At 40.1% G+C, this 72089-nt stretch overlaps 2 protein-coding genes and 1 long non-coding RNA gene across 7 annotated transcripts in view; 2 read left to right on the top strand and 1 right to left on the bottom strand.

Moving 5' to 3' along the window:
• The window catches only part of NUDT9 (nudix hydrolase 9), a 21772-nt gene extending 21174 nt beyond the window's left edge, over positions 1–598 (top strand). For both annotated transcript variants that reach the window (XM_046657182.1, XM_046657181.1), the window contains exon 8: positions 88–598. In XM_046657182.1, the coding sequence (XP_046513138.1) occupies positions 88–266 (179 nt within the window). In that variant the 3' untranslated portion in view covers positions 267–598. The remainder of the gene's footprint in view (positions 1–87) is intronic.
• Positions 599–13754: 13156 nt separating this feature from the next.
• Positions 13755–56523, bottom strand: SPARCL1 (SPARC like 1). 4 transcript variants are annotated; one of them, XM_046656642.1, is made up of 12 exons: positions 56049–56523; positions 55551–55625; positions 31040–31104; positions 28057–28233; positions 26675–27670; positions 25321–25393; positions 24282–24400; positions 23705–23825; positions 22058–22194; positions 20032–20180; positions 19284–19432; positions 13755–14205 (listed from the first exon to the last, which is right to left on the bottom strand). In XM_046656642.1, exons 2-12 carry the CDS (start codon positions 55573–55575, stop codon positions 14177–14179), a joined length of 2040 nt encoding a protein of 679 aa, XP_046512598.1. In that variant the 5' UTR covers positions 55576–55625; positions 56049–56523; the 3' UTR covers positions 13755–14176. The 4 variants fall into 4 exon arrangements, with proteins under 4 accessions (XP_046512598.1, XP_046512600.1, XP_046512601.1 ...); XM_046656644.1 differs by lacking the exon at positions 55551–55625 and adding an exon at positions 37159–37337 and having other exon boundaries at positions 56049–56522; XM_046656645.1 differs by lacking the exon at positions 55551–55625 and having other exon boundaries at positions 56143–56522.
• Positions 14459–58713, top strand: LOC124237204 (uncharacterized). The gene is made up of 3 exons (XR_006887959.1): positions 14459–17874; positions 52440–52610; positions 57878–58713. It is a non-coding gene; the product is annotated as an uncharacterized LOC124237204 (long non-coding RNA).
• The last annotated feature ends 13376 nt before the right edge of the window (positions 58714–72089 follow it).

Below are 72089 nucleotides of genomic sequence, written 5' to 3'. Positions count from 1 at the left end.
AAGAATACTTGAAGATGTAGTTATGCTGAAAAAGAAATTAATAAGTGAATTACTTTTTCTTGGTGATGTTTTTTCTTTGGTAACCAGGTGAGATAATGGATAACCTTACCCTGGAGGCTGGAGATGATGCTGGAAAAGTGAAATGGGTGGACATTAATGATAAACTCAAGCTTTATGCCAATCACTCTCAGTTCATCAAGCTTGTGGCAGAGAAACGAGATGCACACTGGAGTGAGGACTCTGAAACTGACTGCGATGGGTTATAGCTCACCACCTCCATGTAAGCCAAAGGTCAACAAAGGAGCGTGTACTGAAAAGAAGGCACTATCGCAGAACGCAGATATTAAAAGGTCAAAGTAGGTCTCTTGGAAATTATTTTATTCACTTTCAAAACAATTTGCATTTAGAAGGTTTTGCATAAGAATACAATTAGTAAATATGGTGAAATGGAACACAGAATTTCCTGCTTTTCAGTCAAAAATATAAAAAAATCATATTTTATATGTATTCTGTTTAAGCATGGCTTAAACCAAATTTAAACAACTGATGCTTTTTGAAGAATTATAATCTGAATAAAGATAAATTTGACCAGCCATAACTTCTGCTTTCCATGTAGTTCTTGTTTGTCAGTTCTTTTTTTTTTTTTGAGGAAGATTAGCCCTGAGCTAACATCTGCTGCCAATCTTCCTCCTTTTGCTGAGGAAGCCTGGCCCTGAGCCAACATCCATGCTCATCTTCCTCTACTTTATATGTGGGATGCCTGCCACAGCATGGCTTGACAAGCGGTGCCAGGTCTGCACCCGGGATCTGAACCTGTGAACCCCAGGCAGCCAAAGCAGAATGTGGGAACTTAACCGCTGTGCCACCAGGCTAGCCCCTCTTTTTTTCTTCATTGATCTTCTGAGGTCTGAGGGATGTTCCTGCCACATCAAGCTCCTTTGCCTCATCTGATTTATCTTTAAATTATTTGCCTCACATTTTGCTTTATGTGATCTTTTTGAAGATGATTTAAATGGAAACTGTATGTATTCTTCTTGACTTTAGAGTCATCAGTTGTTGAGGAAATTTTAGTCACTGTTTTAGTCAATAAAAATCAGGATCACTGAACAAGAGCTCATGTTCTTATTGTTAGAAATTTCTGAATTCAAGGTGGCCAGGAAATTAGTAATTTAAACTGATATATTTATTTCACTCTACTGTAATTGTATTTGCCATAAATGAGTTAAAAATAGAAAAATAGATGTTCAGAAAGGAATTGAAATCAGACGAAGACAGAAGGAGGTCTGGGAGTTAAAGGGACTGTTAGGAAGGGAATGTTAAGGTTTGAGAGAGGTTCTTGAGAGACTCGCTGTTAACATTATAATTCCCAGAGGAAAGGAAAGAGTTGGTGTTCTTGGAAGCAGGGAAGAGGAAAGAAAATAACCCTGTCTTGTCTCATGGACACAAGTATCCCATTCTGGCTGAGGCATCTTTGGGGAAGCCCCATGATATTAACTCCTGTCACCCTGAAGTAGGGACTGTCATGATTCCATCTTCGTTCAGCTGGACTGCAGGTGGGGCGTCTGAAGAAAAGCAGGCTTAGGGGATAGAGGCATGGTTCTTTTCTTCAGATATTTGAAAAAGGCGTTAGGATTACTCTGTAGCTAGAGGACAGAAGTAGGGCTAAGGAAAAGCAGAAAGGATTTTTGTTTTTTTTAGTGTCAAAGCTCCTTGGGTGGTAAACCTGAACAGTTGAACTGAAGGAGACTTTTTTCCCCTCGGTGTGATTGTAAGTTTTGCTGAAACATTAAAATGTTTGATTTCAGGATGCTGCCACGACCCCCTCTGGAAGAGTTATAAGGTTTATGTACAGTATTAGTTTTCTGAAATCCATAATGTCCTGGTCTCTGAATATGTAATAAGGGACTTGTGCTTGACAAGGATGACCTGCTCATTGGGCGAGGGGTAGGATGACCTTCTCCCAGCATGAAAGAATCTGATTCCACTTGTACTGTTTGCCAGGAAAAAATTGCTTATTCCTGGCACTGAATAGAGTTCTCTAAAATTAAAACTGCTTACAAACGCTCTTGAGAAAGTTTGAGCAATTCCCTGAAGAATGACATTTACTTACGTTTAGTAGTTTTGCTACATTTAAACTGACATTAGTAAAGATATTAGGGTATAGTGAAATTTTACTTAAAGAATGACTAAAGCACGTGGTCTCTAGATAAATTCTTTGTGGCATTTTGGAGTTTTTGCTGGAACTTTTACAGATATGCAAAATGATAAAACTATAAACTATAGTTAGGGCAGAAGTAGATAATCTTCTGATTACATTAGGTATCCAGCATCATCTATAATAGAAAAAGACCAGATTAAAATTTTAGTTTAAGACATTTCTGGAAGAATATTTGCTCCTATACCAGTAGGTGATATTACGTTCATATTTGCTTTTCTTATATTTTAGATACAAGCAATATTTTTTGGTTTTTAAGAGATATTTAGTAAAATAGTAATAATATGTACCATTTATTGAATATTTACGTTATATCACTTAATCCTCACAACAATCCTGTGGGGTTAGGTGGTGGTGTTCCCATTTCACAGGTGAAAGTGGTATTTAGAAAGGCTGCACCAAGGTTTATTCAGTAAGGGACAGAGCTGGGGTAAGTCCTGGTCTGCCTGGTTCCAAGCCTATTCTCTATCTGTCGTACTCCCTACGAAGGTTATGAAACTTCCTGATTTGTTCCTGTAAGTATGCATTTGGAAGACTGTATATTGCTTAAGTAGGAGTCACGTTATCCGGAGGAATGCAGTTATGGTTTCTGACTGCATCTGATCACGGCCACAGCTGATTTGGCTAGCATTTGGAAATTTCTTTGCATAATTTTGGCCCAAGGTGAATTTATTTGATGATATCTTAACCTAAAGCTAAATGGCCCAGTCAGTGTTTATCTTGCCAGCAGGTGTTCTTGAGATTTGAAAGTATTTAAAATTCAAATAGAAGCAGATACCAAACGTACATAAAACCGCAACTATCTAGAAAGCTAAGTATTAATAGCTAAAGAGGGCACTTGAAAATTCTGAACACTTTTAGAGGCTAAAAGGCTGTACTCTCTTTTACAGTATAGGACTTTGTGGTGGTTGGTATTATTTTCTAAACTATTTGTGAAGTTTTAATAAATGAGTGATTTTAAGCTACCTCCTTTGAAGAAAGAATTTGTAATGAATTTGGTCTTATTTATACCTACTTTCATTATATTATTAATTTAACAATCCAAGGCTGTTAAACTCAAGATAAAAATATTTAAAAATGTGTAATAGTGCTTGAAAGATAGAGATTTTACTCACCGTATATAACTTCTGACATAGTAGTGAGAGAATTATTTCTGCCAAAATAAACAATACAGATTATAGTTATTATACAAAGGTATTTGTGCCATAATTTCTTCTTTGCCTCCACTCATGTCTCCCAGATTATGGTTATTTTATTGTTATCAGGTTGGTGTTGGTATAATTATTCGTGTTGGGAGGTAGAAAATAATGTGGTTCTGCTATACCTAAATGCTGATAAATTGAATCCTCAACTGTCTTTTCTGCAACACAAAGCGTAATTTCTCCTACTTGGCCCCTGATGGCCTGGTGAAAGCCCTGGAAGTGCTAAGAAACAGTAAATCAGCATTTAGGGCAAGGAAACGTCGGAAGGAAAACTGGAGTAGAATCCAGTTTCTCACAGTTGGGACTGAGAAGGTTTTGACTCGTCAGCTTCTCTCAAGGTAGATTAAAATAAGCACATACTGTATATAATTTTAATTAACATTAATTCAGATATTTGAAAAAGGAATATACCTTTTTGTTCTCTCTTTTTCGTATACGTTTTAAACAAAAGCGGATTTGGGTGGGAATCAAAGTAGAAGTCTCAAGGTTTGTAGCTTTTGCATCAGGTGAGCTGATGCTTTTGTTTGCGAAGGAGACGTGCTGCCTTGCCTTGACACCAGGCTATTTCTAGGTTCGGGAGTTTCATAGGCTTTTCTCAGTGTTTACTATCAATTGTCCATATGACAAAAATAAGCTTGAGGTAAAATTCACTATTTGGAATTTCTTAACCAAATATTACATATATTTCTGTAAACAAATTTTGTCAGATACCCTGGGCATTATAAAAAGAATACCTTTTTAGACCTGCGGACATTCTGATCTAAATATCTTGGAGAAAATTGAGTTTATAACTCGTGAGCTCTAGTTTGGGTGGATCAGTCAGTTTCGATTCTCTTGGATGTTTTTATGGTTCAGAAGAATTATTCTTACCTTTCCTGAGATTAAATGTCACTTGCTTTTATCAATATAATCGTAGAAATAAAGTCTTACCCCAAAGAAGCCCTAAAAATAAAAAAATTAATGAGATATTATCTTCAGTCCATCAGATTTGTAGTTTATAATAGCTTAAAAGTTAATATGGCCTTACCCCGAGTTGGTTCAGAATAGCAGTGATTAACTGTGAAAGAAGGAAAATCAAGTATCAGTGCTGTCAATGGGTTTATTTTAACTTAGTGCATATATAAGTTAAAATATTTTCTATATAAAGATCTCTGTTTTTATTGAAAAGTTAATTTCATGTTACTACTTAGTGTTTTATTTACATGATGTAAGATTTTAAAGTGGATATGCAATATTTAGACTTAAATTCCCTTAATTCACAGAAATATTTTCTTGTGACTGCCTTGTAACTATACACTATATCTAAAGGATAGAAAATTGATGAGTGGTTAAGAAACTCACTGTGTATGCTTCCATACAAGTCTTATTTTTCTTAAATTATGCAAATTCCCTGTGTGAATGATACTTGAAACAAAATGTTAGGACACCTATGAATACTTTTTTTTCAAGGGTTTGCTTACACAAGTAGTTTCTCTGGGAAAATATTGCTTTGTGGCTTCCACAGGTCCCCCTGTTTTAAGAGACTGGCAGCTTGCTCAAGGCGTTGACCACTCTTATCGAATCGCTCTATTTGTTGAGCTGTCTGTACCCGTACGTCTGCGAGAATATGTAAGCTAAACACTGTCCCGACTTGTTCTTAGGGCTTGAGGTAGCCTCTGTTCTCTTAGGATGCCTGTTCCTGCTCCCTGACTTAACTAGGATCACCCAGAGAAAAATGATCACCGTGAAGATACAGCGATTCTTTAAATTATTCTGTCAGGGTTCTTTGCAGGATGGGTTGTGGCCAACAGCACTTCTAAAAAGTTCAGAAATATAAAGTGTAAATAGGTATTAAGTGTTCAGATCTGGTAATTTGAGTGAATCACGTGTCTGAGGAGTCACTATTTTGACTGGAAGAGACCTTGGAGGTAAATGCATGCCTTTACCAACAGTTACACAGCTAATTTAGTTGTAAAGATGACATTAGAATCTAGGCTTTCCAACCACAGGCCAGTGCTCTGTTGGCCATGTTTTGATGGAAATGTGAACTTGCTAATTTTGTAATCATCAATAATTAATTATTGAAGGTAGTTTCCTAAAACCTTTTCAGTTAGAAATATGCTAGAATCTTTATGATTTGCCATTTGGAATTGTACTATAATGTTGCTTAAACAGAGTGGATTGTGGGAAGAGCACTAGCTAGTTGAACTCAAAGGGCTTAGGTTCTTATTTAGTTGGGCTCTGAAGCTACCTGTTAACCTCAGAGTTTCCGGGACACTTAAATACTCTTCAAGATGGTTGACTTTAAATAGTCTGTAGTGAAGAATCCTGAAAAATTTTATCTCAGGCACACAAATGATATAGGCCTAAATTTCTGACATTTTTACAAAGTACTGCATGTCCCTGATTCTAAGATACCATCAAATGTAAAATGTCCCATTTAGTTAATAATAGCATATTAAAAAGGAGATCCTAGATTAAATGTCTGTATCTGTTGTGAAATATGTCTTGATTTCAGAAAATGTTTAAGTGTGAAGAAATCTTTTTTTTTTTTTTTTTTTGCTGAGGAAGATTCGCCCTGAGCTAACATCCGTGGCCAGTCTTTCTCTTTGTATGTGGGCTGCCACCACAGGATGGCCACTGACAGACAAGTGGTATGGGTCTATACCTGGGAACTGAACCTGGGCCAGCAAAGCAGAGCCTGCCGAACTTAACCATTAGGCCACTGGGGCTGGCCCTTAAGTGTGAAAAGTATGTTTTTAGACAGGGAAATGGAATTTTTTAGTGTTATCTTTTGTAACTACATCCAAGTATTTTTCCTGTCTTTCATAAACTAAGATTCTGAACAACATATTGTATCAATAAAGAGCCTCATTAAAAAGTTGAATTATGTATAATTCAGTAAAAAAAAGCATTGTCGAGATTTAGATTTGACCATCTTTAGTGTAGTATGTGTTTATGCTAATGCTTCATTAGTGAAGAAATAATTTTACCTCCTAAAGCAATTTATTCTGTAACTCTGAGTCTTTTGACTCTTCCCTGTCTCCTTCATTAGTGAGAGAAGAGGTTGTTTTGTTGATTTCCAGTTTGGATGAATTGAATAAATGAATGAAGAACTGTTGGCATGCATTGAGATTGTTTTTTGGCTTTGAATTTAACAGCCATGCTTTATTTTGTTTCCAAATGAATTGACTAATAAAGACAGTAATTTTCATAATGAACTGGCTCATCTTATAGGCTGTTGAATACAGTATTTTTATAGATTTTATAGATTAACAGAGCAGAATATATTTACCAATATAAGATTGTTAGGTGTCAGGACCTAGAATAAAAGGAAACAAATAATCGAGTTGTAATTCAGCATTTTATCTCTCTTCTTATACTTTCATTTTAGCTGGATTAATGAAATTATGCTTTTTAGAATTCTTAGCATTTCTAAAGTTATATCCTTAGGACTCATAGTCACTAATATTTTAAGTACTCCTCCCCCCAACAGTACATCCCACCCCTTTCAAAGCTCCTACCTCTGGAAACAGCCCACATTTTCCTTTGTGGGCTCCAAATACAGCGAGGTCTTCTTGGAAAGAGCGTTAAACTTACGCTTACTAGGTTGGAAGAAAGACTGTATTTTGGAATCACTTCTTTATGAAAGAAAACCTTAATAATGTCATTTCCTGTATTATAATAGGAGTATCATTGAAAAATTTGGAATTAAAATGCTATAATATATACAACTTATTTTTTGGTTTGTGACTGAGTCAGTCTTGTCATATGTAATTATCCTGCATTCAGTAAAATCCTGTCAAAAGTAAAATTTAACTGACCTTTTATATCATGACCATAACCTTAAATCTAGTTCATAGGCTTCTAGGACAGATTCCATTTCAGTAAGAGTGCATTTTCCTCCCATTAGTGGCAGATGTAAGTATAAAATTTTAGAGGTAAAATGAACTTCCTAAATCATCCATTCTATTTTATGTTCTAGAAGAAAATACGGCTCACAGGGAGTTTAAGGTTACTCCAGAGTATTAAATGGCAGAGCTTGCATCCCCAGGTTATTTGACTTCAAATGCATTTTCTACTCATCTCCCCAATTTCCTCCACTCGATCAAGGAAAGTTCCAGGTTTTTGGTAGTTCAGTACGTAAGATTTGTACATTAAATGATTCAAATCAGACAAATATCAAGTAATAGTCCCCAAAAGAGAATGATAAGCATTAATTCTTATCAAAATTCCTCTCCGATTAAATCTTAAAAATTTTCAAGTTTTTGTTTTGTATTTATTTAAATGCTTTCTTAAAGGAAACTTTTAAGTGTAATTTACCTGATTTGGATCATAAGGAAAAGGAAGAGGAATTGGAATCTACAAAAAAGAAAAAAAAGTGAATTGTGAATTAAACAAAATGTGAACATTTTGACTTTTTAAAATTTCTTCGTTCATTTGCTCATCCATCCATCCATCCATTCACCCAGTATTTATTGAGCAATTATGCTTTCCCAGGGAACCCAACTTCTAGTTGGTGAAAATCAGATTCTAGTGGATTTTAAGTCATTTTTTCTTTCAAGAGGTATGCTTATTTTGCTTAATTGGTCAAACCTAAAGTCAGGGAATCTGTCTTATGTGTTGATAGTTCTTGCAAATCCATCAGTTTCTCTACAGTAGTTCGTTCTTGGGCTGATTTTTAATACTATTCTGCCATCTGGTGGAAAGAAGAGTTTCTATTTCAAATGCTGGTGATTCTTTTTATTGCCAGCTAGATATATATAATTTAAAACATAAGATGTTAACAGAGATTCCTAATTCTAATGATAAACCAAGACTCCAGGAGTTTTCATTAATTTAAAATCAAATATTGCTGAATTCAGCCAAAAAAAAAAATGCACCTAGCCCTGACTAGACGAAAACAATTAGCAATTAATTATAAATGCAAGTTCTTAGAAATTTAGTGGCTAAGATTCAGTTAGGACATGTGAAAACATTAAAGGCAAAGTCCATTGAGGACTAACTGTAGTGACAAATTTCCAAAAACCTGCTTAAAGTTGAGAAATAAACAGTCTGAAATTGATTAGAAGCAAAGGGAAGGTGTTTATTACATTTAGATAAAAAAGCAAAATTATGCAAAATAGTGTTTATATTTTAAACATATTATATTTTAGTTGCTAGACAGGAAGTTAAGCTAGATGCTATTTTAAAATATGTGTGAACTTTCCAAAACATCATTGCTTAAGTATTGTCCAAATTCAGTGTGTCTCCAACCTGTGTTTGCCGCCTCATTGTATTGGTCATTCTTCCCCCAAATGGCCATGTGCCGCCCAGGTCTGTGCCAGGCACGTGCTGTTCCCTCTGCCTGGAGTGCCTTACCCACTCCTCATCCCTCATAAACTGGTTCAGATACCATCTCCTCTGGGAATCAAGCCTTTGACACATCCTAGGTTAGCTGGCTTTGTATTTGCATCTGGAAGGACTTATCAAATTATGGGTTTTTTTCATTTATGAGTCTCTCTTCCTCATCAGATTGTGAACTTATTTCATACTTTTTGTATTTCCAGTACTCACTATAGACCCTATAAGCAACCAAATAAATGCTATCTGTCCATACCACCAAAAGTCTTACATGTAGAATAAAGACAACTTTATTATGTGTTTAGCATTGTTCTGGCCTTCACTAAAAACTTTTGTAACAATCCAGATATTAGGAGAGATTGAAGAGGCTCCAACAAGAAGAATAAAGTAGTTATATTGTTTGACCGGTGAGAAAAAGTTGCACAGAGCTGGAAAAAAACTTTTCAGAGAGGGGCTGGCCCTGTGGCCGAGTGGTTAAGTTCGCGCGCTCCGCTGCAGGCGGCCCAGTGTTTCGTTGGTTCGAATCCTGGGCGCGGACATGGCACTGCTCGTCAGACCACGCTGAGGCAGCGTCCCACATACCACAACTAGAAGAACCCACAACGAAGAATATACAACTATGTACTGGGGGGGCTTTGGGGAGAAAAAGGAAATAATAAAATCTTTAAAAAAAAAAAAAAAACCAACTTCTTTAAAAAAAAAAAAAACTTTTCAGAGAAAAGAAAGCAGCAAGATGATTTAGAAAAAGGAAGAATGGATATTATAGAAAGAGATTAGAAGAGTAAGTTCATCACAGTCAAAGCAATTCAGTCTAAACAGCTTTTTGATGGCGAGCGTACGGACACACTGGAGGACGTCACTGAAGACTTGGGAGAGCATTTGCCAGCCCCTTGTTGCACTCCACACAAGCTCTGCAAGAAGGGCAGCGTGAATAGCTGATGCCTCTTAAAGCCTTATTTTTCAGTATCAAATTTGGAGAATTTTATAACCATCATCCAACTGGGAAATACTTGTCACAACTTGAGATTCCCCAAACCCATACTCACCAGGGGCAGCTGTCGAGGTAGGGGAAATGGGATCGGAGGAAAAAATGGTGGTCCTTGTGGTGGGTAAAAGTTGAATCTCTGTAAAAAGAAACATGTCAGTCATTTCAGGCAATTGCAAACTTTTAAAATGAACACGTCATTTGAAAATATAACTAGAAGTTTACCTGTCCACTGGAACTTCCTCCAGATTGTTCAAGCTTGTAAAACAATAACAGCAACAAGATAAAGCAAGATACGGTGAGACTTGATTCATTACAAAGGGCTTTTGTTCTAAATGAGAATAGGTACCAAGCACTACTGAGCATTAGCCCCATCAGTGGTGTAGCTTTACCTCTGAAATAAAAAGCAGTTGAGTATAGGGAAAAGATGAATCAGTTTTGTCCAGTGATTTAGAAGGCATACGTTTTGCCTTTGAACTTATTTCCAAAGTGTTTCTATTTACATCTCTTAAGATTAATTACATATTGCATGCCTCATTATCTTTGAGTCAACAGTGTTCTCAATTTAGTTCTCAGCATTTATAAGTTCAAAGTAAAGGGAGTGTGGAAGTGTAAATTTAAATTTTGTATCCCCAAACAAGTTTTGAAAGCTCCCTCACTGCTTTGACAGCTCCTTTGTTACAAAATCTGCGGGGGAGAGGGTTTCTTACCTACTTGGTGCCCTACATATTTAGAGTATACTAAGCACAGATTAGACTCATATATCTCATTTGTCCAGATGTGGGAGGCATGGCTGCAGTCAACATGAGACGGTTTGCGGTAAGGGTGTTGTAAATGAAACTCAATTGAAACTGTGGACTTCAGACCCCGTCACTTGTTCTATATTGCTAAGTTTATTTACGAGCTTCCTGTGTTCCCATTAGGACTCCTCAGTGCTTTAGATGCACTTTTATTATCTTCACACAACTCTGAGGTCATTCTTATGACTCACTTTGCAGGCAGGGAGGCCACGGGTTCATTCCTTGCTCCAGGTCACTCAGCTAGCAAATGGCCTGTGAGCCGGGGTTTGTACTGGGAACACCCTGGGGCTGAGGAACTGTGCTAAATTCTTGGGTCTACAACTTTCCTGGACTCCACTTTCCTCTTTCTGTGAAACAAAAAGAGGAAATGCTTTCTAGTCCAGAAATACGATGTTTCTAGAACGGAAATGGAGTGGACAACTGAGGAGGGGTACTCACACGGATGGGCAGCGCAGTGGCTGTGCCCAACAGGCCTGCCAGGACGAGCAATTCCATTCTGGAGGAAGAGTCTGGAATTGAAGGGTTAGGAGATCATTTATTTCTTTCTATCTAAGTCTTATCTCATTGTAAATAGACTGTTTGGTTAGAGGTGTTGAAATGATGGTCAGGCTCACTTCTACCTCTAGGTTCAGGTTTTGTAAGCCTAGAACAGTGCTTTAAGAAACTTTGAACGCTTTCAGACATGCATTCTATGGCTCATAACATTGCATGCACTTCCTACTCTTCCTTATAATCTCACGGTTCACCCTAACCCTGTTTGGTCCCTGAAGTGATTTGAGTTTGTGATCTCTATCCAGAAATCTTCAAACTCCAGTGTCATATCATGATTCTGATTGGGGATGTATCGCCGCTGGCTCAAATAGGGTTTCTTGTGTAGCATACAAGAAATAATGTAATAAACCCACCTTGAGCTTCTACCCCCATGAGACTTACCAGGCCTTCACATGGTCTGGATGCTGTTACTGACAATTATAATTTCTCAAGAAGGAAACGATATGGAAAAACTCTTGCAAGGCATGATGGATTGGTAGAGAATAAGTATGATATGAGTAAATTCAATACAGCAAATCAGTGTGGTCTTTTCTGGCCAGCTGATTCTGAAAGCAAACCTTGTTATGCTCTTAAATCACATTTAACTCAAATTAACTTACCTTATGAGTTTCAAACAAATCACTGTACTCTGGAATTGGATTTTGGAAGAAAAATCAACTTCATCATGTTCTTATAAAGACTTGTCCCCAGCATCTGAAGCAAGTTATTTCTTTTTATATATGTCAGTCTTCAATTATTTTATGTATATTTGAAACCCAGCTCTGATTTATCTTCAAGCTATTTTACTTTGCCTGAATTTAGGCAGCTTATCCCCCTTTCCTTTCTTTTTCATGTTCTTTCTTTGTATTTTTCTTTCTTCTGAATTTAAATCCTTGAATTTCTTTCTTCCTTTGATAAGTGGACCTACTAGAAATCACTAAATCACCCAAGACAAGACTATCTTACATTCTTTTCCCTAGTGCAATAAAATCAGTCCAAACCGTGCTGTGTCTTTTCAATTACCTTTGCTTCAAATGGCCCTCGGAGCGATGGATTCAAGGAACAGTGTGATCTCCTGGAATCTCTATGCCCCTCTAGTATTTAAGCCATATTACTAATGCCTTTATGGTTATGGGCAATGAGTCACAAAATTCAAAGCTGAACTGAATAATTGGTTCTAGGCTAGGAACTCCAAATTCTAAAGTATCTCAATTACACAGAGAGAGGCTTAAAGACTCATTACTCAGAAAATAACTTCAACTCCTTGGTTGGGATTAGAGAAATGTTTTATCACAAACAACCCATGATTAAAAATTGTCACCACCAAGAATATTTAAGTGCTTTTGCAACACATCATCCAGGGCCTTAACTGACACATGGGAGGCTTAACTGACAGAAACATTTAAGGTTCTAAAGTGTTCTATCAGTAAATCATATTTTTATTTCAAAATGAAAATTATTTTCAACTGAAACACTTTTAGTAAACATTTAGGTAACGTCCTTAGCATTAAAATCACGTTTCACTATTCCAAAACATTGAAAATATTTAAAACGGTAATTTAGGTCTAATTAGTGCCTCCAAATGTAATTTCAGTCTTCCCAACAAATTTACAGTTAGAAACTTGGTTTCTATTAGTTAAGACCTCTCATGACATTTGTTTGCAGCTACACATAGAAACATTCTGAACTTTGGAATAATTTCTAAAATTATTTTCCTAATTGGAAAAAATTAAAAAGAATCATTACATTTCAATTAATCAAATTGAACTTAATTTAGGCATGACATGGTATGTTGTGGTCTGGTTAAGAACAAGTGACTCATTGAGCTAAGAAAAGAGATAAATACAATTTTGCAGTTAATCAGAGAAGATTATTCTGACAAAAAACAAACTTCCATAAGTCCTTCAGATAAAATTCCCAGGGGCACATTCTCTCAGTGACTGTCAGAGATAGGGCTCTTAAGAACAACAACGAATTTTTGATTATATGAGGAAATAATCAAAGACTAATTGCATTGATATTTTCCTTTTCAGATAGGAAAATATGGAAAAAACTATTTTGTTTTCTTTTAAGTATTTTAGGTAGAATGAAGTGGGTGACGCTTTCTTTTATTGCCTTGCTTCGGATCTTGGAAAGCTCTGTTATGCTGTCTTCTATATTTTTTCAATCTAGCTTTTACTGTATTGCTATTTACCAAAGAAGAGCTCAAATGAAGACATACATTTTCACTTACAACACATTTTCTTGCATCAATTTACAGTTGCAATATTTATCTCTGACTACATTGGATGTTAAGACACTTCAGGGATCTCTTTACGCTACCTTTATTCTAAGGACTTAAAATGCCTAGAAATTTTGCAGGGCCTTCCTCCACCCCGACACTCATGTGCAGTTGCACAAAAGTTAGAATTAGCTGTATCTGGCAGTGCACAATCATCCAGATTTTATAGCAAACTTGGTAAAGAGCACTTGAATTCAATTTTTTTTCTTTTTAAACTTACATGATGACAAAGGACACTCATGAGCAACTACCTTTTAACAACTGAATATTTGTTTCCTCTAGGAAGTGTCTCCCCTGACCACGTGCACGTTTTCTTTTTTTAAGTAGTAGGGTCTATGAAGCACAATTATAATTTGATATGAAGTATGAGCCCTGAGTTAGTCTTCCACGTAGAATTGTTTAAATAAATGACTGGAAATAAACTTGAATTAGCATTTGGATTTTTATTAGGATATTAAGATATCGAAAATCATACACATTAACAACAAAAGAGCATTATTTCATTTTCTTGAAGTACACGTGATATTACGGACAAAATGAATGTATTACTTTTTCAAGTTTTATAATTAGTAAGTATCTAATAAATGGATGCAGAAAGGATGAGTTAAACTCCTGTTCACAAATGTGTACAGAATTTTGCATACCTGACTTAATTTATTTCCAAAGTTAATATTAAATGTCTGGCGCATATACTGTTATCAAGCAATTACTCTCATTGTCTTCTTAGACATGCAAACGTTTTGCTAAATATAAATCTACAAATATCATGGCTGCATAGATTTCAGAAGTGGTCAGAGCAGAGGAGGATGCTGGGAAGTTTGAGTTCTTTCAAATCTTAATTCAAAACAGGAGATTTTCATCTATGTCTTCTGTAAAAAACAAAAACAAAACAAAATGCACTTTTAGAAAGTAGCAAGATTAGTAATATAAAGAAAAAAGTGTTAGAGCTGGGGATTAGAGAAGCCATCTAATATGACAGTATGATAGGCATTTTTTTTTTTTCTGTGAGGAAGATTGGCCCTGAGCTAACATCTGTTGGTAATCTTCCTCTTTTTTTTTTTTCTCCCCAAAGCCCCAGTATGTAGTTGTATATCCTAGTTATAAGTCATTTTAGTTCTTCTATGTGGGACGCCACCACTGCTTGGCTTGATGAGCCATATTAGGTCTGTGCCCAGGATCCAAACTGGTGAACCAGGGCCACAGAAGTGGAGTGCCTGAACTTAACCACCTGGCCAGGGGGCCAGTCCCAGTACGATAGTTCTTAACCCTGGTAGGGCATCAACATCACCCAAGAAGTTTTTAAGAATATGTATTTCGGGCCTCACCCCTGGCCTCCTGAATCGGAATCCCCAGGGGTGGGCCAATGGCATGTAGACATTTAGAAAGCTCTGCAGGTATGTCTGATATAGAGTTGAGAATCACTGATAGAAGAGGTTGAGGGGAGGCCCAGCGGAGAAGCGCCCAGTATACTAACCTATGAGGGTTGCTAAAATATGAGTAGACATAAACAGAAGTATGGTGCCAGTTTAAGTCCAGTTGCCAGTCAAGTGATTCTAAAGAACTTGTTGCCACACATGTGGAAGAAGACAGCATCCTCCGGCGGATGTGAGACCACGCTTCACCAGCGTGGCCCACCCTCACTCAAGAATTGTTGAATAAATATTTCAAGTAGATTAGTTAGAAGCATACTAAGCTACTCCCCTGTCTGGGACACGAGGCAATTTTCCTGCCCAGTGTAAGTCTTCCTCTTGCCCCAAGAGCGGGACAGATTATGGACTTTCATATCTTTCTTTTGAGCACTGGCTTCTTTTGTAAAATGGAGATAACAGTCTCATTATTTATAAATTTACTTATATTTGCACTTGTTCTTTTTGTCTTCCTTCTGTTGTTTGAATGAGAGATGTCCCTCCCGTGGACTTTAAGGCCAATCCTCCACCTGTGCGCAGGATCTCTTCTGACTTTGGGATTCTCCCTTATTTTCCTCTTTTTTTTCCTTACATCCTCAACTTTTCCTTTTTTCTGGGTCCTTTCCATTAGTGTTTAAATATGCTGCATATCCAGCCTCAAGAACAGTGCCTGGCATTATGTGGACCATCAGTAAAGATTTGTTGAGTGAATGAATGAAAGAAAGAAAGAATGAATGAATGAATGAATGAGTGCTCAAGGCTCTTTTATTCCCCCAAATGCTTCTCTCAACTCTATATCCCTCTCTAGCTCTTTCCTGCCTTCAAACATTCACTCCTTATCCTTTCTCATCTCCGGTTCTTTCTCAACTGATAGAATCTGGCTTCCATCACTACCATTCCACCAAACTCTTACCAAGGCCACCCAGGACATCCTTATTTCTACATCCAACCGATATTCTCAGTCTGTTATCATACTTGATGTCTCAGCAGCATTTGGCACTGTGATCGTGTCCTCATCTTTGAAACACCTCCTCATGGCACTGTCCTGTTTTCTTTCTTCCTTTCAGGAGACTTTTTATTCTCCTTAGTGAACTCTTTCTTTCTCCTCTATCCATCATCTAGATATTGTTGTACCTTGGTGTTTAACCTTAGGCCCTTTCTCATGTAGCTCAACACATTTTCCTTGGGGAATTAATTTCGTTCCCTGGTGTCAATTACTTTCTGTGTGCTCGTAATCTCCAAATGCATATTTCAATTCCCAAACTGTCTTGAAACGCAGACCCATATCTTCAACCATCAACTATACATTATCTTCCAAAGACTTCAAAATTCAACCTCTCCAAAATGGAATTTATCATCTCCCTCGAATCTACTTCTGTTCTCGTGTTTTCTGTCTCAGTGGAAGGTATCTCTGTTTATCCTGTCTGGCCTGAGCCAGGAACCCGGCCACTGTACTCACTCCTCTTTCTCTTGGTCTCTCAGCTGTCTGCTCCCTGCCTCCATATGTTCCTGTCAAACATTGTCTTATTATTTCTGCATGCTGTACATCTTGAATGTGTTTATATTCTTGAATATATCTTGAATACATTTATACTTTTTAATATATCTCGACTATGTTTGTTTTTCTTTTTCCCCAATATAACTAACGGCCCTAGTTCAAATTCTCATCAACTCTTGCCTGAATTTACCATAACATCCTCTCAAACATTCTCTGGCTTCCCCACACAATAACCAAAAGAATCATTCTTAAACACGAATCCAGTGAAATCACTCCGTTGTTTAAAACAGTTCGGTGATCCTCCAGTACTCTTAGGATAATGTCTTTAACTGGCTTAGTAGGACTTGCATGATCTGACTTGTTCACCCTATTAGTCTCACTTGGAAGGTTTTTCTAAAGATTAACGTGGATATATGTCAATGTAGGATAGCACTAAATAAATAAGGCTTTTCCATCTCTTAATCGGACCCCTACTTTACACGCAAGGAAAATGAGACTCGCTGAGGCTGAGTGGCATGCACTAATGCACATGGCTAGTTAATGATAGAGCTGGAATATTCAAGCACGTCTAGTTCAGACCAAAGGCAGGTAGAATTCAGGACAACACTGGCTAAAATTTATCTTGTCCTTCTGTGGATCTCTCAGCTCAGAGGGAAGGAAGGATATGCTTACAAAGAGAGATACATACTTTTTTGCTTTCCCTAGCTGCGTCCCAAAGTAGTAACTTGTTTACTTGTTCTGACAGAATGGTTAATATCTGCTTCATTGGCTTACTGTGTGATAATTCTTTCCCTTCTTCAAAATAATGTAATCACGGCCAAACCACAGGGAACAAACAAGATCATTAGGAGCTTTGTGAGTCAATGAACTTTAAGCCCTTCCTGCTGCTCCCAGACAAACCCCTAGCCAAGAACCTGAGTGAGCCTACATGCTGAAGAGCTTCCAGAAGTTTCAAAAGGAGCAGTGGAGCACAACTGGTTTCCTTGAATAAATGGCCTCTGTTCAAATTTGCTTTTTGATCACTCCTTAAAATCACGTGCCGTATAAAAGGGCATTCATAAATATGTCCCGTCCCAGCCTAGTGTTCCCCTATTGATAGTGGTGGAGTGGAGGGGGTGGGGAGCCGTACTTGGGTACATTTCGTCTTTTTAACATGGGAATTGGAAGAGACAGTTTTAGCCAATTTTAGGGATACATTTGAATTTATAAGTACTGTGTTTATCGCGTAGATGTTAGAAAGGAAATTGGCATTATTTGTATGAGTTTGGGTCTTAATAGCTTGTTAATTTCCTATTAATGTTAACAAGGTATAAACAGTCTGTGGTAGGCAGCCTCCAAGATGACCCAACCAACCCACATCCTGTAGTCTCCTCCCACACTGCAGCAGGGTTGGTCTGCGTGACAACAGAATATGGCAGAAGTAACAGTATGTCGCTTCCAAGATGAGGTTATAAAAGACACTGCAGCTGCAGTCTTGGGTTTTCTCTCTCTCTCTAATTCTCTCTTTCTCTGATCACTTGGGAGGAAACCAGATGCCATGTGGTAAACAGTCCTACAGAGAGGAGCACATAGTGAGGAACTGACGCCTTCTGACAACAGCCATGTGAGCGAGCTTAGAGCAGCTCCGAAGCCAGGTAAGCTACTGCCAGTTTCCTGAGCCTTGGGAACCGTGAGACAGAAATCAAGCTTCTAAGCTTTAGGGTAACCTGTTATGGAGTAATAGACAATTAATACATGGAACTAGGCGCTTACAAAAATATATGTTCTTTGCTCTTTACAGTTGAGCTTATTTCACGGAATAAAATTGTAGAGGAAAAGGACTTTTTCTGCTTACCTATTTATCAATAAATAACAATCCTCATACTCTCAGCTCTTCCTAATTTCAAGGCATTATACACTAGCATGAGGAGTATTTTTGAAGTGAAGCTCCCTTAAGTTCCCTTTTTGTGGGAAATTCTGACCTTTGGTGAACTTCCTTTTCCTCACTGCGTGGCTGCATATTCATCCTACAAGTGTGTTGTGAACATATGCACAGACCTCTGTCGCAGAGATTTGATGTTCACTGTTGATTTACATTTGCAAGCAGTTTTGATTGCTCATTTTCTGAACATCTTTCAAATCTTGCTTATTGAAAACATGCTTGCTCATAAAAATCAACTCTAACTTAGGAAAAGAAAAGGAAGTAGATTAAGACATAACCTAGTAAAACAAATGTCTAAATTTAAATTCCTCCACTTTAGGAATAAAGAAAGAACCCTCCGGGGCGGGCCCGGTAGCACAGTGGTTAAGTTCCCGCGCTCCGCTTTGGTGGCCCAGGGTTCCCTGGCACGGGTCCCCAGTGTGGACCTACACACTGCTTATCAAGTCATGCTGTGGCAGGCATCTCACATACTAAAAAAATACAGGACGACGGGCACAGATGTTAGCTTAGGGCTAATCTTCCTTAAAAAATAAAAAAAATAATTAAAAAAAAGAAAGAACCCTCCGATCTTTTTTTTTTTTTTGCCACTGCAGATGCAGTATTGGGTCACTTTTGGATTACAGGAATACTATCTGGACACAGCTTGTGATGTAAGACCCAATCTTTAGTGTGTTGGTAATGAATTCCAAGATTCTTCTTTCTCCCATTGATCGAATCAGGCTTGCTCTTCACATATGATTTTTACAAGTTTGGCCCTATATACACAGGTTAAGTAAGGACATAAAATCCTTCTTTCATTAGAAGGGTAGGTTTTTGAGATCTGGCACAACTCTCTGGATTCTCATTTTTGTCTTAGGCTTAGCCAACTGCCAGGGCCTCAATGCAGTTATCCCCTCAATATTCATCCTCGCTGCCCTTTGAAAATACAGCATCATAAAAGAAGTGAGAAATAACCTTGCAGTGACAGCACGTGCATGGACGGAGTCCTACCTGAGATGCTGCCACCTTACTGCTCTAGGTTTCAATTTAAGCACAGAGTAGGACTTCTCTATGCGGGCTGCAGGGCTTGGGGCTTGGCTGGACAAGAGGACATCCCTCTCCCTGGGATGATGATGAATTTACCTTCTTTAATTCCAAAGCAGTGGCCCCACTCCTTCAGGGTGATGTGCTTATCCTTGTTGGGGTCACACTCGTCAAAGAAGCGAGTTATGCAGTGTTCCATGGGCACCAGAGACGCTCGCAAAGGAGCAAGCTCGGAATGTGTCAAGACTCTGCAATGAAATAAATGGCAGCTTATTAACTGAGTAGTCTGTGTATGAAAGTTAACTCTTAGGAGTACCAAGGGCACTTTTCTTCCATGAGGTTGCCAAGTACATCAAGTAAATAGTACACTCATGAAAACCTGCAAATGAAATAAACTGTTTATGGGTGAAATAGATAGCTTTTGGAATGTCAATTCACAAGTTTTCCTTCTTCCCTGGGAACTATCCTCCCTCCACCTTAGATTTATCGGGGTGCACCCCAGCAATCATGTTTGTACAACCTGGCTTTTACCCACCCACCATGCCTGATCGTTCCAGGTATGTAGTTGCAGGTACTTGATCCAAGTTGGACCAGTCAGGTTATCTTGGGAATTTAGGATAAAGAGTTGAAGGAGTCTCTTTGGGAGGCTGGACCCTCACACATAAATGTGGAAGCTGCGGTGTGGCCATATTCTGTTATTTTCAAAGCAGTTTTATGTTTAGATACCTAACCACATTTATTTGGCCTTTCAGTGTTCTAAGATGGAACTGGGAAATTATTTTGGTATAAATAACTAGACATTCTATCAGGGAGATGACCTAGTAATTGGGAGGTAAAGAGGTTTTACCTGTCCATAGGATGCTGGTCAAGTTCACTAAACTGCCAGTGCACAGGATACACATACATGTGGTAGTTTTTCTTAAAGTCCCTTAAGAGAAGGTCAATGGAATGGTCCCCAGCCAAGAGTCTCTTTTCATCCAGGTAAATTTTCTTGACCTGGGATTAGGAAGGGAGAAGAATATCAGAGAATCAGACAAGTGCAATGGAATGATCACTTGCTAAACTTTACTTGAAGAGGAACAGTAACATGATAGGAAAACAAGCCCAGGCCATCATGTGAGACCAAATTAAGGGCCTTCTAACCAATACTAGAGCCATTCTTATTCCTACATAGAATAACAACTAAAATTTTTTAAAAACTCTGTGGTTTTCAGGAGAAATTTGTCTTTTTTGATCTTTTCTTTTAATCAAGTAATGTCCATTGCATTCCTTAAAACTATGAGAAGGTGCTAATGCATAGGGGTGAACTGACCTAGGTAAACTTGTTGACTAGTTAGTGAAAAGTTCTGCTCTCCCCCATTGGTATAATCCATCTTAATCCTCTATATATTTCTACCCAGTGCCTGCTCAGTCTCAGTTTAGCCCTGGTGTGACACTGTTTGGCAACCCCTATTGAATTTTCTCCGTTTTGTGTCTAATGCTCTCAAGGATCTCTGTGACAATGTATTAAAGAGAGAGGATAGAAATTATTTTTGGGCAGTGTATAGAAATTCTCAGTTTTTGACGTGACCTGTTACTTCACGGAGTAACTGAAGGAATCAGAACAAAACTTCTACCCGTTCCCATGACCACATCTACCAACTTCCCTCTTTGTTACCGTGGATGAACTTCCTGTGCTCCTGATCTAAGCCCAACCCCTCGCTGGTGCTCAGGAGCCCACCCCTTCTCATCTACTCAAGAATACCCTATGGCAGCTGGGCACCTTTCCTTTACTGGGTTATTTCCAGAAGCATACAAACATGCTCTACCATCTTCCATTGGTGGATGGCACTCTTGAACTCACATTCCCCTCCAGCTACCACCTCATTTCACTTTTCTCCTTTACAGGAAAGTGTCCTGAGAATATCATCTATACTTGCTGATTCCACATTCTTCCTCTTATTCTCTTTGAACCTGTCCACTTGGGCTTTTCTCCTCCCTACTCTGCAGAAACAGCTCCTGTCAAGGTCAACTACGACTGCCACATGCCACATAAGTGACAAATTCTCAGTCCTTATCTTATGACCTGTAAACAGCATTTGACACAGTTAATCCACATCCTTCTTGTTTTATTTTGTCTTCATAGCACATTTCATCCCACCTGATATATCTTACACATGTATTTGCATATATGTTCATATTTGCATACATGCATATATAAAAATATGTACACATTTACATATATATCGACATATATCTACATATCTCTCTCTATATATACACTTATTTGTTCATAGTATGTCTCCTTGCCTAGAATGTAAGCCCATGAAGGCAGAGATTTTGGTTTGGTTCATTGCTGTATCTCCAGCATGTAAATCAATTCCAGGCACCCAGGATACACTCAATAACTATCTGATGAATGAATTGTCCCTGGGAACTTCCAGAATCGGTATTCTGCACCTTTTAATCTTAATACATTACTGACATTCTGAGTAATGGATTTCCCGTATATCATAAATCCATATCTGGCCTATGAGGGCAAAAAAGATGTTTAGATTTAAATGATATGTCTGGGCCTAAATATACAAATGCTGAGTATGGCTCACTTTGCTCAGCCAGAGCTTGCTCTTGCTACGAGTTAAACAGCACTGCTCAAGCCACTGTCCTTCACGTAGGAATGGGGTGGTTTGGCTGTATCCCAAACCTACCTTGTGGCACGAACAGTGGCCACGACTATTCTATTAATCCATATGTGCTAACTAGGTATAGGGAGGCAAAGTGGGCTTTTGCCAACATGCAGGCAGAGGTAGCCACCCTTTGTGCCCCCCACAAACACCTTTTTGCCTCAGGCCCTGCAGACAGACACGTACATAGCTGACCAGTGGGTAACTTACTTTATTTCTCTGCTTCTCATTTAGATATCCAGCGTGCTCTGGGTTAGGCTCATAAAGCTGCATGAGGATATTCTTGAGCCAGTCCCTCATCCTTAGAGGAAATTGAATTACTTCGAAGTCCGTACAAGCAGGAATAGCTGTTGCAAGTAGAAAATAAATCTATTTTAATCTTTGGATCTTAACTCCTGTCCTACGACAAGTCCTCATAACAGGAAGCTTAACCACTTCCGGTGACTGCCAGCTTCCTCACTGCCCCACCATCCCAGCAGTGGTCGTTAACCCTGGCAACACAACAGAATTGTCCGGCATGTTTCAAAACATACTACATGCCACCTTCCATTCAAAAAAATTCTGACTGGATTGGTCTAGGGTGGAGCCTGGGCATCAGGATTAAAAGTCCCAAAAGTAATTTGGATGTGCAGTCAGGGCCGAGAACCACTGCTCTGGAGTCAGAGAGTTGGAATTTAGAAGCAGAGGACACAAGACCTATTTATTAGGGGAAAAGAGGAAAAAGGTAGATGTTAGCTTATACTGTGGTAACAAATAATGTTCAATCTCAGTGGGTTAAAGGCACAAAAGTCTATTTCTTTTTTTTCAGTTTTATTGAGATAACAATTGACATACAACACTGTGTAAGTTTAAGGTGTGCAGCATAATGACTTGACACACACATATTGTGAAATGATTACCACAATCAGTTTAGTTAACATCTGTCACCTCATATAGTTACAAGAAAATTGTTTTTTCCTTGTGATGAGAACTCTTGGGATCTACTCCCTAAGCAACTTTCTGATATACTATACAGCAGTGTTAATTCTAGTCCTCAGGTTGTACATTGCATCCTAAGTTTATTTCTTGATCCTGCTACAAGTCAAATACAAGTTGGAAGGAGGGCTCTCTGGGGCTTGGGATGATGGAGACTCCGAATGATGGAGACTCCGCCATCTCAACACAAGGTGAAGGGAGCATGAAGAACCACACACCAGCTCTTAAATGCTTCTGCCTGGAACTCACATGGATGATTTTTGCTTGCATTTCATTGGACACAGTAACTCACAGGGATACATCTAACATCAAGGGAGCTGAGAAGTTGAATCCTCTCACTTGTTCGGGAGGAGAGGAGAACCAGAAATATGAGTGAGCACTGCTACGTGGTGCACGTTAAAAAACCACTTAGGGACGAGACGATCCAAACACAATGGAGAGGATCCTGGGGAAGGAAGACAATTTTAAAAAAAACTTCTGGAAGAATATATTGTCATAAAACTGCTTGGCAGAGGCTTAACTGAACTTGGGAAGAGGACAAATAATTTAGCAAAATTCCAATGATTCATCTCAATTATTGAGTGGATAACATTATCATAGTGGTTCTGAACCCTGGCTGCACACTAGAATTGTCTAGGTTACTATAAAAACAAGTGAAACAACAATACCATGGTTCCAATCCAGTCTAATTAAGTCAGAATCTCGTATGATTAAAGCCTGGGCATTCTTATTTTCTTTGTCTCCCCAGTCGATTTTAATGTGCAGCCTGGGTTCAGAACTACATTAGCTTTTTCCTGTTTGCATATATGAGTAAGTAAATATATTCTTCAGATATGCACAGATTCACCCAAAACCCTCTCAGCGACAGTGCTGGAATCTTACATTTGCAGGCACCGAAATAATCCAGCTGCAGTTGGTGGCCCTTTTTGGTCCCCTCCAGTCTGCACTTAGTAGCAAACAGATGACAGGAGCTGGCGTAGGTGTGATTGTCAGTGCCGCAAACCTAGGAAAGACAAGCATGAGCAAAAGCTCATGTTTCCAAATGTTCATTGGGAAAGCACTCTGCTCCTTAAAGCTCAGGGTGTTTGATAAACTGCGCTGTGCCACAGACCTTGTCAGGTAGGTGAGGCTATTTAAATCATTACTATCCCACGCAGCACAAAGAGTCAACCAAATCATAGCAATGGTCATGACAATTTAGCTCCAGATAAGTTCAATAGCACGAAAAATGCAGATGCTCCAAGGACAGAATGAGTTTTAAAGTGAGTTCAATGCCATTACTACCATTTTAGGGCACCATTCTTTGATTTTACTGGCATTTGTTCCTACTCAATATTTCTTCAAATATTAAATAACATGGGCACTTATCTCTTTTTTTAACAAGAAATTTCAATCGCAAACTTGTCTCATTCAAATCACTATTTGGTGCTCCTTAGAGACTATTTTGTAGAATACGTACTTGGTCAAGGAGTTTTGAAGGCGGACAAGTCACTGGATCTTGGCAAACACAGTGCGGTTTTCCCTGTCGGTCAGCCTTACAGATGTGTCCTCTTTTACACTGGAAGTTCAGGCAAGAATCTAAGAGAAAAGTTTGGACAGGAAACATGGACAAAATGAAATTGAGTATGTAAACTCAAATCCATCCTGACAATTAGCTCCATTTTCACTAATAAGAGAAAATTTCTGAAAATCTTAGAAATCATTTTAATGGACATGTTAATTTTTAGCTGGGACCCTCTGGCATCAGAATATTTTACACAATAGTCTACATTTTCTGCATAGTTTGGATTGGATATTTAACAAAAACAAATAACTCTTCTTGGCCCGCCTGCAATTGTCATAGTCCAAAGTCTATAGTGCAATTATGTGCAAGTTGGTCAGAAGTTAAATAAGTCATGAGAATTTTATCGTGTTGAAATTCAAAATGTTTGTGATTGGAGCATGTGCTTGGGAATTAGGTCTTAAATTAAATGTGGGCAAGCCAGTCTGGATGGCCTAGTGGTTAAAGTTCAGCATGCTCTACTTCAGTGGCCTGGGTTTGGTTCCTGGGCATGGAACCACATCACTCATCTGTCAGTAGCCATGCTGTGGCAGTGTCCCACATAGAAGAACTAGAGGGACTTACAACTAGAATGTACAACTATGTACCGGGGCTTTGGGGAGGGAAAAGAAAAGGTAAACATGGGATCTAAATTCACTAGTAAGTTATGGATAAGACAAAATTAATTCTTCTGCTCGGAAGCAAAAGGATTCAGAGAAAAAGAATTCTATCAATATTTCAATAGAACTTCCAGTTTGTAAACACATTTACCCATAGTTGTATATCAAATGTGCGCAAGAGAATGTCAACAATTTATGGGAACATTTCTTTGGGGAGGATTGGGGAGAGGAAAAATTCTGTGCAGTGGTCACAAATGAAGGGATGGGGACAGCCCAAGGTGGCCAATTCCTTCTCCTCTTTGATGTTGTCACAAACAGCTTGCTTAGCCTGTACTCACCAACACCATGCACCCTCATGTTGCCTTCACTTGAACTTTCATCTTCGATCGGTGAGCTCTCTGCTTTCTTGGCCTTTATAACAACAAGAGCAGAAGTTGAAGTCCAGTTAGAGAAAAGCTGTTACATAATTTCTATTTCCTATGTATACCTTCACAGAACTTTTCATACCCAAATCATTTCAGATCTCAAAGAGAGACACCAGCCACACTGTGAAAACAGACAGTAACCCTTTGAGAACAGGAGTCATTTTGTAACTTCATCAACTGGATTCGGTGCTTTATCTCAGGGGGTTACTCAGTAAAACGTCAGCAGCAGACTTGGACCCTCCTCTCTGGATTTGGGAAGACAGTGGAAATGTGGTGTCATCATGCAGTTCTGTAGTGAAGATGTGGTTACATCAGTAATCTCTATGGAGCTGTTGGTAAAGGTTGCTAAAGTGTAAGAAAACTCCTACCTTAGAATAGCAACAGAATTCTCTGTCATCGAGGTTTCTCTTGACTTTGACCACCGAAAGCTGTGTCAAGTCCTCCTGGTGGCTGACCGCCAGGTTTTGCATGAAAGCTCCAAATGATTAAATAGCCAAATAACAATATGCTTCTCCCCCACTCCCACCCGCTGTAGTTTCCCGATGATCATTTTGGTGTGTGTTTGGTTAATAAAGTTGTAGCTGAAGCCTTTGTTCTTAATTTTTGTAGCTAAATCAACAAACATTGCTGAATCTTTTATTATGTTAGAGGCCTTTTGTAGACATTGTGATTCACCTTGAATGTGACATGGCACCTGCTGTCGAGGCATTTGTGCAGCAGTTGTCAGTGTCTCGCATCCCTCATATCTGTCAGAATTTACCATTCTAGTTAGCTCTAGGGACGTTCAACTGCCAACATCTGCATCTCTGTGCCTGGAAAACCATGGAAATCTATCTGGCCTGCTCAAATGACAGACTGGAAGTATTGGGGAATTAACATCCCACCTAGAAATTCTTCACCTGTATAAATGCCTCAGCTCTCTTACACTCCAAATGGGATAGTCAGAGGAATGTGGTTTTAATGATTGATGTACCTTTGATTAACTTCCTTTCCTTCCCTGTATCACTTCTCCACTCCTCTTTGTTCCCTGAACTTCTCAAATAAACTGCGCTAAAACCCAGGGTCTGCGTCCAGGAAAACTCAAATAAAACAGGCATTTTCAGCCTAATGATGAGGATGCAAAGGAAAATAAACAATTGTAATATATTCTAGTAATGTACTGATAGAGATAAGCACAGGAGGCTGTGAGAGCACAGAGAAAGGTCATGGCTGTTCCTCCATACAGCTAACTGCCTTATTGGACAAGCATCATTGTCAATAATCTCACCTCTTGGTGTTCTCCAGGTTCATTGGTGTCTACATTCTCATTCTCAAGTGCTCTTTCCCTTTCCTCCTCATATCGGACGTGATAGCTAATGGATTGAGCTCTTTCAGCCTCCAGGAAGTCCTCGCTTGGGATGAAGTAGTCGTCACTTGCATCGTGTCTGGGGCCATCATCACCATCATCATCAGCCCCATGCTTTCTGGCTATGGTGTTACCATCAGCAGTAGGATCTACGAGCAAAGCCTCGGAAACAGTCTTTTTATCCATCTCCTCATGGTTGCTGATAAATTCAAGGCCAGGTTTTCCCTCTTGGCCCTGCTGTTCAGTATCTTGATTGTGCTTATTAATTTTTGATGCAGTTTCTTCTTCCACTTCTGCTTTGGAGTCATTCTGTTCTTGTTCTTGGTTACTCTGCTCCAGTTCATCTTTCTGCATCTTGCTTTGCTGAGTTGGTTGGTTGGACTCTTCCAAAATATCATCAGATTGGGTGTTCTCCCCTTCCTGCTTGCTGTCAGCATGCTCCTTGGGAAGTTCTCTCTCTCCTTCTTGGTTGTCATCGTAGGTAGCAACTTCACCTGGCTCTTGTTCCTCTTCCTCTTCTCCATCGGCAGTATTTGGATCCTGCTCTTGGTTTCCTGGATCACTTAGGTCTTGGCTATGTTCACTGCTCCTGTTTAATTGAGGATAAGAAGTATTTACAGGCTGTTCTTGGTTTTCCTCTGTCATTGTGATGCTTTCCTGTTGGTTAGAGTCTGCAGTGGAACTAACTTCAGGAGCAAGGAAGTCAACGTTCTCTGGGAGTTTTTTCTTTTGAGGCTCACTTATATCTTCTTTTAGATCCAATGTATCTTTAGATGGTGAATTCTCTAAATTCTCACTTAAGTCACTTTCACTTTCTTCTTGATCCTGTAATCCCAGCTCTTGGCTATAACTCTGGTCCTGATCTGCTGACTGGTCATAGTTTTCCTCCTTTGACTTTAATATTGAAGATTTTTCAGCCTTAAAAGAAACAAAGTTTATTCTTGAAACGAATGATAATGTAATATCAACATCGTATTTACAGTCCATAAGCCAACATCTAATATTTATTATTCTTTTTCTTACATGATATCATGTAAACTTATTTATGATGTTCTTCACCTTCTATAGCTACAAGTTTTACCTGAATTTGAATTTTATGAAATAAAACAATTATATAGCACCTTAGCCAAAGTAGTGAAACTCATTAGTTCTCACAATTCTTCTAGTGATTAGAATTTTGAAGTGATCATCATCTTTAAAAAAATTAAACAGAGATGAGAATGAGGTAATATCTGTGACCATGCTTTGAGATTGAGACCTTTGGAGAATTAAAAATTATATTAGCACAACTAGGCTACTTTTACCCCATGGTTTGGATGGTCTTCTGTGGATGCTGCAGTTTCCTTTTCATTTTCTGAATCTTCAACCCTGAAAATGGAGACTGTAGTGTCATCAGGTGTTACCAATGATTCAGCCTGTTGTACGGAACTCAAGGGATCAGCGGTTGGCTGGGAATGATCAGATAGGAATCTTACGTTTGCCTGAAAAAATTAAACAATGGTTTGTATTATTCATGTCCAGATGTTAATGTTTAAATTTCTAGCTACTCTTTTATTGTCATGATTAATAGTTGCAATATAATTCATTTATAACATCAATTGAAAATATTTTCTAGGATTCTTAAGGATACAAACAAATGTATAGAACATAATCTTAAGGGAAAACAGAATCCCAATCAAGGTTAAGAAAAAGTTATATATATGCAGAAACTGGATGAAAATAGAGCAACCTTTGATTTTTGGAATTATTTTTCTGTGTTTTTCAAACTTTTACAAAGCATTCATGCTTTATAATTTTGAAAAGTGTTGTTTAGCAGAAAGTTGAAGTTAAATTAAACTAACCACAGGATATAGCATTGTATGTTTTCTTAAAGTTAACTTTTAAGTACTCACTGATAATTAGCAGAAAAGGTTGTAAACCTTTTAATTAATATTTGTTTACTTTCTTAACACTATCAGCCTTACATCCATCAAGAAGTCTTTTAATAAAAAACAATTTAATCTAGAACTAATTAAAAAACTGTGTGAATAAAGGGCACCGTGTGAAGTAGGGAAGAGCGGCTGTGGAGTATTATTTCCACTAGAGGGATGGCTCTGTCTCTTTCTGGGAAGACAGCAGGCGTAGATGAAGAGCTGAGCAGTGAGACATAACGGAGAAGTTGAACAACTGTACTTCGAGATAAGAGACCTTCCCTTCAAGTCTTGACTCTGCTATTTATTATCTAACTGTGGTGTGACAAATTGTTAATCTCCACTCTGTCATCTCTCAAGGCAAAGTGAGCAGAGATATCAAGATAAGGTCATGTACATAAAATATTTTGTGAATTTTAGGGAGTTACCCAAGTGAAAAATTACTATTGCTGGTAGTAATAGCATACAGTGGTAAGAAGATGAACTGTCTGGCATCTTAGGCATATATCACCATAGATCTTCCTCTGAGAGATGCTGTGGGCACCCACATGTCAGACAGATCCAGGTATAAGTAAAACTCAGATTCTACTTGGATTGACTCATCTTTACTCCATTAACAGGTCCTGTAGTGCTGATTGTGTAATATAAAGAAAGCCATGGATTATAGGATTTATTTTAGATTTGGTTTGCTCTCTTGCTTATTACCTGCTAAAAGGAGTAATAATATTTGAAAATGTTTCCAAAGAAACCATTTTTAAGCGGGAAAAGGAGAAAGAATGATGACCAGTTTGGCAAGTTGCCAGTGGGGGCATCATGGAAGGCAAGAGATGGAGGGGATTTTAGATTTTATAGTGGAGAACTCCTCCCCCTCTCTGCTCCCTTCCTCTTCATTCCCCCTGCCCCAAATGGAAGAAATGCACAAAAAACATGGCAGCTTATCTTCTTTCAGAAATTTTCTGAAAATGAAATTCTGTTTTATCATCATGCCCCCATCTGTATTTATAAGAACGTACCTTGTGGAAATCTGTGTGGAATCTCCTAACCACACAGAATCCACTGACTTCTGGAGAATTCAGGTAGGGGGGGAAAGTGATACAAGATTTTTAACAGATAAATCCTATGTGAAGAGTTTTAGCTTTTCAGCACTTGACTGTGTCAGTATGATAAGAAACTGTCCTAAAAAGGAAACATCTGGAATGTGTCTGTATGCAGGTGTGTCATTCAAACATTTGATGCTAAGACACTTTGCTGCCTATTTACGTGGCGGCAACAGCTGCAAAGGCAAAACACAGTAGAAAACAGCGGTTCTGTGGGAGCTCCTCTCTGTGCTGAACATGCTTTATCCCACTTTCGTAATTTCTGAGGAGAATGTATAATTTCAGCTGGAGTAGCTCCACGCTACTTAAGCATGGTTCTTTGAGGTGATCATAAATTTTGTTTTCCAGGAACTGCTTGGCTTGGATGGCATGGCATTTGTGTTTGCTGACATATCTGTCACCCAGAAGCTAGACACCAGCTATCCAAAAGGCAAGGACAGAATCTTTGACACAGAGAGGGAGGCAGAGAAGGGACAAGAGATAAATTGCTTGGTCTATTTAAAGGAGACTGATTCTTCTATGTGGTGAGAAAGGAAAAATGGCACAAATCCTTTAGTTTGATTAAGGATGATGTGGATCGTTTGGGGGGAACATCCAAATGATGCTGCAAGCCCTGGGTCCATTTTCTTTTTTTAACTTTCAGGTTATTTTGAAGCTGCTGACATGATCTCAGATGATCTGATTTGTATATGGCTGATTTATTGCTGTGTGAATGGTGAGGCCAATATATCTGACCATGAAGCAAAGAATGTTCTAGTCCTGTCTGCTTTCAGTATGTTTGCTTGGATAGACCCCCACGGATGAGCTAGGAGCCAACTTATGATTACCATACCATTTTCTGCCCCCAACCCACAGGTTCCTGTTTTTATTATAGACTTGGAATTTCTCAACCAGTGTGTATTTGATCTTGAAGAAAACGCTGCTGGAGAGTGTGGGTATGCACTCCAAGATTTTTTATACTAATTTCTTAGATGAGCTTCTACAGGAGAAGTTCTTTTCAGTATTTGGGCATATTTCTTGGCTAATAAACTGGTAATCAACACTTTCAGCTGCATATTTATTGCAAGTGTAGAACTCGATAGTTCTGAAAGAAATATTTTTTTAAAAAGTAGCATCTCAATTTTTCTAGTCATCCATTCCCTGCTTGGGCAAAAAATATTGTGATTAAAATAAAAAAGAGAATTTCAAACCACTATATAAGAACATTTTCTTTTAAATGGAGGATTTCTAAACTAACCGTCAGGAGGGAGAGATGTAATAACAGAAGAGAAGGTACTTACCGGGATTGCTGCAGTGGTTCCCAAAATGTATAGGAAAAAAAGCACCGTCTTCATGCTTTCTAGATCTGTGAACCAAGAAGATAATTAGCAGCGGTGGATAAAAGTTTCCTTATAAAAGATTAAAAGATAATTTTCTTAGCAAATATTGAGCTTGATACTCTGTATTTAAAGGCGATTGTTGTCTTTGTCGACTAGCATGTCTGAAAAGACAGATTAATGACAGTTTTGACCCAGTTGTGTCCCTGTGAGAATGACTCCTTGACTTTTTGGCCCAGCTGTGTTCAGCAGAACCTCTCTCTGTTTACGACTGTGCTTCCTTGAATAAAGGTTCTATGAAGATCTTGGGTCTTAAGATTTGTGAGTGTTCACAGTGAAGGTAAAAGGCACCAGGTGAAGTAATGTGGCATTTAGATGAATTGTCTCTTTGGTGCGGAGAAACATAAATGTAGTGAAGATTTTTAGGAATGAGACATTGCACTCCCTTCAGGGGCCACCAAGTTCATCTAATTTAGAGGTTTCACATCAGTAGTCTGTGAGCTGGCGGTGGTCTGCAGGTGGGTTTGACTTGGTCAGCACTGTGTATACACCTTGGAAATTGCCTCTGCACCATGCATTTTCTGTGCCCATATTCTTTTTTTTCCTAGTTTGTTTGTTTTGGTCTTTGTTTTACACGGGCTGAGGCAGGAACGTAGCAGTTTTGATGGGGCACCCGAAATGTCACTGTCAGATTTTTTCTTTTGGGGAGACATGTTTTTCTAGAGAAGTTCTTCCTATCTCCTACCTTGGAGAGGGGAGTATAAGCCTGGCTGCTAGCATTCTGTGAGAGGAATGAGTGAAGGGACGGGAGATCTCCCAGTGCATACACTGACCTTCCCTTCGTCCCCAGCTTTCTGGACGGTGCCACATCCCACCCTCCACGGTGCCTATCTCGAGCCAGGGCCCCAGAACAACCTTGTCTTTCCTGTTGGGTGAAATGGGAAGTCCTCTGGCTGTGCAGGCATGAGGAAGGTTTATCTGTTTATCTGATAGGCTTTCAACCAGTCCTCCTGATTTCAGCTTCTGCCCTCACCTAGCCTTCCAAATTAGCTGGGGCCTCCAATGCTTGAACTTTTCCGGGTTCTGCAGTGGGAATTGACTTCTTCATCTCTGGCACCCTTCTCTGAAAACCCTTCGGTTTCAGCCTTCCCTGTTCTTCCAACTGCTTTCCACCTCCTAAAAATTTGCTGATATCTTTTATCTTCTTTTTGTCCCTTTGTCGTTGTGTGTTTATATTGTTATTTTTCTTTTCCTATCATTATACTGGAATTTTAGCAGGGAGTGGCAATATATGCATATGTTTCATCTACCCCGCTTAATCAACAAATGATTTCCGTTTCTTCATCTGATTTATATTCCCTTTATTTATTAGTAATATTATTATTATTATTCAGGACACATAGAAACTACCGTGGGTCTTTTGTTCTAATTCCATTCGCAAATAAAGGTTTTATTGAAGAAAAGGAGGCTATAGATGCTAGCACAGACTTTCTTATCATGTTAGAAACAAATAAGAACACATTCTCGCCTTTATCACTATTCCAACCCTGCAGGGTGGGACCTGGACTGGGGAACAGTGTGTTGGAAGGATGGAGAGTAAAGCTGCACGGAGAAAGTGATTTGGGATTGAGCATGGGGGAAAAACTCAAATCATTTATGACCTTATATAACCATAAATAATCTAATCTATTCTAGTTTTAATGAAAATACCATGTACTCAGCTTGGAGAATTAAGTTTAATTCCTCTAAGGGACCCCTCTGAAAATGACTATATATAACTTACGTAGAAATGCAGAGTACCTACAGTGGAATGTGTGTTACATCATCTATATCCTTAAATGAACTTTGTTTAGAACTAGCAATGGTGTAGAACAGATACTGGAAGTTGGTATTATCAAGCGCCTCGAGTTTACCGAACAGATTTACAGATAGAATGTCATCTTATTTGACCTTTGCAACAACCGCATGACGTGGCAGATGAAGAGCAGGCCTAGAAGGGCTCTGACAGACGTGCTCGAGGTCACAGAGCTGTTCACATGGGGACCTGGGCTTGAACCCAGCTTCCCTGGCTCCTGCTCCGGTGCTGTCCCGGATCTTTTGCAAACAAAGATCTCATTTACCTCTTACACAAAGAAGTAGGGAAGAAGAAAAAATCCCCCAAAACCAGTACTGGGAAAAATTCAGAATTCACTTTGGGCTTTTAAATAAAGGCTCCAAACATTTTAAGGTTTAACCTATTGCCTACATGGCTGATACATTTTTCTGTGTTGGGGTGAAAAAGGCGTAGAAGGTCGGTTGGGTTATTTGATATCAAAAGTCCCTCTCAATAATGCTTTTTATAGTCTAAACAAGGCAAAAGCATAGAAATTCAATTTCCCTTGACAAATAAAAATGGCAAGTAATAGGATATATTGGAGTATATGAGGAAGCCATTTTATGTAAACCTTATTCGGCCTGACCTTGCCTTTCCTAAAGGGCCTGACCGAGGCTGTTGAGCATGCATTGTATATCTGCTTTAGAGATTCCCTATGTCAAGAACAAAGGCCCTAGAGATAAAGGTGCAACTTCCCTCCCCCTCCCAACGTTGGCATTCCTTAAGGATTAAGCATCTTTCCTTAGGCTGGGAACTGATTGCTGCGCCACCTGTGACCGCCCAGCTCGAGACAATAGACTTGCCTCCTGCTATGCCCTCCGAGAAAGCAGACCCACTACCTGCTGTGTCCATCAAGTGCTGTGCCAACAGGGCAATCTTGTGACTATTGTGGGAGGGACATTTCAATCATATGTGAAACGTCCTGTATGGGGGTATATAACCACTCTGTGCACCCCACTTCTTCAGTGCCCTTTCTTCCTTCAGGAAGAAAGGCCCCAGGCCATGGTCCTCAGATTTTAGCTCAGACTAAACTCACCCAAATTTTCATTTATAGATTGGTTATGGATTATTTTCATCAACACCCTTGAATGAAGAACATGTTTAAATAAAAACATACAGCCCTGCCACCATCTCTAACACTTCTAGAATGAAAAAAACATTAAATTGTTAGGAGAGCTGGATATCGGCTCCAGCACTGTCCTTGATGGGCCAAGAGACCTTGGGCAAGTCACTTACCCTTTCTTAGATACATTTTTCTTCAGTGATAGACAATGAAGAGGTTGACCTAGAGATCCTCCTGCTCTAACATTTTATAATTCTAAAATTGGAAATAATTCTATGACTCCCATGAACCAGAAACTGCTGCTTTTTTCCTTAAAACTACTAAAAATATATTCTGCAATTTTATTGTATCAAACAAAAATGTTTTATATATGATATTTTATACTTTGGGAAAATAAGTAGAATCTATTTTCTATCTCTATTATTGATGATAATTTAAAATATTTTATTCTCTTAATGAGCGCTCATTGTGAAGAGTCATTGAAAAATGCAGTCTCCTTCCTGTATATTTCAGAATTTAACATTCATTCATTCATTCCACCAGGATTTATTAGATTTATGGAACTATAGTCATTCATATTTTAGATCAGCATATTATTACTATTCTGCTGTTTTGGAAAACTATAAAAATACAAATTAGTATAGCTTAGTGTAGGGTTTCTTTATCTTGGCACTATCAACATTTTGGACTGGATAATTCTTTGTTGTAGGGGCAGTCCTGTGCCTTGTAGGATGTTCAGCAGCAGCTCTGAATTCTACCCAGTAGATATCAGCAGCAAGATCCCCATCCCCCCACCAGTTACGACAACCAAAAATGTCTCCAGACAGTGCCAAGTGCCCCCTGGAGGGCAAAATCACGCTGATCGAGAACTCCTGGTTTAGTAGAAGGAACATGGTGCTTTGGGGTTAGAAATCACATATTTGAACTTGGACCAGCAGTTGCTATCTATGTAACCTTTGGCAAGTTACTTAACCCTCTGAGCCTCAGATTCCCCATCTAAAAATGGGGATAGCATCTGCGAAGGTTAATTTTATGTGACAACTTGACTGGGTTGTGGCTGCTCAGATATCTGATTAAACATTATGTCTGGTGTGCCTGCGAGGGTGTTTCCAGGAGAGATTAGCATTTGAATCAGTGGACTGCATAAATCAGATTGCCCTCTCCAGGGTGAGTGGGCTTCATCCAATCTGTTGAGGACCTGAACAGAACAAAAAGGTGGAGTAAGGGAGAATTTGCTTTCTCAGCCTCACTGTTCGGACTGGGACATAGGTCTTCTCTTGACCTCAGACTGGGACATGCACCATCAGCGCCCCGGTGCTCAGGCCTTAGGACAAGGGCTAGGGAGTTGTATAAGACCATCGTGTTTCCTGGGTCTCCATCTTGCAAATCATGGAACTTATCAGTGTCCGTAACTGCATGAGCCAGTTCCTCATAATACATCTCGCTTTCTCTGTTTCTCTGGAGAACACTGACAAATATAATATCGAATTCAATTTTGTGAAGATTAGAAGAAATAATACTTGTAAAAATGGCTGATACCTGGGAGGTTCTTAATAAATTTTTATTCTTCTCTCATCTTCCATAAAAGTCAAATTGTGATTCTTGGATAAACAACCTGGAGCCTCAGAAAATAATATAATTTAAGTTGTGCTGTGAGGTCAGAATGACTTTCTAGTGGAATATTTAAAGTCTGTTTTGCCAACACATTTACCAAAGCTCCCTTTAATGCCAGGAGTCTTTCCTACATCCATCACAAAAAGCAATGGAATTAGGCCAAAAGACTGTTACTGCATTTTCTTATAAATTGTAGCAACAGAAAGGGGAAGCAAGAAACATCAAAAGTGTGGTGGGTTTTAAGACTGATATCCTTTGATTTTAGTTTTTATAGCAATATGTATTGCTAATGAAATTTGAGAGAGTATTTCCCTTTAATTTGATCACAGGATCTCACAAATTCCCTTTACTTTTCTTAAATCTAATGCAGGTGAATGTGTTAAGAAGAACATGTATCCAGTGGGCCAGAGCTTGCACCACTCATTCACTCTCATTCATTTATTGAGCACTTATTAGACACTGCCCAAGCACAAGGCTACATGGTTCTTGTTGGAAGAGTTACAAAGGAGGAAGTCAAGCAAATTAATGATTCAGTATAACGTGATGAGTGTGTCTATAATGCAATGGAAATACAGATAAGAAGCATTTAAAATTAGGTGGTTAGTATAGCTAACATGTACTAAATCCTAAGATCTAGGCACTATTCTGAGGGCTTTGTACATAATAACTCTTTGAGTCTTCTCAGCAATCCTACAAGGTAGCACTGGATTTTCATCACTTTACTAGTAAGGAAACTAAGGTTAAGTGATGTGTTCAAAGTTTCACAGCTAAGTGGCAGAGCTGATATTTGAGACCTGGTTGTTTGATTTTTTGTCTGTGTTCTTAACCACGATGCTATATTGCTCCTGTGCAGAGAAGACTTTCAGAGAAGGTAGTTCTTGACTGAGATGCGAAGCCAATCAGTAGTAGTTAGCCGTACAAAAGAAGAAGGCAGTCTAGAGGGTAGAAGCAGCGTAGGTGAAGGTCTCAGACCGAAGACAGTGTGTGTCTGAGCCACTAGGGTGTTAATGGGGGGAGCAGAGGGAGACCAGGCTCAAAAACAAGGCTAGTCCTTATGTTTTAAACTAGGAATTTTAAGCTCCAGCTAAAAAGCAATGGGAACTCAACGAATGATGATAAGTGGGGGAGTGATAAAATCAGATTCGGATGTTAGAAAGGGTCCTTTGGACAGCCGTGTGGAGGATAGACTAGCAGAAAGACTTATGAGGAGAAAATTGCAATATCAAGATGAGAAGTGATCAGAGCCTTAAATTTTTGCTATGGTCCTGGAAATGGAGAAGAGAGGCTCATGAGAGTCCATTGTTAAATTTCCAGGGATTTTGTGAGCTGATTGTTAAACCAAGCCATCATTAAAAATTAAATTATATACACATAACTAAATTAATTATATGAAAAATAAAGGAAATACTCAAAACTCATCACTTCATACTTTTTTACTACATTTTACTGTTACCTACTCTCTTGAGGTTATTTATGCCTGCCATATCTGCAGGTGGAAATACTACTTAATGTGTACTACTGTGCATCTCTTACCAGTTCTGTCCAGTCATGTCATGTTGACAGCTTGAAATGAGCCATGGTGGGAGGATTACACCATGGAAATCATCAAACGCTACCTTCCCTTCTCCAAAGTTGATTGTTAAACATTTACCAGCACATCTCTGGATAGTTCTGAGAAATCTTTATAGGCAGAACAGATTAGACTTAGTGACCTGTGGGGTATTGTGGAAAGAAGAGAAGGAAGAGTCTTGGGTTATCACATTTCTAATTTGAGCAACTGGGTAAAAGGTGCTGTTAATCACCAAGATAAGGGATTACAAGAGGAGGATCTGGTTTTAGAAGAAACATGATGAATTAATTTTGGATTTGCTGAATTTGAGTAGAGATGTACTTGGATAAACAGATCTGCTGGTAAGCATAGAGTCTGGGACTAGAGATATAGTTTGAGAACTATTAGCAAGAGAAGCAACACAATGAGTATAGCAGAAGGCAGGAGCCAGAACCCTGGTGAGTGAAGACCTTTAGCTGCCATTAGAAAATGGGAAGAGCTAAAGAAACACAGGGCGAGAGAAAGGAAAGTCACATAAGAAGAAGAAAGAGTTAAATGTCACAGAAAGGTCAAAGTAAACAAGGCCAGGGAATTTTCCATTGTCTTTGGAAATACAGAGGTTATTGGAGAGTTGAGGGAGAGTAGTTTTGGTGCAATGGTGTTGGTGGAGGCCACTCTGCATTGCCTGGGGAGTACATGGGCAGTGATGAAGTGAAGATACTGAGTGTAGACCATTCTTTTAAGAAGGCTGGCTATGAAAGGAATGAGAGTAGGATGGTAGCTAAGAGGGAATGTGCAATCACAGGACATTTGTATTTGTATTTAAATGTGACCATCCAAATGGCACCAACTCAGCACAAGGTTAACATAAGTGAAGCCATATTGTAGAAAAGAAACCATACTGTAACTTTGAGTGACCTCTGATTAACTAACCCAGCTGCGATAAGTCCATAACTTTGTTCTTTTGAGTTCCCTAGGAATGTGATAACCCCTGCGCAGAGAGGCTATGCTGATAGCCAACACCTATGAGTGTATAGGGCACTGCTCCACTTGCTGATGCATATCCAGTAAAACAACAGATTATCAGGAACTAAGACCAGGTGTCTGCCCCACATGAAGACCAGATGCCTCCTCCACCTGGAGACCAGATGCCTCCCCCATCTGGAGACCAGCCCCTTATATAACTGGCCTGTAGTCTTTGCTCTGTAAGATGGTTCTTTTGGACATTAGTTGGCCATCTTCCCCTTTGCTAGCAAGCTGTAATTTAACTCTTTCTCTCCTACCACCTTGCCTCTTTTTAAAAAGATTTTATTTTTCCTTTTTCTCTCCAAAGCCCCCCAGTACCTAGTTGTACATTTTAGTTGTGGGTGCTTCTAGTTGAGGCATGTAGGACGCCGCCTCAGCATAGCCTGATGAGCAGTGTCATGTTCCCGCCCAGGATCCGAACGGGCAAAACCCTGGGCCGCTGAAGCTGAGCGCGTGAACTTAATCACTCGGCCACGGGGCTGGCCCCCCAACTTTGCCTCTTGACTATTGGCATGTCTTGCAGCAGGCAGACGACCCGCCTTGGGCAGTAACAAGTATTTTCTATGCTGAGGGGAAAGCATAAGTAACAAATGAGAGGATGGAGAGAAAGAGAGGAGATGTAAACAATGATGGATCCCAGTGAACAACAACTCCTGGGCTTCATGCTTTGTAACTTTGGCCTTGACCTTGTGGCTTGCTTTGGCCAATGGGACATTAGTAAGCATGATGATAGCAGAGGCTTGGTAAGCACTTGCACAGTGGGATTTGTCTTCCTGTGGAAGCCATCCGTCAAGCCGTAAAAAACTCGGACTTGGACTAGAGACTAGTTTGGACTGCTGAATTATAAGTGGCCACATGGAGAGAAGCCTGGACGATGAGAGACCATCTGGGATGGTTCAGCCCCAACTGAGCTCCCAGCTTTCTGGAGCCACATGAGTGACTCCTGACAAATTGAGACCCAGCTGAGCCCAGTACAGATTGCAGAATTATGTACAAATAAAGGGATTGGTTTTAAGCCATTTAATTTTGGAGTGGATTGTTATGTAGTAATAGATAACTCAACTGGGGGAAAACAGAGAAAGCTGCCTGAGTATTGGCAAGGTAGTGTTGCACAGTGATCAAAGACATTGGCTCTGAAACAGGACTTCCCGGACTCTCATAATTAATTTGCACAGTCTTAGGTAAATTATTTTTTTGAGCCTTCCTTCTTTATCTGTAAAATGATGCTGAAGATTAAGATGATAGAATATCATAGAATATTTGTTGGTCTAATATTTAAGCACAGATGGAGGATTTAACTTTGAAAAGAAGGAGGAATTCTTTGTTCTTTCAGACAGAAGGGAGGAAAGCTTAATTGTAAGCTGTTAAGGCAAGGCCCAGGGATATCGATTCATTATGTCGGACATAGTTATACCTTCCTTACATTTATACAGCACTTCACAGTTTATAAACTATTTTCTTGCGTACTGTCTCATTGGATCCAATAAAGAGGGAAGATAACGTTTAACTATAAAGAAGCAGGAACTTGAAGCATCTAAATTATTTGGCTAAATGTGCAGGAATTAAGAGGTGAGCAAGGACTAAAGTGCTGTGCTTTGCACTCAGAATCCAGGGTTCTCACGTGGTCTGGCAGAACAGGCTGCCGACTGGAAATCAGAGGTTCTGGCTTTGGCTCCTGGCTCTGTCAAGTACTAAATGCTACTTTGAGTAAATTACCTAGTCTCTCCAAACTTCATCTCTAGAATGGGAATAACAATTCCTTCCAATGTCAAAGGGAGCCACTGAGGTGGGGAAGCTCTTTGCAAACTCTGAAGTAACATACACATGTGGGCGATTATTATTTCCACTGCTCCGCCTGGTGCCTCCATCAATCTTATCATTGTAGTCATTTATGTCTTATATTAAGTGTGATATTAGGGAAATGAATCTGTAGTGTTTCCTTACTTTTTCTCTCCTCTCTCCTTCCATGTCTTCTTCCCCTTGGTGATTCAAGTTGCCCAGGAGTCCCAGTTCCAGAACATTTTGACATTTAGTTCACTCATTGAAAAGAAACTCACCTGTCCTATAGTTCACACATTTGAATTCTAGTTTTCCACATGCATCTAATCCATACTTAAGAGATAAGAATATTCTTGAATTAATGTCTTTCTAGTCTCCCTTAAGAGGTATTTTCACACTGGCCTTAACCCAAAAGAGCTACTAGAATGCTGAGAATCTTGGCATAGCTGCGGGAAAGCCATATTAAGACATAGAATAAGTAGAGGTTTTGTCATAAGACCTTCGGTGGCCAGTTGTGCAGGCTTTTTGAGAGTAAGCCCTACCTTTTCCTGCCTGGTCCCCAAGTATTTACCGTGTCCCAGGATGGAACTATGTTTTAGGGGTCTCATGTTTATTTCCATGCTGAAATCGAAAACAAAATTTAAAGACAGAAAATGGCTATGTCGTTTAGAATGATCCAAGTGGGAAACCACTTCAAGTTTTCAACTATAAAGCAGGTGCCTGTGTTGTATTTTGAAAGATAGGACCTTGTGGAACAATCCAGCATCTAGAACCTAGAAGGCCTTGAGTTCTTCTGCTGTGTTCCACTTTGTCCTTCAGACCAGTCACTGGGCATTTTTGGCTCACTGAGCTAATTGCATTTGCCACGCATTGATCAAAATAATTTCATGGCCTCCAGCTTCTTATTTTAAGAATGGAACAACTGTGCTGATTTGTATAAATAAGACAGAGTGAAGAACATTCCTGGAGAATGAGAGATATTTTGAAAACAACTCTCATGCTGAAGATTGCAGGCAGGCTTAATTAGCTGGTGCTTGCAAAGTACTTTGAAAATGAAACCCATGGTGTCCTTGCTAAGCATGATGAATATAATTTATTCTTGGATGAGTAAAAAGTTGTATATTTTGAGACATTTGAATTTGGTGTGTACTCTCTAAAAAATGCAGATGGTTATTTTTGCAGAAAGAGCAAATAAAACTCTAGGTGAAAAATGCAGACATGAGTCAAATTTTTGAACACAGGGTCATTATTCTTGAAGACATATATGCAGTGTTGATGTGAAATTAGATAAATATTATTTTGCCCAAATGCATGAGTTTATTCACAGACAGCAGCATAGGTGAATGAACACGTGGTATAGAACGGAAGACTAAGTTCCAGACCTGAACTGCCTTTTGCCAGCCAGGAGACTTTGGTCAAATCACTGGTTTTTTCATCCACAAAAGAGGAAAAATAATAGTACCTTTCCTATTTATCTTCTAGGGCTGTTTTGAGACTCAAATGTGATCATATAGTCATTTGGTAATTTCATCAACTGTAAAAATGAAATGAAAGATATACTTTCTTTGAAACACTCATAAGGCAAAAAAATGGCTTAATAATCCTGTAAGTAATACTCCACAGAGACTTCAATTCATCCCTTTACTTAGAGTTCTTAATTTACTTCTTTCTTTCCTTCCTTCCACTGATTTTTGTCATGGGTCTAGAGTGGTTAAAGATGAGAGAGAGTGGGGAAATTCAAGGAGAGCCTTTTCCTTCTGTTAGGAACAGAATATCTCATCACCGAACTTTCAGGAAAACCTCATCTGGAATTTTAAAAGATGACAGCTAGACTGCATTTTTATGGTTATGGCTTTCTGGCCAGGGTTTGGAATTTCAAATGCCTGGAGTTCTTCTGCCGGCTAGCCCATGCACCATCAGAACAAATATCTAGATGAAACATCTGACATGGTGGAAGCAGGTCTCCTATCAAGAACCAAACACCCACAAACATCAACTCTATTTTAGCTCATGTGGGTAGCTGTCTTGAGACAATTCCTAACAGTTTTACTTTAATATGTATAAACACTATGGTATAATAAAAATACTTTAAATCCTTTGCTCCTCCTACCATAGAGAGGCGGAGTCAAATTCTCCTCCCCCAGAATCTGGACCAGTGTTAGTGACTTGAACAAAAGATTGGGGCGGAAGTGATATTCTGGGGCTTGACTCATAAGAAGCCTTGGAGTTTTGACCTGGATCTCTGGGAACACTCATTTGGGGAGCCCCAAGCCACCTTGTAAAGAGACTGTCATGCCACAGAAGACACTGTTCAATGGTCCCTGCTAACCCCAGCTTTCCATGTGTCCTCGCAAAGGCACAGGACGTGTGAGTGGAGCCACCTGGACCCGCCAGAGCAGCTCATCTGCTGGCTCAGTACATCTCAGTGACCTGCCCAAACTCCTGACCCACAAAATCTTGAGACTTTTTGAAACGGTTGGTGTTTTAAGTCAGTAAGTTTCTAAGTAGCAACAAAGAATTGGGATAAACATTAAACATCTTGGGTGAAATAGCACTCAAGTGTGTTCATTAATAATAGAATCACTTATGTTCATCAAATTATTATTTTATTGAAAAAGTAGGTTTTTTTTCATTGGTTGTTTAATATAGTAGCTAATGTCATGGCTTATATTTTTTGAGATTTTACTCTATGCTAGGTACTATGCTAAGTACTTCACCTGTGTACCACACATGTATTCCCACGCGTCACCTCACTCCACTTCACAGACAGTCCATCCAGTGCGATCTTCCTGAACATCCCTGTGTGCCACTGTCCCAGTCATGAAAGAGGAGCATGGAGCCAAAGGATAGGAGAATTTCAAAAGGGGTGGCTTTTCAGGGACATTCTCAAAGATCTATCTCTCTCTAGCTCAGGAGAAATTAGTACATTCTCCCTCTTCTGCGATGTGTAATTAGGGATTACTTTAATTATATTTAGAGGATCCCCACAGGCTTATCTTAGGCAAGATTGTGTGAGAGCCATGTTTCCACCCTTCTTCATCATTCCTTTCAGAGTTCCTCACGTGTTGTGCCACTCACCACTCACTAATCTCCCGTTGTCTCCGTTCCCAACCCCGCCCGGGCTGGACCTGCGGAGGCATCGCTCTGTTCTTTTCCTCAGGCATTTGCCAGCCCTTCAGAAAGTCTCCACTACTCCCTGCCCTGTGGCGCAGAGGGAGAAATCATTTTGGCCATATTTATTTCTCTTCGCTCAAATCACATTATGACATCTGCCCTTTGATTCCCTCTTACTCTGTGAACACTGGGTTTTCTCATGTTGACATGAATTTATTCCTCCTCCTTTTTTTGCATATTCTTTGGGTATTGACATCTGAGTGTGGCCAGAGGTGGAAGTACCGCAAAGCTAAGAAGTTTAAGTTTCAGGGCTTCTCACTTGGACAGGCTTCTTACAAGACCTGTACCTGATTTTGACTTTTCTATTTTTAAAAAAGAAGATCCCACACAGTGTGTAAACTTCTGGTTCACAATTTTGAATCCACCCCTGAGCATGGCTCACCTGAAGTCCTGTGGCATTTGTCAGGTTGCAGGACTTAATAATATCTGAATGATTTGCTTTGTACTGTTAATAGCATGACAATTCACCTTTTGAAGGCTACCTAACCCCTAAAATGATCCGATATATTAATCTTATTCTTCTTCTGCTTTTAGCTCTTCTCTCTGCCTGGTATTTATTTTATTCTCTGCCTCCCTGGATTTCTTTCCTTTGAATGCCAGGTTCTTAGCTTTCTCCTCTGACTACTCTTATTTCAACTTCCCATCTTAGTTAAAGTCCACCAGCATAATATAAAACCTCTTTGGATTCAGTGGAAATTGTCTCTCTCCTTTTGTTAATAGAGTAAATTGGTTGTTAAGTTCTAGTTGGAAGAGGAATTTCAAGTGCTTTCAGCTCTGTGAATGTACCAAGAATTATTCGCTGAGGTAGTTCCCTTCCAAGATCAAGAAAAACAGCAAATCATACCTAAGAACAGTTCCAACTAACCTCATTCTCATGGGGTTGGGACCCACTGGGGAACAATGGGGGGCTTTGATGAGTAGTTCTTGTGTGAACCACTAGTGAAAGCTCTCACTGCAAGCAGAAGTCCCTCCAGGATTCAGCACGGGGTCTAGGCTTCTCCTCCGCCTTGGTGATGGCCAACACATTGAATAGGGGGAACAATTGCTTGCCCGATGGGGCAACGTCACTCATTACCTGCCTTCTGTGAAAGGAGCAGACACTATAAACACTAATGGATTTCACGGCTGAGTTTTGAGAAGCCCTTTGAAAATCGGGTGAAAAACCTAAGCTTATCCATGCCTTCAGAGAGGCAGTGCTAGAAGATTCATTCAAGCAAGGCGAGAATACAGCTAGCTGGTCTACAGCTGTGAATTCTGCCTCTCCCACATTGGGAAGAGATTTTCTTTTCTTTGAATATCCAGATATCTTCCCTTTGCTCCCCCAGATCCACTCCACAACCACTGTGCAGCCTTCTCCACCCTGAGCTGTCCCAGGGCCTGTGTGCAGTGCGTCATCAGGTTCTCTTCCTGATGGTTTCTGTTGGGTTCAGCCAATGGGGGGCCCTGGCAGGAAGGATCAGAGGGAAGGAGGAGAGTAAAATCAGAGTATGTATTTTCTCAGCTCCCTCTGTGTGACTGGGTCCCTCTTCTGGAGGTCACAGCCCCTCTCAGTGACCTCTCCAGACAGCATTTTCCATCTGGGTTCAGGCAGTGCTCCCTTCCGTGGCTCAAACCAGCTTAGCTCTTAGTGGCCTGTTCCTGCACCCCCTTGGGGCTTCTCTGTACCCTGTCCACACCATTACCAAGATAATCCCTTAATTACACTCCCTTAAATCTCCAAGTTCAATTTTCCTGCCTGCATCTATCATTTCCATGCTGGGACCTTGACCAACACAACCTTTGATTGAAAATTTAGGATTCATGGGTTTGAGTATTTTCAGATCCCCCACCGACAAAGCTGGACCCTGCTCTCCAGTGCTGCCCGGTTTCAAGTCTCTCTACAGTTGCTGTGGGGACCCACTCAGAACCCTGGAGTTCGTATAAAGATTATTCTGAGATGAAGACATTTGAGATTCAGCAGATGCAGAAAGCAGCCTTCTCAGAGCTTCCCTTATCTGACTAAAAGCAGAAACTTCTGAGAAACGAGAATTGCCATAAATTCCCTTTTCTAGGCAGCTTCTAGTCCCAGGAGAGAGACCGAGAGTAAACTTACTGTAGATCTCTCTCCAGGGGAGTTTCATAATCCTGAAGAAGACAGAAAGACCGCTTATACCTGTAGAGATAAACATCACAAACTCTCCATACCTCCAGTTTGTTCTAAAAACCCATTTGTTTTTCCTAAAGAAATCTCTTTGTTCTTCCCACAGAAGCTATTTCTTCCGCCAGTCTTCCCCTACTAAATTAGGTATGTGAGCCTTTAACTTTAACCATTTAGGGAGCCAGCTATTTTTGTTGGCTCCTCTGTACATAGGAATACAGCTTTTTCTCCTGTTAACTTGTCTTTTGTCAGGTTAATTTGCGCTCTCGAATTACTGAACATAAGAGGGTAGAGGAAAAAGTTTTCCTCTCCTACATTCCTTAATGGGTGCACATTTTTCTTTTTAAATTGAACACAGCAGTCCTCATCTTTAGAGAAAATCAAAAGCTACAAGATATTAAAATGTGATTAGCACTCAATAAAGATGGTTTCACTGATGTAATCACAAGATTTGAAGGTGCTTTGGGTTTGAAGAGTTTTAGAAAGAAATATGGGCAACTAGCTCTGGGAGAATTTTGTGTTGGAACCTGGCACTGCTCACTCTACCGTACTCTTCCACTTCTCTTTTCATGCAGTCTCTAGAATGTTATGACACCAGGATTAATCTGGAGCCTTGGGAAGGAAATTAGTGTCTCGGCTCTTTTGCCTTCATTCCAGCCCTTTCCCACACCAAAGGAAACCCAACTCATTAGCTCAGTCTGACTGACCATTTTAAACATTTTTCTAAAGACACTGTTTTTGGGTGGCTAGTCCCAGAACATGTAGAAATTTGGCTAATCAAGAGTGGTCTAATTAGCCAAATTGAAACAAAGTTGTATTTTGAATGAATAATGCCATACAAAGAAAACTGTTGTTAATTCTTTTGGGACAATGACTGTTTTTGGTTTCATGGCACTAAAATGTACAGACCGCATTCAATAACTAGACTGATGGATCTCTGGAGATATTAGCCCTGCTATCAACGTGCTGGGAAGCATGAGGTGGGTCAGCCACCTCCAGCCGTGACCACAACCTCAGAGCTTACTGTGGCCACCTTCCAAACACACAGAATTTGAGAAAAATAAAACAACAAAGACTCAAATGTCAAGTAACCATGGGCTGGATTTTTGTGTGTCATCTTTTGGGAAAGAAAAGAAGTTAATCATACCCAGATCTCAGTCTATGGTAACCTCCTACATTCCCACCCTGAGTAGTTTTCAAATTATGAGAAAACATTTGCTTTAGAAATCAATCACTTTAAATTGTTTTCAGATCACAAGAAGACATCAATCAGCTGTTTTTATCAGTGAGCTGATGGGGGTACTTCCCGCTCCCTCCCCCATGCTTATCTAAGGAGCTACTGGGATCTCTGGGAGTACCAAGGTCTACACCAAAAGCTGTCCCAGTTTAAAACAAAAGCCTCTAGTGTCTCCCTCGACCTATAGTTTAGGAAATTACTGAAAAGATTTCCTAGAAAGAGTGTAACCTGCATCCCACAACGAGGTCCTCAAAGCGTACTGTTATGTGCTGGAATTGGGGACCAGGGAAGAAAAAGAGAGAGCAAGAAGACACCTGGGGCTCAGCATTTGTGCTTTGTTTTCTGAATTCCCACAGAAACCTGTGTTGATTTAGAGTTCGCTCAAAGTTGTGTCGTCCCCAATAAAAGGTTAGGGAATCCACTGACCTAATGGCTTGAGAGTTAAAAATGATTCCAGGGGCTGGCCCCGTGGCTGAGTGGTTAAGTTCGCATGCTCCGCTGCAGGCGGCCCAGTGTTTCGTTGGTTCGAATCCTGGGCGCGGAGATGGCACTGCTCATCAAGCCACGCTGAGGCAGCGTCCCGCATGCCACAACTAGAAGGACCCACAACGAAGAATATACAACTATGTATGGGGGAGCTTTGGGGAGAAAAAGGAAAAAATAAAATCCTTAAAAAAAATGATTCCAATGAGCTAAGAGAACATGAAGATCTTGGAACTAGCTACAGGTTTTCATTGACCCGTGATCAAGATCAATTCTTCTGCCTTTTGGAGGTCTCAGGCCACCTTCCCACGGGGTCCCTATCATGTTATATAGAGGATTGGGTAACTAAAGTTGAATCAAGTATAGCAAACATGCTTTGTTTTCAGAGCTATTAGAGGGTCCCTCTGAATGGTGGATTCTTACCCTTGTTTATTTACTTTTAGTAACTCTATCGGCATAGCATTTTTATTGAACCTTGGGTAAACTTTATCCAATTTAAAACAAAACAAAAGAAAACAAAAGTATTTCCCACTCCTCACTCCACTCATATTCAATTAAAGACCTATTAGTTGACCAGATGCTCCTTACAAAAATTTTGTCTATTTTGGGGGGTAAGCTGAAAATCTGGGTTTTATACATATTCAGTAGACTATAGTAGTGATACAGATTTGATTAAACATGTTTAGTAATTTTATTATTTCAGCAATTATACACTTATCCCAGCGACTTATAAAATATATATTTCCATGAACGACTATTTTGAGAACTGTCTCCATTTATCTCAATTAGGTTTTAGGAATTAAGGGTGGCCCTTCTACAAGCAGCTCTGCAGTTTCTCATTTTCCTCAAGCAAACAGGTTGGCTGAAATGGTGGCAGAGAACACTAAAGATGCCAGGAGCAGATTACAAGAGGAGATTGGCTTAAACAACTCATGACTTTTTTCTGGTTTTAACTTGACATTGCAAGTTCAATAAGAGACATCATCTTGCTGAATCAAAAGTGTGTGTGTGGAGGGTGGCTCAAAATTTGCTTTGCCCAACAAATGGATCCTTGAGCAAATCCCCAGAAACTCCCAGCGTTAGAAATGAAAATATTTTTTCTTCTTATGGGAAAGGGAGTCCTAATAGGTTATGCCCATTGTTCCTAAGCAAGGAAAGCCAAGGTCATTGTAACCTTTCTGCATAGTTGCCTAAGAGAGAAGGCAGAACACAGGCACATCCCCTACTTGAAACCCCTTTGTTTAGCTTCCTTTTGTATCAAAAGGATTGGCTTTCACCAAGGGAGAGGTTGTAATTGGATTTCACCATGAAAGGAGGTTGTAATTAGATTTCTCAGCAGGTCTACAAGTTCTGTCCGTGGAAAAAACAAGAAAAAGGGCCTGAATATTTTCCCCTCTAGCTGGAAATGTAGCCCAGCCAAGCCTGCAGGGATTGGCCAGAAAAGCACACGCAAAAAGGGCCATGTGTGTGTCAGCCACCGCTGATTTCTGCTGGAGCAATGCCAGCTCTGGCCTCTAAGACAGAGTACACAGTCCTTCAGGTGGCACGTGGAAAGCAGTACACGTGATAGCTAAATACTACTTTGACCTTGCGTTTGGTAGGGAACACAGGACATTTCCTAGTCTCTCTGGCTTTTGGTGTCCTGAAATTTCTATCTCCTAGAGAAAGGCAGGGTGCCTAAAGTTTGGCACAGCCTAGGACATCATTCTGCATCTAGACTTAGGAGTGAACTTACAAAAGCAACCAGAATATATTTTGGGTACTCTGGTTCATTTTGAGTTTTTATTTATAATTCATTCCATTTCAGTTTCTACAATATTTTCTAGAAATTTAAATTAGAATAAGATTAGGTCAGAGTAGATTTTTGTATTTGATTTCTTTTCGGTTCATATAGTTTTTTTTTTTTTTGAGGAATATTAGCCCTGAACTAACATCCGCCACTAATCCATCTCTTTTTGCTGAGGAAGATTAGCCTTGAGCTAACATCTGTGCCCATTTTCCTCTATTTTATATGTGGGATGCCACCACAGTGTGGCTTGATGAGCTTTGTGTAGGTCTGCACCCAGGATCCGAACCAGTGAACCCTGGGCAGGCTGCCAAAGCAGAGTGTGTGAACTTAACCGTTAAGCCACTGGGCTGGCCCCTATAGTTTCTTTTTAGAACATTAATTAATTTATTAATTGAGAACATTAGTTTGAATTTAAACTTAAAAAGGTAAATTTTATTTTTGACATTCTGCATGTTGCTTTGCCACTTAAATTTATTTAACGTAACCATCTATCACCACTGGGCACTTCTCATCTCGCTATATCTCTTTTCTCTTTTTATCCCCTTTCTCTTTCCTTTTCTTCTGAGCATTAACGAGCTGTCTGATCACTGAACTAGTGTAAACATGGCCATGCATCCCTCTAAAGGGAGGAATAGGCTTGGAGTCTATTCTTTTCCATCTCTCGTATTGGCTATGTCAATGACTCCTCGGAAATTTCAGTGCTAGGAGTTATTGCTTCAAGTCTTTCTAATTGAATTTTCCTCACGTTGCCTTGAGTCCCTCAAGCTGAACCTCTCCCCCTCCCCCTAGTTGTTGGCTCCTTTCTTGGAAGCCTCAGCCAAACTTACAAGCCCTCCTCTTTCTTTCTAGTCCAAGGAAACTTGCTTCAGCATTTTTGGTTTTCAGAGCAGATGATGAGTACTTGATCTGTTCCTCTTGCCTTGTCTAAAGTCAAACAAATTGAAAAAGACATCCCAACTACCCTAGAAAAAGGAGAGGTTTGCATTGACTGTTTGTCCTGTTATTTTATTTTTCTTCTTACTATTGCCATATCATTTCTTGGAGTAAGCACACCCACGCTTCCAAATAAGGCCAGGTATCTTCTGTTGAATTTGTTTATATCAGAGGAAGCCTGTAGGCTGCTATTTTTAGTAATTATCATAACTATGGAAAAATTTCCTTTGAAGGAAATGTAGCAAACAAAATGATTATCATAGGTACTTCATAATCAAACTCAAACAGAGTATTCTCTTCATTCTGTCTTTACATGATAGCCAAAGGCTTCGTTATCAGAGAACAAATCCTTTAGTCATATCTTGGCTAACATATACATGTTGTTACCTGATCCAGAGTTAACACTGATGCTTTAGGGCTTTTAAAGTATTAATACGTCTCTTGGGAGAGCTCTGTAGCTTGACATTAAAGTAATCTGAAGGATTAGAAAAGACGCGCTTCTATTCTGACTTCTGTGCTGAGTCACCATCTGAAATCAAACTATCCGAGGCCTGCAAGTGTATATGATAGACTCAATGATACAGATTTTTCTGGAGCTCTCACCTTCAACTGCCCATCATCCTTTCTAATTAGACCTACCACCATGTGGGCCCAGGTGAGGCATAGACATGGTTCATGCCTGTGGGGGCTTTGAGTCTAACCAGAACTCAACAGAGACGTTAAAGATACATGTTAAATATGAAACAAGCGGAGGATAAGGACACTTAGTGCTCAGGGAAGAGGGCGTTATGGGGAGCTGCTTAGCATTTACGTCTCCCGCTCCTCTGCCCCTTGCTCTCAGAGGAGCTGGCCTTCTCCCTGTTCCTTCAACAGGCCATATCCCTCCTGCTACTGGCTCTTTGCACAAGGTGTTCACACTCACAGAGCTCTCTTGCCAGCACCCGCTCGCCCAACCACCACCACCCAACATTCTCTGTCTCTCTCTCTCTCTCTCACACACACACACACCACAAAGTTATCCTTTATTTAGCCTTCAGATGGAGGAAAGCCATCACTGACCTTGAGTGGAGATCAGACTCCTTACACACTTTCTTAGAACAAAGGTGCTTTTCCCTCTTAACACTTACTTCAGCATATAGTTATATACAATACACGTTCAAATTTAATGTGAATTTTTCAACCCTCCCCCCAAATTATGCTATAAAAAGAGGGATTTGCTTTCTATTCTAGTGCTTCTGAGATCTCTTCCATTAAAGGCCATCATCTCAGTTACCTCATTTCGAACTGCAAAGTACCATTTCAGGAAAACAGCCTTAAATGATCTCTAGCAATGCTTATTTTTGTTCTTAAGAAGGTCACCTTGACAATCCAAAAGATAATAAATAATAAAGATATTTAAAACAGATTTAGTAGTTATGCTTGAGGTATGACTTCATTATTGCAAGTGTTGAAATTGCAGATTTAGAAAACCACACATTACAGACTCAAGTGGTTTTAAATAAGCCCTTTAAAGAGTACTGGAAAAAACAATATAGCAAGTAATTAATGTGAGGAGGTCATCACCATAGTATGAGAATTTATGCTTGGGGATCAAATTTGCAGCGTCAGCAGATTTTGGTAAGTGTGTTACGAACAACTTGCAGAGAAGCGATGATGCACTGCTCCGTATTAGGTAATTACAGAGTGGGTCCAGTGAACACAGACACTGAGGTTAAAGATGCATATAGAGAGTGCTAACAAAGCTGTTTCATGAACTGTGAGAATGGAAAAAGTCATTTTTATAAGTATAAAATATTTAAAGTATTGATATTAAATTAAAATTAAATATTTAACATATTGTAAGTATAAAATATTTAAAATGAGATTTTAAATATGTATGCGTAACAATAGAGTAAGTATCCTCAGTATACATTACAATACTTTATCCATTTGTGCATTTAGGTTGGCCAAAGACTTTGGGTATATTTTCACCAGACAAATGAAGATGGCTTTGTATTTGAGGTCACCTTAGGTTTGGGCGTATGCACTGTGTATTAATGTGATGATTTGACTAATGACTGTCTCCCTAACTAGTCACTAAGCTCCACGGGAGCACGGCCCCTCTCTCTGGTCGCTCCTGTGACACTCTGCATTTTGCCTGGAGTAGAACACTGAATCCGTTAGTTGTTTGAGACATAAGATTAGTTATTTACGTAACTGCATGACCTAGAAAACACTGAAGAAATTAAAACAGAAACTTTAATAAAAAGCATTTTAATGAAAGATAAGATGTCTTAATACCTTTTGCCCTAGTGTTAAGATGAGAAGAATCTTTACTCTTTATAAATGTAAAAATCCTTAATTCTTTCTTTTCTCTTTAGAAATGCAACGGCTCATGTTTATACAATGATAATTCTGAGGCCTGTATTCATTACAGTTTACTCACTGGGACACTCAAAGTTCAAAAAAGCCATTGTATTCAGAGTTAGAATTAATGATGAAAAGTATTAAAGTACTGCTGATTGAGCACTTACACCTGTTATTTCAGCTAATCTTCCAGCAAACTTATGAATTAGCTGTTATCCCTGTTTAATAAGCAGGGGAAACTGAGGTTTGTGAGCTTAACAGCCAACCTTTATCACTGGTCAGATACTGTAATAAGAGCCTTACATACAGTATCTCATTCCATTCCCACAATTTTATGACTATTATGATCTCTATTTTACAGATGAGAAGACGAAGGCAAAGAGTGGATACGATAAAAACACTAGGGAGTGCCAGGATTCGAGTCCAGGCAGCCAGCCCCAGAATCCCCGGGATAACCATGATACTACAACACAGCGTGAAGATGAGAGGAGGCTGTGGGAACTCAGAAAATGGATTTATTGCAGCATGTGCAGTATGTGTTATAGAGTGAGGTCATTTCTATTTCTCTGCCCTTGCCTTTCCAGTTGTTTGTCCCCTGCGCTCCGCAGTAAACTGATCACTGTGTTAGTAGCTTTCTTGTTCATTTTCTTATCACCTATTCATTGACTCTTCAAAGGAAACATTTAGCTACTGCAGTTGGTGTACATAAGTTGGTTGCATAATAGGAAGGGAACAAGCCAGGACTGGAGACTTCATTTCTAAAGAAGGATTTTAAAGCAGACTAAGAGTTATTTCACAGAGCAGGTCATGAAACTCGAGTCTCTCTATACCCTTTCATTGCTATGACAACAGGCTGCTCCTGCTACATGTGGCCAGAAAAAGCAGCTGACACTTCAATGCTAGGAACATAGGGGAGAGGTTCACAAAAACAAAAAACAAAAACTAAGCCCTTTAGTTTGAATCTCAGTCAGAGAGGAAAAAATATCCCCTAGAACAAGTCAAAATCCCTATTCTTGCCTTTAGAAAAGATCAGAAAGGAGGAATGTTGGGGGCCTTCTCTCCTGTCCAAGTAGGCCAACAAAACAGAATTGACTGCAAAGCAGCATTTCATCTGACTCTTCTTAATGGCAATCTGAAACAGAAAACTCTCTTTGGTTCCATTTGACTTGGCCATTAAGAAGCAACTAATTGAAGAAGTAGTAAAGACTCGTAGTCATAAATACTTCATGTTGAGGCCCCCGGACCCCCACCTGGGAGAATACAATAGTGTCAGGTTTATTTTTCCATTTCTTTGGATAAAAAAAGATGATTTAAAGAAAATTTCCTTCTTGATCCCCAATTTTACTACCAGAAAAATCACTCCAAGTATATAACTGAATACTTTCTCATTGATGTACGAGATTTCTTATAAGCAACCAATAAAATTTCCTGTGTGTCTAGTACTCTGCTAGGTGCTGTATTTGGCATTTAAAAAACATCTTATTTAATTCCAACATCAACCCCATTTGTGGGTATTATTATCACTATTTGCTTAATAGATGGGTAAACTGAAGCTGGAAGGTGTGAAGCGATTGCCCAGGCTCCCACAGCCTGTAAGAGGCAGACTCAGGATTCAGACCCAGGTGTGTTCGATTCTGAAACCATGCTCTGTCCACGCTACTGCGCTGACTCCGAGGCACAGACCTGGCATGGACATTTGATTATACAGCAAAGTGTGTAAGTACAAGGAAGAAGGCCTGAGGGAAAACCTAGAGTAAATTCCCTTTCTACAGAGTTCCAGTGGGGATGTTTAAGTAGGCTATTACTTTAATATTAGCTCTGATCCATTGATTGCTTCATATGTACCAGCATAGCTGTTTTTTTCACTTAATTCTCACAACAATCTCTGAAGGAGCAACTAATTTTATGATCTCCATTTCCACAAATGAGGAGGCTGAGGCTCAAAGAGTCATTTGCCCAAAGTCATAGAGCCTGCTAAAGCCTGGATATAAACAAGGTCTGTGTGTTTCCAGAGCTCACGATCTTCTCCACTCTATCACATCATCTCCCTACAATCGGTCAAGGCCACACACTCTGTTCCCCAGAGTTCTGTCCATCTTGTGATGCCAAGACACAAACCAGGCTAGCTCCAAGTGATACTACCATTGCAAGCTCAGCCTTTGGCAGAAGATGCCCTGTGGGCCCTGTATAACCAGACTCTGGCCTAGTATGGCATCTCTTGGGCAGCCAGGCCTACTGGGGAAATTCTTCTGGATTTATGGGGCCCCCTTTTCCTTCACTGAAGGTTGTTTCAGAATGATATGTGAGGGCAAAGGGCACCAGAAGTCTTTTAACAACAGTTGTTTATCTTCTTCGTGGTAGAAAAAGATTCCCAACATCTTCTGGACATTGTGCTAAACTTAACTGAAATAGCAATGTTTGTGTACTATTACAAATCAGTTGAGTAAAAATAGTAGTTGAGAGGAAATGAAGTGAATAATGTTTTAGAGTTTTCCAGATGCATCACTATTCCTTTCATTTCTGTCATCACTATTTATTACTTTTACATAGTTGGTAAGTGAAGCTGTGCCATGACAGACTATTAGGATTAAATCCCAAAAGACCTGAAAAGGAAACCCCAGTACTCTGATTGCCTAATGGCTGTACAAAACATCCCTGAAAGAAAAAGGCAAGATTCATTAATAACACATACATATTCTTTTCCAAAATGTGGAGCGCAGCGTTAGCTGGCTGGATGATAAGTAGATGAAATAGACTGCTCTGCTTTGCTAGATCTCGTTGAATAAACAGAAATCTTTCCTAAGAGAGGTTTTCTTTTTCTTTTTTTAAATAGTCACAGTTAAGAATAGTCATAAACATTAAGGTTTAGCTGAATAAGCTGTGAACTGAAAAAGCCTGGTACCCGTGAGAAAGGGGAGAATTTTTAAAAAGATTTCTGCTGAGTTGGGTTGAGTGAACGTTTCTATTCAGTATATTCAGGCCCTGGGCCAGAGGAGAGCTCGGATACAATGCCAAGGTGACATCTTTCGCCTCTGCAGATTAAAGGCAGTGCAAGACAGAGACTCTTTCTGCAGTGCCTCTTGGTTTCCAGTATGGAGAGTATCGATCCGCAGTTGAGAGCATGGTTTCCTCCTGCAGGGTGACCTCTAATACGGAGGAGGAATGAGTGAGCATGACTTGCATTATTGTTTTATTTTAGAAGCTAGAGCCAGAGACGATAGTACCTTACAATACAAGCGTTATCATCATCTCTAGCTCTTTGATTCCCCTCCCTCCCTCCTTTTTTCATTCCTAATTAAGACATTATTAGAAATTAGAGGAATTTTATGTATGTGTGTGTGCATCTTAAAAAACGATAGGAGACAAGAAACAATTAGTCACAAAGCTGTAAAAGAGAATTAGAAAAGAGATAATAGTCACAACAACTAAAAAATAATCAAAGAAGAATACAGTATTATAGAGATTTTCCTACCTTTTGCAAAAGCAAGCTGTTTCATTTCTACATTGCTGTTAGGTACAGACTCGGACGATGGTTGAGACTGAATAACTTCAGATTATTTAGACATGGAAAATACACAAATTACTTTGATTTGAAAGTTTTAAAAAAATGCTTTTCCTATGATCTATTTAATATATTTAGTAAAGTATTTCTACAAAACACATTTCAGGATTCGGATTTCACCGAGATCTGATGCTAATTTGGTTAACAACAGCACTACATTTGTGTTCTTGGTCTATACTAAAACCAGCATTTACTAGTACTGACTATTTAATCTTGGAGAAGAAAAGGAAACATGAATACAAGTGTTAAAATCCCTTATTAAGTAGCTTTTCTGCAAATCATGCAAAAGGGTTTTTTTGATAAATAAATGGCTTTGTATTAGGCACAAATATTAGACAGCTTCATCAGATCATCCACATCAGTTTAACAAATGCAATTAGACGATACAGTCAATTCATTAAAATTTACCTTCAGGTAGGTGGCCGGACCCAGAGCCTTAGTAGACAATTGAAATTGAATCCCTTCTTTGCACACAGCCAGGAAATAAAAATTTGATAAATACCCAAGAGAAACTCTTTAAATCTCGTCCCTCGTTAGCTCTGCTTCTTTGCCCAGAAACACATTCAAGTCTATTGGAGTTGAAATTCTGCTGCTCTGTCAACTAGTCAGGGTCTGAAGTGACAGACGAATTTGGAGGTTGGCGCTGGGGCGTATTTCAGACTGTCATCGTTTTTGTTGCCGATTCCTGCTGTTCTCTAGCAGGCTGGCCTCTCACTCACAGCGGGGCGCTGAGCTTCGCAGGCAGTGCAGACCCACAGGGGAAGAGCTCACTCTGCCCCAGAAGATGGGGTTAACAGTCCTCCCTCAAGCTCTTGTTCTCAGAGACTCATAACTTGGCTGGAATATAAGTACTTGGCTCTTTATGCCCTTTTTTTTCTCTCTCTCTTTCAAACAACTCTAAAAGGTTTTACAAACAGGATCCCTTTTTGGGGGATCTGTATTTTAAGGCTTTGAAAAGAAACTCCATGGTGTTGTTTCTTCCTAAAGGAAGTTGGGGGGTGGAGGTTAAGGAAGGGGAGAAGAATTGCCGCAGATGCATTTTTACATTGCTTAATTGGAAATTGTTCTCACAGATACAGTCTGAATTTTAGCAATAGCAGGCTACTGCAGACACCTGAACTCTTTTTTGGGTGCCCTTCAGAAATTTACCTGTATATGAAGCATCACTCCTGTACATTATAGCTCTCTTGTATGCCGATTCGGAAATACTGCCATTCATAGACTGCTCTCCCCCAACACAACTCCTTACTATAACCCCCCATATATTGATTGGTCCATGAGCAGGCGTTTTCCTGTGAAATTGACTGGACCATGTGTTTATTTTTGACTCGGCATTCTGGTTATTTATATATGTGTCTAATTTCTTCTACTGCTGCTTCTACATTTACTGCACATTTATTATGTGTCAGACACTGTGCTAACAGTGGCTCATGCATTGTTTCAGTGGATCCTAAGTCTGTATGAGGTGACTATCACTACGTTCCCATTTGAGGGCAGTGTAGTCTAGTGTTAAAGTCTGCACGCTTTGAGGCCATGCAGGTTGGGTTCGCATCTTGGCTTCACCACTTCCCAAGTGTATGACCTGGGACAAGTTAGGTAACCTTTCTAATCTTCAGCATCTTTATCTATAAGATGGGGTGATATCGTCCACGAATATGGGGACGACAATATGGTCTATCTCAGGCAGTTGTTCTGAGTTTTAAGTAAGTAAATACAAGCGCATAGAACATCTGCCACCCAGCAGACATTCAATAAATGTTAGTTATTGTGATTTGCATGTGAGGAAGCTGAAGCTCGGTAAGCAGAGCGATTTTTCCAAGGTCTCCAGCTGGTCAGTTGTAGAGGGGGATTCCCACCCACCGACCTTGGCCAACTGTCCTGCTTGAGTTACTCAGCCTCTAGGCTCTAATCTGTCCTTCTGAGCGAGCTGTTTGCCCCTTGAGGGTAGGGATGTGCCCCCTCTGTACTCTCCACGTGCCCAGCACAGTGCTTTGCATACTGTAAATGTTCCATTGATGTTACACAAATGCTTGTAATTTAATTTAGATTTTCGACCAAAGTCAGGCCAAAGGCAAAACAAACATTAAAAACACAACAAAAATAAGCAAAAATGCCACCTATAGTTCTAGGCAAATATGCCCTCAGGCAAGTGACTCCAAGTACTTTAGAAACATTTGCCCGACTTATCTTTCAGAACACGCCAGAGAAGGGTAACCAGAACTATCTCTGTTTTGCAGCTGGGGAAATTTGCAGCAGCGGAAACTGGGCACTTTGCCTAGGAACTGCAAACAAGTCACGGTGCAGCTGGGAACCGGCTGACATCTCTAGAATCAGGATTACTTGTTCCAAACCGCCTTTCCAGGCACAGGATGAAGTGATGTGACGTGATTTCGCCTCAGACAATGGGCTGTTTTTCCTTCGCCAAGGCCTAGGGTGTGAGCAGTAGTCTCCTCAGAGGAAGGATCAAACTGTGGGCTGTGTTCGATTTTGCGTCTCCTCGGCCTCTCGGCACACCTGGGCCTGGGAAGCGTGGGAGACACAGGCACAACTTCTCAACAGCTCCTGAGGGCCTCGGGCTGGTGGAACTGTTGCTGGGTGTGCAGGCCAAGCATTGCTGAAGATTTTGCCTGGGTTGGCTAAAGGAAATTTTCTCGAGTTCTCAAGGATCCAAAATGTTAACTTCTTATCCTAACAAGCATTCTCCGCTTATCTGATATAGGTTTATGAGACTGATTTCAGGTAATTACATCAGTGAGAATATAGAGAAGGTTTTGGTTAGAGGGCTATGAAAAAAAGATTTAACCAACAAAAATATTTTTTCTAACACTGAAGTTGATATTTTTTGTTTTTACAAAATGATCAAAATAAAATTTCTTATAGAAATCTGTGCTAACATAAAAAATAACTTGGTTAAATAAAACTGGATTCATCTCATCTAAATATGTACCCACAGAGTTCCTTTGTAGGTGGGAATGCTTGAGACTTTTGACCCTCAGTTTCACAGGATGTTTTCTCTAGACTTATTAATTTATAACACGATTAAAAAGACCCACTATTATTTCTTATAACTAGATAACAGAGAAAAATGTTTTTTTAAAAAATAAAAAATAAAAAGACCTTGAATGCACAATGTCTTTTAAGTGTGGTTTTACTTTGGGGATGTTCATGGGCAGATAGCCAAACTCTTGTTTCTGAAGCTGTCGTTTCTAAAATAGTTTACAGCTCATGAAGCTGAGAACAATAAACCTACAACAATACCCACCTGACAGATGGAACTGTAGATCAGATTTTGAAACTTATCCAGTGTCTAAATGTGATGAGAGAACTTTGATAAATAAAGAGCTTATTACACTCCTGTGTATGAACTGACCCACGTCATATCAGCACTGGTGAGAAGGGTCTAATGAAAGCCAACATCTAAGTTGAAGAATTTTTTTTTGACTTTAGTGCTAGGATTCCCTCTGAGAATCTGATGAAAGCTGTGGGCAAGCTCCTGAAACCCCACTCAGGGGTTCCATGGGGTTAGCAATCTCCGATGCAGGTGAAGGATGAGAGAACACATCAACCAATCCTCAAGCATCGAATGAGCCTTTTTGTTTTATGTAGCACAAGCCTCTGGGTGATATGACAGAAATATCATAGCTCCTGCCCATTAAGAGTCTAAGGGACAAGACATACACTCATTGTCAGAAGGTGGCAGGATTCCCTTGGAGTAGGGAGACCCCCAGGTGGGAATGAGTATGGAGGAAGCAAAGCTGCAGTGGAAATAGAGTGTCGGTGCTTAATTTGACCAGGCCCTGGCCTGCAGGGCCCTCCTCCTTGCTGATACCATGTGTTAGTCTGCCTGCGCTACCCAAACAAAATACCACAGACTGGGTAGCTTACATAACAGAAATGTATTTTCTCACAGTTCTGGAGGCTGGAAGTCCAAGATCAAGGTGCTAGCAGAGTTGGTTTGGCCTGAGGCTTCTCTCCTGGGCCTGGAGACGGCTGTCTTCTCGCTGTGTCCTCACATGGCCTTTTCTCTGTGCTCACACACTTCCTCTTCTTATAAGGACACCATTCCTATTATTGTATTAGGGCCCTACCCTTATGACCTCATTTGACCTTAATTATCTCTTTAGAGGCTTTATCATCAAATCCAGTCACATTGGGGTTTAGGGCTTCAACATAAGAATTTGGGGGGACACAATTCAGTCCATAACATCCCATGTGTCTTTCAGACCTTGACATTTAATACTCTGTGGGTCTTAGTTCTGGGACCCACGCTCAATTCTCAATTCTGGCTTGGTTAGTGACCTCTGCCCGTGCAACCTTTCCTACCCCCCAGCACTACCATCATATCCTGGCACTGAGCCATTTCCGTTCTGTTGGCTCTGCCTTGGTTATCAATCCACTGGGTCAATTTCTGACTAGGGGTCCTTGCAGGAGTTTACTCCAGCCATCCTTTCTCAGCCCAGCTCTCCTTTGGGCTTAGTCATAGCCTCTATCAGGTCTCAAGCAGAGATGTGACTCACAGGAAGCAATTAATAAGAAAGAGAGTAGCAAAATATTAAGCATATAATGTGGCTAGTGTGATTAACTGCTATTTTTCTAGTAATAACTTTCAAAGCAAAAGAAATGAAAACAAAAGGAGAAAGAGCAGTCAGGGCTAGGTGAATTTTATATGTCAGGCTAAGCAGTTTTCCCTTTATTCATAAGGTAAGAGGGAGCTCTAGAAGGTTTTCCCACTGAAGGTTAGGAAGAGTAGGACGGAAATAGAAAATACTGTATATATTAGGATAGGTTACGCTGCAATAATGAACAGCCCCAAAATATCAGGAGCTTACAACAAAGCTTTCTTTCATTCATGCTACATATTTACTGTAGGTCTACTGCAATCTTGCTATACGTTGTATTCGCTCTGGGATGCAGGCTGACCAACTAGCTGCCTTAGCAGAAGGAAAAGTGATATGGCAAACTATGCACAGTTCTTAAAGCTTCTGCCTCAATGTGTTATACATCACTTCCGCCCACTTTCATTGACCAAAACAAGTCATGTGACCACACCCGAGTTCACTGGAGTGAGGCAGTGTATTCCTCCTACAGAGAGGAGCCACAGGCAAGAGACCCAGAAAATAGATTTTAATCAGAATGGAAGGATATGACAGCCTGTTGGAAGAAAGTATTAGCAAAAAGGAAGAGAACAAAATAAAAGGGGCAGAAGTAAAGTTAAAAAAAAGTAGGGGGATAAAAAGGATGAGGGGCGGGAGGAAGGGAAATAGGGTAAAAATAAGAGGCAGCTCTATAGAAAATACAAATAAATAATTGAGAGAATTAAGACGACAGAAACATGAGGAGTTAGATTAGGTTAGAGCAGCACCAATCACATGGTTCTATACAGTTGTAAGAGTTGTCCCTTAGTTTCCTCGGGCTGTCATAATGAATTACCCCAAATTGGCTGGCTTAAAACAACAGAACTTTATTTTCTAAAAGTCCTGGAGGCTAAAAGTCCAAAATCATGGTGTCAGCAGGCACATGCTCCTTAAGAAGGCTTGAGGGAAGAATCCTTCCGTGCCTCTTCCTGGCGTCTGGAGGCTCCCAGCAGCCCCTGGTGTTCCTCGGCTTTATAGTGGCATCACATCAATCTCTGCCTCCGTCTTCACTGACATCTTTCCCCCATGTGTCTCCTCTGAATCTCTGTGTGTCCTCTCCTCTTCTTGTAAAGACACCAATCATTGGATTTAGAATCTGCCCTGATTCAGTATGATGTCATCTTAACTTGATTACATCTGCAAAGCTGTTTCCAAATAAGGCACATTCACAGGTACCAGGAATTGAGATTTAATATGTGTTTTTAAGGGACACAATTCAACCCACTATGAGCTAGTGTCTGCCCTTCTCCCTGTCCCAAATTCATGTCTTTCCCATGTGCAAAATGCCTTCATCTCATCCCAACATTCTTAGGCCGTTCCAAATGTCTTAACCCAACCCAGCATCAACTCTAAGTCCTAAATCTCATCATCTAAATAATGTAAATCAGATACGTGTGAGACTCTCGGTGTGATCCATTCTAGGGCGAAAGTCCTGTCCATCTGTGAACCTGTGAAACTAAGAAACAAGTTATCTGCCTCCAAAATACAAGGGTGGGACAGAGGTAAGACATATTTCCATTCCAAAAGGGGGAAAAAGGAAGGGATGTGGGGATCACTTGTTCCCAGCAAGTTCAAAACTCAGTAGGGCAAATTCTATTAGGGTTCAAGCCCTGAGAATAACCCTCTGTGGTTCAATGCTCTTCCCTTTGGCCAACAGAGGCTCCACCCTTTGGGCCCACGGAGGTCCCGCCAGCCCCTCTGCCACCTTGGGAGTTGTATTACTTTGCTGGGGCTGTGATAAAATACCACACACTGGGTGGTGTAAGCAACAGGAATTTATTTCCTTACAGTTCTGGAGCTAGAAGTTCAAGATCAAGATGTCAGCAGGGTTAGTTTCTTCTGAGGCCTCTGTCCTTGGTTTGCAGATGACTGCCTTCTCTGTCTGCCTTCATGTGATCTTCCCTCTGTGTCTGTTTCCTAATCTCTTCTTATAAAACATTAGTTAGGGCCAGCCCCTATGGCCTAGTGGTTAAAGTTCAGCATGCTCTTCTTCGACAGCCCAGGTTCAGTTCCCAGGCATGGAAACACACCGCTAGTCTGTTAGTGGCCATGCTATAGTGGTGGCTCACATGAAAAAAAAAGAAGAAGATTAGTGACAGATGTTAGCTCAGGGCAAATCTTCCTCAGCTAAAACAAAACAAAACAAAACAAAAACCCCAGATATCAGTCCTTTTGGTTTAGGGCCCACCCACATGACCTCATTTTACTTTAATTATTTTGAAGGCCCTGTATCCAAATATGGTCTTATTCTGAGATACTGGGGGTTAGGACTTCAACTTATGAATTTTGGGGAGGTTTTGTTTGAATTCAGGCCAAACAAGAGACATTCTTCTTTTTTCTTGAAGGATAACATGTGAGCGTAACTGCATAGAGTTTTGGAAGATTGAAAGCCTTCATTTCATCCTGTCACCCTTTCAGCCCAGGGTGGAAGTATTTCTGCTGGTGTAATATTCTCAAGAACCTGGTTGGTCTCCAGTGCAATTCTTGGGAGCCCAAGCCATGAGACAAAGGGTTCTCCACAGATTCTTCCTGGATAAATTTGTTCGTATTCTTGGCTTCTGCTGAGAAGGTTGATTGGATCCACAGATCGCATTCACATGCCTAATCTCTGTAGCAAAAGGTTGCCCGCCTGTACCCTTGGTGCTCTTTCCAGAGCATGCTTTCTCATCTTTTGCTGTCTGGAGGTTGAGAATTTTCAAAATCGTCAAGTGCTGTTTCCTTTTTGCTTAATAGTTTCTTCCTCCATTTTACTTTTCTTCGAACATTTTACTATAAGCAGCAAGGGGAAACCAGGCCATGACTTCCATGTTTTGTTTGGAAATTTCCTCAGTTCATTATCTAAGCTCATCACTTAACAAGTGCTGCTTTCCACCTAACAGTAGAAGACAATTCAGCAAAGTTCCTGCCACTTTAAACAAGGGTCTCCTTTTCCCTAGTGTCTAGTAACATGTTCTTCACTTCCTTCTGAGATCTCACCAGAATTACCTTTAACATTATTACTTCTACCAACATTCTGTTCGTGATAATATATGTATTCTGTAGGATGATAGAAGATTTCTCTATAGTTCTCTTTACTTCTTTCTGAACCCTTACCAGAATGTCTTTTAATGCCCGTATTTCTACCAAAAATTTCTTCAAGGCAGTCCAGAATTTTTCTGTTATGTGCCTCAAAATTCTTCCAACCACTATCCATTATCCAATTCCAAAGCCACTTCCACATTTTGAAGAATTTGGTATAGTAGGATCTCCTTTTCAATACCAAAACTTCGATTACTTTCCAACAGCTGCCGTAACAAATTACCCCAAATTGGTGGCTTAGAATAATAGGAATTAATTTTCTCAAGGTTCTGAAGGCTAAAAGTCTGAAACCAAGGTGTCAACAGGCAGATGTTCTGTAAGAAGGCTTTAGGGAAGAATCCTTTCTTACATCTTCCCAGCTCCTGATGGCTCCCAGAAATCTTGGCATTCCTTGGCTTGTAGTGGTATCATTCCAATCTCTACCTCTATCTTCACATGGCCTTCTTGCCCTGTGTTTCTCTGAATCTCTGTGTGTCCTCTTCTCTTCTTATAAGGACACCAGTCATTGGGTCTAAGGTCCACTCTAATCCAGTATGACTTCATCTTAATTATGTCTGCCAAGACCCTATTTACAAATAAGGTCTCATTCACAGGTACCAGGGTTGAGACTTGAACACATCTTTTTGGGGGACACAGTTCAATCCACTATGGGGTGGGTTGCAGATTTGACTCTAAACTTGTTTGACCAAAGGGATGAGGAAAATATGACTAGTGGTGGAATTCATAATGTCAAAACTTTCAGAAAAACCATATAAAACATTATGTAAAGCAGCACATGGTACCCTTACAGCATCTTTGCAATATCATGTTTCTTTTTGCTGTTTCCTACAACATCCCTAGATGGATAGGTAATGGTATAAGGCTAAAGCTCAATTCAGTAAATGAAGTTCTGTGAGACAGTAACAAATGATCTGCAATAGTTTGGTTTTTATTCATCAATGTCGACATTAGCAAAACTCCAAAAAAAACATGTAATTGCTGTTTGTGATTAAATTCTGATCTCTGTTCTGTGGGTTGAATTTGAACCTAGTTTTATGCACTACTGAATAAATTTGGACATGCCTGAGGGATGAGTGGGGTGGGTCCTCCAGCAGGAGCCCAGGACTTCTTGGAAAGACTCCTTCTAAGGGAACAAGAGACCAGGCAGATAAGATTAGCTGAATAATATAGCCATTAGAGTGGTGGAATAGTTTATTTGCCTTAAATTTGACCCTAGACCAGCCCTCAGTGGACTCAAGTGCATCTTGGAAAGATGAGGACTCTGGGTTTAATGGAACAAGAATTTTAATTGAATCTCTTGAAAAATGAGCACTTAAGCAGCCCTGCTTTCATACCCATGTGAGTGAGTGTAATGAAAAGCACAGCAAGCTTTGATGTGTGGATGACTCCAGAGCACACAGAGCTGCTTTGGCATTTCAGTGGCTTCAGTCATGGGTGACAGTGCCCACGCAGTGTAGACCCTTGGGTGATGGTGGCAGTAGTGTTGACCGGCAATGCAATGCTCAGCAGAGGCAGAGTGTCAGGTGATGTTGATGGCGTCAGGCAGTGACAGTGGTGCTCACTAGAGGTAGTGGTGTCTGGCAAACGGTGGAACTCAACAGGAGGGGGCAGTCCCTGGTGAGAAGTGGCCAAATCATGGGCCTCAGAGCAAGGCTGACCTCTTGTAGCTCCCTAGGCAGTGGATACTCCCAGAGGAGCCATGGCAAGAGACTGTGAAATGGGAGACATCGTACGATAATTGGGAATCTGAGGAGATGTGAGAAATCTCCGATGACGTCAGGAAAATAACGACTGAGCACAACTTTGAGGTGGAAGGCTGAGCTTAGAGAGCAATGTTGAAAGCCAAAGAAGTAAAGTGCAGTGGTCTGAGGAAGGAAACAGATTTTAATACATATTTTTTTCTTCTGGAATTGCTTAAGATCATTATCAGTTTAACCAAAGTCTGCAGCTGCTTTTATGTGGCCCGGTTCACAATGATATTTGCACCTGTGTGTGAGCGGGTGTTCATTTAGTCGTTAAGCGTTCTGTCTCCTTTTTTCTGTGTTCCTGAAGTCCTTCATTGCAATGGGAAGAAGTCTTTTTTCTTTTCTTCTTTTGTCCTCTGAGAAGTTTTAATCAGCATTGAAAGACTCTGAAAGAACCTAGTCTGATCGTATTTGGCTCTGAACACGGGCTGTCAAATCCATTACTAAGACGCCAGATATGTATGTCTGAGTACCAGCCCAAAAAGTCACATGTAGGTCCATCTACCCGGTGCTTTGATTAAGAATTGCTAAGTTCTAAACTGAAGGACAGTGGAGTTGAAGTTCAATGTCTCCCATTTTCTGGTACCTTCTTCCTTTCACGCCTGCCTCCTTATCAGGTGCCAGATTATCAAAGGACGTCAAAGAGGCCTGATAGGATCTAGCTAATCACTGATGTCATTGAATACTACCAGAAATAAATTCTGCTGCTTCTCAATCAAAATCGCACCAAACAAGCCCTCAGAGGATGGAGCATATGCTCAAATTCCTTCTTCTCCCTGGAGGAAGTATAGTAGAGAGTTGATGAGTCAGACAGCCCTGGATTCAAGCACAGCTCTGGTGCTTCCTAGCTGTGTGACCTTGGGCAAGTTACTTAACCTCTCTGTGTCTCCATGTCCTCCTCTGTCAAATGAGGATGATAATCATACCTACCTCATAGGATAATTGTGAGGAAAAGAGATGATGTTTGCTTAGTGCTTTGTCCAATGCATGACTGGACTAGGGCTCACTTAATAATAACAATAACAGTAGTAAAGATAATGATGATGATGTTGAAGGCCATCAACAAGGAAGCTGAATGTTGTTGGAGATTGTCTTGGAGGCTTCCGTAATAGGAGTTAGAACGCCTCCTCTTTTCACATAAACTGCTAATATACTCTGTGGGGGATGATGAGCTTCAGGCAGGGGGATGAAGCACGTCCCTTTAGTCAAGCTCTGCAAACACAGCAGCTGCTCACATTAATCCCTGACTCTTATGTCACTGGCTTTTCTCAGACAGAACCCTCATTGAGTTTGGGGGAACTGGGCTGGCTGTGCACTAGCCATGTGAGCTCCGCAGCTGCTCTCTCGTTCTGACCCCTCCTTGGGACAGACAGGGAGCTCAATCCATAAGATCGCCAGATGTTTGGATTTCTTGTCCAAGGGAGGTGCAGCTGGATTTCTCTATATTTCTGTGCATTTGATTTGCAGGATGTGTCTTGTTCACCAAGATCGAAGTTTATACTCGGGCCTTCTCACGGGTGAGGTCACTTTGCTGTTATGAGCCAAAAGTCGCCCTCCAGCAAATCTGTCTGATGTTTTCTTGGCTGTAGTTTAAGTTCCCAGAGCAAGATGTTTTAGACTAGGAAGGACTGTTTGTGCAATGAAGCAATCCTATTCTGGAAATTTGTTCCAGTGGTTGTGTTTTCTTCTTGGTTTTGAGCAAGGACATTCATATTTTTGTTAGTATCTCAGCTGTGAAAGAGCACTGGGCTTGTTATAGAGATTTCGGGTGGTCTGGTTGTGCACATTAGTGTTGGTGTCCCTACAACTCAGGCTTGGTCTCTAGAAAATAAAGAGAGAGCCAGATTAGGACCGTTTAGAGTCTACACTGGCATTAACTGGCTGGCAACTTGAACAGAGACAAAACAAACGATTTGCACACCTGTTCTCTCTCTATTCTAGTTTCTCTGAATTTTCTTTCCATTAACACTATTGCAAGGGGCCCTTTGAACTTTTTTTTCCCTAAATGTCCCTCCCCATGAAGTTGTCATACCACAGATACACTGTATATCCATTTATGTCCTCCGTCTATAGCTGCATTTTATATATAGAAAGAATAGGATTTTTTGCCCCTCCCAAGAAACACTTTTGCCTCCTTGACTAATGAGCCTCACTCATTGACTGAAACACATCTCATGCTTAAAAATACCCAATTTACTGTGGTGTTATCAGTTGACTATTATAATTTATGGTTCGAGAAACTGAGTCATTCATGTTTTCCTTTTGCACCCTATATAATATTTATAACAGCATTCATTACTCTAAAAATTTTTATAAAGGAACAAGGCAGGATAACTTTTTGAAAACATGGTTGCTTTCTGAAGAAATGTAGTCAAAATTTTCATAATTACAAATTTTTTTCCATCTTGTTAGCGCTTCTCTGGTTGTATGTTAATAGTTGGTTGAGATCCAGCAAAAATAGCAGGACAAATATTTTTTGCACATGTCCTTCTTTTTCATTCCTGTGATCATATTTCTGATGGAAGCCCCAATCACCTCAAATTCAACTGTTTTCTCCCTCTGGACCCACATTTACAAGTGCAATTGCCCTCAGGGGCCGAGGAGGTCGCGTAAATTAATAAGGAAGCTCAGAAGTAAGAAAGCAACACACTCAAGGCAATGGTGACTGGAAGCTGACACTGAGCCTTTGTGTCAGGAAGACAAGAGGGAGCGCTTGCAAGTTGGGAACTGGGAAGTATGTGCTCCATGTAAAGATGGCACCTATTACATAACTCTTACAGCCTTATTGTCGTGGGGAAATGACAGTCTGGTGTTGCAGATCATTTTATTGTTTTAAATAGAAGCCAGAAATCTGGAACTTTATGTGATTATTAAATATTGAACAACACTCTTTAGGCCAAATAAAACGGCTCTATGACCTGGGTTGGGCCACTGAACACTAATTTTTGACCTTAGTGCCAGATACTTCCTCCTCCCCAGTCCAATCCATCTTGAACTGTATTTTTAAAAATTTAACCCTCTCAGTGTAACTCATATCATGGCCCTCTCCTGCTTAGAAGTTTTCAATAGCTTCTCACTGCTACCAAGTCGACTCTAAACTCATGAGCCAGCCATTTAAAGCCATCTGCCACGTGATGTATTATCTTCCATTCACCTATCTGAGCACCAACATTTTCTCTTTTCCTTGCTTTGTATTTTCTGCCTCTATGCTTTTACTCAGATGGCTTCTTCTGCCTGAAACCTTTATGCTTAAATCCTACCAACCTTTCAAGGTCCAGCTCAGATGCCTCCTTTCCAAGAAGCCTTCTCTGCTTTGTATTTTCTGCCTCTCAGAGGAAGTTATTCTTTCTCTGAACTTCATAGCATATTTTGTAAAAGAATTTTATATTGTGGCAAAATACGCATAACACAAAATTTACCATCTTAACTACTCTAAGTGCACAGTTCAGTGATGGTAAATCCATTCATAACAGAGGGCAACTGTCACAAGTGACTGTCTTCATAATTCTTTTCAGTTTGTAAAACTGAAACGCCATACCCATTAAACAATAATGCCCCATTCTCTCCCACCTCTCAACCCCCAGGCAACCATCATTCTACTTTCTGTCTCTCTGATTTTGACTACCCTAAGCACCTCCTAATGAGTAGAGTCATATAGTATTTCTTTTTGTGACTGGCTTATTTCACTTAGCATATGTTCTCAAGGTTCATCCATGTTCGTGTCAGAATTTCCTTCCTTTTTAATGTTGAATAATATTCTGTTGAATGTATACACCGCATTGTGCTTGCCCACACATCTGTCCTTGAATGCTTGGGTTGCTTCTATGTTTTAGCTATTGGGAATAACACTGCTATAAACATGGGTGTGCAAGTATCTCTGAGACCCTACTTTCAATCCATTTAGGTGAATACTTAGAAGTGGAATTGCTGGATTGTATGCTAAGTCTGTTTTAAATTTTCTGAGGAACAGCCATACTGTTTTCTACAGTGGCTGCACCATTCTATGTTCCCAAGAATAGTGCCCAGGGTTCCAATTTCCCCTCATCCTCACACACATTTGTTATTTTCTGGGTTTTTGTGTTTTTTTTTTGATAGTAGCCATCCTAAGGAACGTGAGGTGAACAGCATATTATTTTTGATAAGGTGCTTAGAACACCTGACAAATATCCATATTTGTCCTGCACTGGAATGTGTTTGCTCAGAAGCAGCAGCTTATCGACTGTCCCCCTTCACTTCCCCTGGCTTTGTCCTGTGTCACAGGGGAATAGTGTATTAATCTAACTGTGGGGGGGCATTTATCACTTCTCATCATGTAATATAGTGATTTGTATTCAGGTCCTCTGTCCTCTACTAGGCAATATGTTAAGGCAGGGGTTATGTCTAATGTAACCCTGATTCCCTATGGTGGCAAGTACTCAATAAATACTTATAATATGAGCATTTGTGACTCTATTGATTGCTTCATCCACCAGATCATTCCTGCCACACTCCTCAAAAGTTTCATACCTACTGCTGTGCTGCTAGAAGGGGATTGAATTGAGAGAAGGGAAATACAGCTAAGGAAGGGTAACGTGCAAGAACGGTCAGGCCTCTCATGTGTTTGCATCAAATCCTCCATCAGCTTTAGCTCACATGTTGAGCTTTTTAAATATTGATCATTGAAAATTTAATACAAAATCTGTTGACCCTTGCTTTAAGATGCTGTGAAACAGCCTACCAATTTTTAAAAATTGGTTTGACATTGTCGCAGGACTAAAGAATGAGTGATTCTCGGATTACCTGATTGAATACAGGAATTGGATTTCTCATTTGCCTCACTGCACTCCTGTGTGCAGGCTAGTATATCCGAGAGTGGCCACAAGAGGGGAGTATGAACCGTGGTCCTCTTTCACAAACGAATGGAACCAATGAGTCATTCTTCCTTCAGCTGAATGCAAGCTCCATTCTGAACAATAGGCAATAGAAGAATCATACTCCTTCCAGCTGATTGTCAAAGAATGAAGGTGGGTTTGCCGTTTATTTGTTCATGGAGAATATAACCTTCAACTCTCAGCTGTCGAATCGTACCATGATCCTGACTGGAAGAAACATTTATGGAGGAGGGCCTGAAGGACGTGTGGTCCCTCTCTCGTTTCTCTAATGTTACTTGACCTTTGCATTAAACGAGAACCCTGAGAAAACTGTCTTCCCAGATCACCTTGTTTTGCCCCCTTAGAACTGTTTGTATTGAATTCTGATCTGGAATGTTGTCATAGGCCTGTATCGAGGGATGCTTTAAAAAAGAGCTGTTGGAAAGGTATTACATCAATATAAGGATGTTACATTTGTTGTGTGAACAAATTCACACAACGTTCTGTTTTTGAGGACCCGTGGGAGATATTTCCCTCAAAACTCAGAAAGCAAAATTTGTTTGCTTCAACTTATTGACTTTGTAGAAGTTTTGACTAATCATGCTTCTCTCTGTCCTTTGACTGCTGGGAGGCTTCTGTTACTCAACAAATATTTACGACTTCCCATCATACGTCAGGCGCTGCTGGCTGCTGGAGACACAATGGGAGCACAGGTCGAGGATTTCTGGCCTCATGAAGCCTGCAGTTTAGTGGAAGGGACAGATATCCATGAATCTCTCAGAGGAGTGTGCAAACTACACACTGGAAAGTGCTGTGAAGGAAGGAAGCTTCATAGCACGAGAGCGTGTTACAGGAGGACTGGAGTTAATTTGAAGAAGTGTCCTTTGAACCCACGGATGAGTAGAAGTTACCTGAGTGAGGCGTGGGGCACTGACATCCCTACCGGAAGGGGACAGCACCGGGCACTCTGGCAACTGGAAGATGAATTCCAGGAGGACTGCAGCACAGGGTGTGGGGCAAGGCTTGAGAGGACAGCTGGGGTTTGGCGGCCTCCCCCAGGCCTGTGTTTTACCCTCTACCTCTTGTCTGTGATATCCTTTCATAATAAACATTTTTGTGGAACAAGATGGAGTCTAAATTAAGTCATTGTTCCAAGTTGCACTGCATGCTGACTCCATCAGACATTACATGAAAAACAGTTTCACCCACGCAGTGCCACCGACAAGACTCACACATGTGCACAGTTTCCACTCTGGGTGAGCCTGTGGACTTGAGAGCGCAGATTGACTTTGCTCTGATGGCATCCAGAGGTTCACATTATTCTTCCTTCACAGCACATCAGGATCCAGAGTTCAAGAGTTCTTCTCAGAAAATGGGTTATTGATAATTTAGAAATAATAACCCTGCCTTTTGCTTCTGTAAAATATTACTGTCAGTTGCCTTTTAAAAATGCTTCAGGAACAAACAGGCCAAGTAAATAAAAAGACAGTATTTTATAGTTGTGTGGGTTTTTTTGTGTGTGTGTGCTGAGGAAGATTCACCCTGAGCTAACATTTGTGCTAATCTTCCTCTATTTTATAGTATATGGGCTGCCAGCACAGCATAGCTGCTAACAGAGTGGTGGAAGTTTGTGCCCAGGGACTGAAACCAGGCTCCAGAAGTGGAGCGTGCTGAATTTAACTACTAGGCCACTGGGGCTGGCCCTGTAGTTGTGTTTTTTATTATAAAACTTCATTCCATCATCTTTGCTGAGGATTAGAATGTGTTGGTGGAAGATTCCTAGAGGAAGCCTCTGTGGTTAGGCAGTCTCACCTTCATCTGTTATGCCTGTTCTGGGTATTAAGTTGATCCAAGGCCTATTTCTGAGCCCTTACTCATTCTAGCAAAACACGTTTTATTTAACAGAAGGGGTGAAAAAGGAAGAAATTGGAGATACCAGCTGAGATTGCTTACAAATAGTATCTTTCCTGAGCTTGAGGGCACATCAGACACATTGCTGCCACAGGACCTTAGCAAAGGTTGCTCTCTCTACCTGGAATGCTCTTCCTCTGTGTCGCCACAAATCTGACTTGTTCACCTCCTTCTAGTTTTTGATTGACTGTTACCTTCTCAATGAGACTCACTTAGATCACCTTTTTAAAA

The sequence above is a fragment of the Equus quagga genome, chromosome 3, assembly GCF_021613505.1.
Source record: "Equus quagga isolate Etosha38 chromosome 3, UCLA_HA_Equagga_1.0, whole genome shotgun sequence".
NCBI classification, from domain to species: domain Eukaryota; kingdom Metazoa; phylum Chordata; class Mammalia; order Perissodactyla; family Equidae; genus Equus; species Equus quagga.
The sequence above is the reverse complement of the archived record's forward strand: the minus strand, read 5'-3'. Positions and strand labels throughout refer to the sequence as shown.

Bases quoted from the DNA above. Each gene is read 5' to 3' on its own strand.
- SPARCL1 (XM_046656642.1), bottom strand. From the start codon at position 55,575: ATGAAACAGCTTGCTTTTGCAAAAG. The intron at 19,433-20,031 runs GTAAAACCTCTT...ATTTCATTGCAG, and splicing joins GACCAGCATCCTATGGACAG to AGTCTTGACACATTCCGAGC. The intron at 14,206-19,283 runs GTAAATTCATCA...TGTTTTTTACAG, and splicing joins CTGCTTTGGAATTAAAGAAG to AAGACATAGATGAAAATCTC.